Below are 72,089 nucleotides of genomic sequence, written 5' to 3' on the forward strand. Positions count from 1 at the left end.
GGGCGGTGTCCTGGAGCTTCAGACTCTGGGTCGGAGGATACAACTGGGTAGGATGACCAGTGCCTCGCCCAGGCGGCCTCACCTGGTATGCTGAACAAGGGCCTTGGGGGGATGGGAAGATTGGAAGGGATAGAGAAGGAAGAGGGAAGGAAGCGGTCGTGGCCTTAAGTTAGGTACCATCCCGGCATTTGCCTGGAGGAGAAGTAGGAAACCACGGAAAACAACTTCCAGGATGGTTGAGGTGGGAATCGAACCCACCTCTACTCAGTTGACCTCCCAAGGCTGAGTAGACCCCGTCCCAGCCCTCGTACCACTTTTTAAATTTCGTGGCAGAGCCGGGAATCGAACCCGGGCCTCCGGGGTTGGCAGCTAATCACACTAACCACTACACCACAGAGGCGGACTAAAGAACTCCTGCGGGACATAATCCCCATACCCCGGCGTCTGTCAAGAACTAGCATTTAGGACGGACGTAAAAACAAATAACAAGAGTACTATTTTCAGTGCAATACGGATACAAAGCTAACTGATCTGATGACATGGCCACGAGGTAATCAAGTTTGTTTACATTATGATTGGAGTATATTGCATGTGATCAAATGGAAGAGATTTTATTATATATTGGTTATTTGGTATGTTCAGTAACGTTACAATTACTTCTATTAGCGATTTGGTTGTTTCTGAACGAACAGGCGTGTGTTTGGTAGCCGAAACTCCGATTGCAAAACAAAAACAAACAAAAAATATTTGAAGAGAAGATTCGAACCACCACAAAACGTAGCGGAAGATAATACCGAATGATGCTATTTAGCCAACTGAGCCATACTAAGAGCTCCAGTTCAATGTTTGCTAATAATTTCCGTTTCTACCATATTCGTCCTGGCTGAGGTCCAATTGGAGCGTGCCTCGAGATGCATCGAGATAATGACGTCAGGCTCGAGTATCTCAAACGAGAGTTATGCCCATTCCTACGTAGACCTCGAAGATGCATCGAGAGTCGTGACGTCAGTCTCGAGTATCTCGAACGAGAGTTTTGCCCACCACTAGTGTGAAGTCTTTGCTCATTTAACTTCTTTGAACTTCTTTGCTTTGCTGGATGTTACTTGGTGGGGCGAGTTGTTGACTTGTGTTTATAACTCATTAATTAATATAATTATTGGTCCAAAGATCATGCTATATTTCTTTCAAAAAATATAATTTTGATGTTATTTACGATATACTTTTCACCTCCATTTTCCCATTTGAACTACCCGCGCTAGTCATGATGGACAAAGATATTGAGAATTCACAGACATAGCACTCCCATTCGTTGGTACTAATTCGTTCATTAATATAATTATTGGTCCAGGGATCATGCTATTTTTCTTACCGGGCGAGTTGGCCGTGCGCGTAGAGGCGCGCGGCTGTGAGCTTGCATCCGGGAGATAGTAGGTTCGAATCCCACTATCGGCAGCCCTGAAGATGGTTTTCCGTGGTTTCCCATTTTCACACCAGGCAAATGCTGGGGCTGTACCTTAATTAAGGCCACGGCCGCTTCCTTCCAACTCCTAGGCCTTTCCTATCCCATCGTCGCCATAAGACCTATCTGTGTCGGTGCGACGTAAAGCCCCTAGCAAAAAAAAGCTATTTTTCTTTCAACAAAAATCATTTTTGTGTTACTTACGATATAATTTTTACCCCCATTTTCCAATTTGAACTACCCGCGCTAGTCATGATGGACAAAAATGTTGAGAATTCACAGACATAGCACTTCCATTCATCGGTGCTAACCCAGGACCTCAGGAAGGAAACCAAAGACGGTACGATGAAGCGGAATGGCACAGAAGAGAGTCGTGTCTACAGCGAAACAGTCGCCGTAATTTCATTTCATTCATCATCTGTTTACCCTCCAGGGTAGGCTTTTCCCTCGGACACAGCGAGGGATCCCACCTCTACCGCCTCAAGGGCAGTGTCCTGGAGCTGCAGACTCTTGGTCGGGGATACAACTGGGGAGAATGACCAATACCTCGCCCAGGCGGCCTCACCTGCTATGCTGAACAGGGGCCTTGTGGAGGGATGGGAAGATTGGAAGGGATAGGCAAGGAAGAGGGAAGGAAGCGGCCGTGGCCTGATGTTAGGTACCATCCCGGCATTCGCCTGGAGGAGAAGTGGGAAACCACGGAAAACCACTTCCAGGATGGCTGAGGTGGGAATCGAACCCACCTCTACTCAGTTGACCTCCCGAGGCTGAGTGGACCCCGTTCCAGCCCTCATACCACTTTTCAAATTTCGTGGCAGAGCCGGGAATCGAACCCGGGCCTCCGGGGGTGGCAGCTAATCACGGTAACCACTACACCACAGAGGCGGACGTCGCCGTAGTTACGTATCCATATTTCTCTAGTAATAATGGCATTTATTAATTTACCGCTAATTTCACTGTTGATTTGAGTGAGAGCAATTACTATCCTCTATTGAGGACTAAAATGACAATGAAATTTCATGGATACGATTCGTTTATGTAATCCGTGATTACAATTGAGGAGATGCATGATGGTGAGATAGTGTTCCCGGTCTAGAAAGCCAAGAATAACGGGCGAGAGGATTCGTCGTGTCGACCACACGACACCTCGTATTCTACAGGCCTCCGAGCCGAACAGCTGTCGCTTGGTAGTCCATTCTGTTGCACCATGGGTTTTGGAGTATACAGAATGATATCTGACAACTCCGCTTCCTCCTCCCAGTTACTTATAGGCAGTTCTTGGAGGTGTCGGTTATTAACCTGTAGAGAAGCACAATAATGAGTCGGGATATCCCCCAACAGCCTTTTCTTAGCAGTGCTATCGCGTAGCTTAGAACCTCCTCCTGGTGTGAGCAACCTAAGTAAATAAGGTGGTTTTGCAGGTCTGCGCCGGCAATGATTCATGAAACGAGTAGTACCAGTACTACTATTACTAATTTTTTTCATTCTCCCCTGAAGGGGGAGGTAGGCCTCTTAGACGTTGTCGCTGTCTCTCAGACTGGGAGATTAATGGTAGTGGAGATGTGTGGAAAATGGAAAAACACTAAAAACCATTCTCAGCACAGCCAACGGTGAGACTAGCCCCTCGCTACTTCCAGAATGCACAGGTGTAGAGCCGCAGCCACCCGTCCTCGGCTCAGTTGGTCGGTCGGAGTGCGCAGCTGTCGGTTCACGGACAAGCCGTGGCCACTTGTAGCCCGAAGCCTACTCTGCAGCCGCCGACTTAGTACCAGTATAATGGATACAAAGTCGCGGAGGAGGGGTTTGAACAACGCTCGAATGGTCCGACCGTGCCTGACGATATGTCTTAACTTCCGCTTCTCTATGCTATGATCAGACTAGCACTATCAGCTGATTCTCGCTCGCCGTAGCCAGTCTATCTCGTCAGCCATGCGGCTCGACCACGGCCGACCTGGGCTCGCTATGTGACGTCACCGTGCGAGTAAATCCAAACCTGTTCGGGCGATGCTGGGGTGAGAGGTTGACGGTAATGTCATATCTGAGGAGGATTTCTGCGCTAGGTTGTTGCTCGTATCTGTACCGACGAAAAAAATTACTCGGTGCGTTCTGTAGAATGTGCATTATGGTGACCAGATATCCTGTTTTTTGAAAGGTACTCCTTTTTAATCCTCTATCCTGTAAACCACGAAAAAAGTACGGAATATCTTTAAAATATCCTGCCATTTAATATTATCCAGCTAAAAGTCCAGCGAAATTCACTACAATCAGATTCATTCCACTAGTTATGGTCAAAATTCTCTTTGGCATTTTTCTATAACTATGTATAACTCGCTTCCAAGAAGCATAAAAATGTTAACTTTATCTATCTGCAAGAGTAATGTAACTAAATTCTTGAAGTAGTATGGTAATTATGGTTAGGAAGCTTTGTCCTATCTTATCTATTACATCATGTTAAATTATATACTTACTGTATTTTATTTATAATTACATTGTGAATATAGCTGCCATTGTAATTTATTTGTATTGCACCAAGAAGAGCCTTGGCTCAGGTGCCTATATTGAAATGAAATAAATAAAAAATAAAAATAAAATTTAAGGTCTGTCTTATTATTTTTTAATGAAATTATTAAATAGAGAAAACGAAACAATGAGTTGATTTCTGTTTTTTTTTCATTCTGTATGGTAAAGAAGGAATATGAAACATTTCCTGCTCCGATTTCGAAGAATACCATTAAAATCACCAGTTTGCAAGCCACGTCAGAGAAGAGAGTAAATCTGGCATGATATCAGGGCAATCGCGACTATGCTGAAAATTAAAGGTAAATGTGTTTTCATTTTTGATTTGAAGGACAAGGATTTATCGTAGAAGATAAATCAGCGAGCGACGAACGCTGTACAAACCGTTCAACTATATTTCCAATTGCTGACGATGAAAAAAAAAAAAAAAGAAATTTCACATCGCAAGGAAGTGCCAATAATGCTGCTGTATCCAGTTGATCTCTCTTAATTATTTTGCGTGGAAATGACATGTGGTCAAAAGAGCAAATGTATCGCTGCTTCTGATGGCTATTTTGCATACAACACTGTGCAACATAACCAGACATTTCAGTCTACAAGACGATAGAGGCAATTAAGAAAGAATGACCGCATGGTATTTTTGACAAAATCAATTAAAGCAATAGATATAATGTTTGCTGTGGGCCTCTACAGGATTTGTATCTACGTGGAAGGTGAATTATATTTTAATAATTATTAAAATTAATTATGATAAAATATTAAATGCCAGTAATACGAAATACCATGCACTAATTCCTTTAGTTAGTGAAAAAGTATTTCGAAGGAAAATTTTAATATGCAAAAAAAAACGAAGTGCAAAAAAATTGTGATAAACGTAATCTTTCTGAAATGTGGGAAATGGGAAATGACTTATAAAATTCATTACTTTACAGACACATTAAATCATAAATCCACAAAACTTTATCCAGTTCAGGTTCGTTATTTTGGATATAGGAATGGCACGAGAGTTGTATAGTCTCCATAAATCAGGACTTACTTTCTGCCCTGAAATAAATACCTGATTGTTCGTAATACCCGGGAGGATTTTGTGAAATTTTTGCCTTTGCTCACCAAATACCTGATTTTTCGCAATTAAATTATTTTACACTCTTATTTAGCAGCTTATTAGCTTACAATCATATTTTCATGCAGGATATTTCACTCAAGTTATTATCTACTGTACATGTACGCACCCATGAGTTAGGTAAAAAGTTATACAGTACAGATAATAATCCTGAATAGCTCACCCACGATTGATGCTGTCACCCGTTATGTCTAGTCGCTCAAAAGGTGAATGACAGCATAATATTTTATATTCCTCGCATTTAATATTTTGCCGGGCTTATTATTTATTCCCGGTCTAGAAAGCCAAGAATAACGGCCGAGAGGATTCGTCGTGTCAAATACTGTAGAGACAATACACGACACTGAGCGAGATATCGAGGGACAGCTATTGGAGCTCACTCTAGCGGATAGACCTGAATGGTACTGATTCTGTCATAAGAGCACGTGCATTTTTGTGTGAAGTTTTTGGTGTTATTTATGCGATCTCAGTGAGTTGACATAATTAAATAGTAGCGTGTGTCTTTCCTTGATATCTCCTCTCAACATGAGGGGAAAGGTATGTTCTGTGTTTGGCTGCAGTAATTACGAAGTAGAGAAAAATGCGCCGTCGTTCTTCAGGTTCCCTCGTGACAAGAACATGTAAGTAATATTGTGTTTGCATGTATATTCTTCCAGTGACAGAGAATTTTATAGTACTTCATAATCTTCTGACCTGCTCGACCCATGTTTTAACGGGCTTAAAATATAATATGCATATTTTATTCTATAGTGCAGCAGTTAACCTTCAATACCGATGTGTTGTAGGTGTGATCTGTGGGTTTTGAAATGCCGCAGAAGCGATTTGGATAAAGTGTACAAGAAAGAAGGGACGTTACGCTTATATAAGAATTATAAGATCTGTTCAGATCATTTCCAGGCCAGCGACTTTAAAAATCCTCGACTATACACCCAAGGGTATGTCACATTTTTACGCTAATTGTACGTAAATATTCCTCAAAGCATCACTATCGACAACATTTTCAAACTTTTCTTTCTTTTATCCCTCTTCTCAGATTAAAGCCGGGATTTTGTAGATTTTCTTTCTGTTAGTAGGCTTCATGTTAAGAGAAAATTGTCCAGCTATTAAATGTTAATTCATTGCATCATATGTGTAAGGAATGTGCCGATATTTTTATTGACAAATGTCTTAATGTAATGATACAATGTTTTTAAATGAGGAAAAAGACAAATCCAACCGTAAGATTTCAGGCAGGTATGCTAAAGCTAAAAAAAGTAATGCATAAATGAAAGATCAAGCCATTTCACAGCAGTCCATTTCACACCTTGTTTATGTGTCTAATTTCAGTCTTCAAATAATAACCTTTTAAATAATTCTTCATTCATTTATCCAGAATTGCTTTAGCAACTTCAAAGTTAATATCTCAATACCACTTTCTTTCTAGACGTAATTTATTTATCCATTTCCGTATATACATTTCCATTGATATTTGTATTTAGCGCGATTTGTTCAGGTCAAATCACTAGGAGCGCCACCGTCGAATTGTCTCCCATGTTAGCAAGGCGAAATCCGTAAGTGTCGTGTATTGTCTCTACTGTATTTGGTCGTGTTGACCACACAGCATCTCGAAATCTGCAGGCCTTCGGGCTGAACAGCGGTCGCTTTGTAGGCCAAGGCCCTTCAAGGGCTGTTGTGCCATAGGGTTTGTTTTTAATATTTATTATTATCAAAATATAATTCGCCATGGATATCCACAACAAACATTAAATCTATAGGTTCAATAAATTGTATCTGAGAAAAGTGTACCTTCAAAAGCTCATTCTTCTTTTGAGCAACACTTAAGTTCGTCGAAGTTATTAGCACTTCACAGTCCAGTGATATTCGCTGATTCTAGGTGGAGTATGAAATGTCGTATGGCTTTTAGTGCCGGGATATTCCAGGACGGGTTCGGCTCGCCAGGTGGAGGTCTTTCTATTTGACACCCGTGGGTGACCTGCGCGTCGTGATGAGAATGAAATGATGATGAACACAGCACACACACTCAACCCCCGTGCCATTGGAATTAACCAATTAAGGTTAAAATCCCCGACGTGGCCGGGAATCGAACCCGGGACCCTGTGAACCGAAGGCCAGTACGCTGACCGTTCAGCCAACGAGTCGGACCTAGGTGGAGTGATGAATGATGACAGGGTGACGCGCCTACCTGAAGTCTATCTCACCATGTGAGAGAACCGAAGAAAGCAGTCGCAAACACGGGTATTCTGAAATACTACCTGTTCCAAAACATTCCTCTTTCGTTCATTAGACTGTTTCGCCTGAGCAATAATCCTCATTATTACGATTTTTTTAATTACATAGGAGTTACAATTCGATTTTGGAGTTGGCAGTGAATGAGTACAAACGTGTTATTGATGTGTGCCAGTTTTTACCTAAATAAACATACTTCAAGTTCTTTCTTAATGCAAATACTGGACTAAATGTGAGTATTACGACTCAGTGTAAACTTCGAGGACTGGGCTCGACATAATTTTATTTAATTAAAGTGAAATTGATTTTTTCTGTTCTACGTGTAGAAAACCGTTAGGATAGCAATAACCAACAGTTCAACATCGTAATTCAGGGAGGCTTCAAAGCCTTCCACCCTCAAAGAAATGGCTACTTACCAAGGAAATCAGACCGTACATAACCTTACCGACAGTTCTACCCATAATGTTCCTAAACAGTCTCAGAAGAGTTATGCTTTTGTAATGCAGTTAACACCAAAAAAAGAACAGGCTATTATTATTGATGCTCACGACGGAATCCCAATAAGAGACTACGTCCTTGCTGTAGGAAAAATAACAGATCCAGCTAACATATGTTATATATCTCTTATTTCAAACTCAAGAATTTGCATATTCCTACCGAACACAAAAATTGTTCAGGAATTGTCACTCAGTCACCCTGTAATTAGAATCAATAATATTGATCTCACTCTCAGACCGTTAATTGTTGCAAACAAGAGAGTAATATTATCCAATGTATGTCCTATTTTACCCAACACAGTCATTGAAGAACATTTACAACAATTGGGTATCAAACCAATGTCATTTATATCCAACCTAAAGGCTGGAATTAATATTCCGGGATTCACACACATTCTTACCTTCCGCCGACAACTACATGTTAAACCCGACGATTTCAATAAACTACCGAATGCACTACAAATATTTTTTGAAGGAACCAGTTATTGGATCTACACTTCGTCAGACGTTCCCACCTCTTTTATTTGCAAATAAGAAGGCCACCTGCCCCGAGTATGTCCCTCACTACCTGAGATTCTAGAAGAAAACAACCAGCCACCTGATCAACATTCAATTTCCTCCAAGGAGGACACCTCCAACCCAGCAAATGCAACTATGAATCCTCAGCCAACTATTGACCCTCAACAAATTATTGAACATTCTAATGACACATCATCTTCCTCTAGAAACCTCCCTCAACAGGACGTCTCCTTGAACTGGAACATTTCAGTCCCAATATATGAAGTAAATAAAGAATCACTCATAACTAAACCTCAAGGAATAAAACGACCCTTTCTTTCAAGTGACTCTTCAAATAACACTTCCAAGGCTGATAATAATTCCTTCTTAGATAATTCTTCTATCTCGGGAGATGATAAAACAGATGATGAATTTCCTGTTCTAGGATCACATAAAATCCAAGACATTAAACAGCCTAAGAAGAAACTAATGGTATTAAATCCCCTCAGCTTTGAAGAACAACTACTTCCTGTTAAGGAAGTAATAGAAGCTAATCCCTCAAATTTTATTAATTTCATACAACTCAAAAGTTTATTTGAAAATACTAAAGGAACATCAACAACAAATATCCTACCTATTGCATTATCTTACACTTCCCATGTTGAAGATCTCATCGAGACCCTGGATAAACTATACCCCTACTATCAGGACAAAAAATTTAAAAACCAGAGTACCAGACTTGTTAAGAAACTACTTACTGCCATAAACGGAGAAAGCAATAGGCCTGCCCCAGATCAGACAATCACAATAACTGATAAGGATCAAATCTAGTAAATACATCTTTAAAAAGCCATCATGAATTCTTGGATACTGCAGTGGAATATGAACGGATTTTACCCTCAATACGAATATCTACAACAACTTATTAATGAGTACCAACCCGAAATAATTTGCTTACAAGAAACTAATTTTCGAGATAACTACGTAGCTAATATGAGACAATTCACAGCATATCACAAAAACCGCAACAATCCCATTCATACAAGTGGAGGGGTTGCTACTTACATACGTGACAATGTTCCTCAAAAAGAAATACCACTAAAAACCAATTCGTAAGCAGTAGCAGTTACAGTCTTTCTAAAATTTTCCCTATGCATCTGTAATATTTATTTGCCCAGCAGCCAAAACATGGACTTAAATGCATTAGTAGATCTGATAAATCAACTTCCTAAACCATTCCTCCTCTTAGGAGATTTCAACTCCCATAACACCCTGTGGAACTGTCTCTACACTAACACAAGAGGAAGAATAATTGAATCGTTGCTAGATTCTGAAAATTTGATCCTAATAGACTCGAATGGTCCTACTCGTTATGATATCCAGCACGGAACTTTTAGTACTATAGATCTGTGTCTGAGCACCCCAGATGCGGCAACGATGTATACATCATCAGCTAGCAAAACCCTTTTCGGAAGTGATCATTTTCCTATCATAATAAATGGAAACAACAATCCCCACCCAAGTGTATGTCCAAATAAATGGAATACTAAGCATGCTAATTGGCAAGAATACAAAGAAAATATTAAGGCAGAGTTATACAGATTACCACCACCTACCCATTTCAAAAATTACAACATTGACTATATTGTAAGAGAATTCACCAATATCATATTTAAATCCGCAGAAAATTCTGTTCCAAGAACCAACAATACAACTTACAGAAAATTAGTTGCTTGGTGGAATGATTCCTGTAAAGTTGCAATTAAAAAGAAAAACCAAGCATTCTACAAGTATAAACGCCATCCCACTTTACAAAACAAATTACGGTTCCAAGAAAGTCGTGCTGCAGCCCGAAAAGTCATAAAAGAGAGTAAACGAGCATCTTGGCTGAAGTATGTGTCATCTCTTTCTCATCAGACCCCACAAAATACAATTTGGGAACACCTACGAAAAATAAGAGGGCTTAAAAAACCCTCACGTATCATAGCCCTCAATAAAACGACTGGATCAGTTACAACTACACATCACGATATTGCAAATGCATTAGCACAGAACTTTGCAAAAATTTCAAGTGATTCCAACTATGAACAAGAATTTTTATCCTCTCGTGAAGATTGTCCTGATTTACAGTCACACATCCACCTAAGTGCTGACCAATATTACAACGATTATCAGTATTACTGAAGTACGACTTGAACTGAGCAGCTGTCGAAGTACAAGCCCAGGTCCTGACGATATTATATATGACTTCTTGAAAGAACCTCCTCTTGAAGGCCTAGCATTCCTCACTGAAATATTTAATTTCATTTGGTCACAGAAAGTCTTTCCTGTAACTTGGAGGAAAGCTATAGTAATTCCAATACCTAAGCCTGGCTGCGACCACATGTTACCAGATAATTATCGACCAATAGCTCTAACCTGCACTATGTGCAAATTAATGGAAAAAATAATAAATAAAAGACTCAAATGAGTTCTAGAACAACAGAATTTCTTCGCTGCAGAACAGTGTGGCTTTCGACAGTTTCACTCAGCAGCTGACACCTTAGTAGTATATGAGTCGGAAATCCTGGATGCCTTTCATTACGGACAACATCTCCTTGCAGTCTGCCTAGATATTCATAGAGCATATGATATGGTGTGGAAACCTCACGTTATTAAAACTCTACTGCAACATAATATTGAGGGAAACATGATCCGTTTTATCTATAACTTCCTGCAAGACCGACGCATTCAAGTTCGAGCTAATGGTGTCCTGTCCCAAGAAGTCAGTTTAGAAAATGGTGTCCCACAAGGCTCAGTTCTGAGTGAATTCTTAGTAGCTATACATGGCATTACGTCATGCGTTAATCCTCCTGTAATGACTTGCCTCTTTGCTGATGACATGACTATTTTTTGTAGAGGTCGCAACCTGTCAACCACCCAAAAAATTATACAAAATTCTCTTGAAGATATTGGCAAATGGGGAAAATACAGAGGCTTTACCTTTTCTTCAACCAAAACTAAATGCATCTTATTTTTCAAACAAAAGAGTGATAGTAACTGCCCAGAATTGTACCTCAAACGAAATAAAATTGAGATAGTAAATGAAATAAAAATACTAGGAATGACCTTCGCAGGAAATTAACATGGAACTGTCATCTAAAAACTGTAAAAAATTATTGCCTACATCGAATTAATGTACTCAAATCATTGGCAGCTAACAACTGGGGAGCAGATCTTCATGTATTAATGTGCACTTACAAATCTATAATTCGCACCAAACTGGATTATGATTCTATTATATATAATTCAGTTACAGCATCCTCACTGAAAATGCTTGACCCGATTCAAAACACGTCTCTCCAGATTGCCCTGGGAGCATTCAAAACTAGCCCGATCTCAAGTTTATTAATAGAAGCTAATGAATCCCCGCTTCGGACTCGCAGAAAACAACTATCAACTACGCAGTGAAGATAGCGGCCTCTCCTCACTCCAGAGCACACGAGTATGTTTTCTCACGCTATCAGCCTCAACGCTATTCCTCGCAACAAAAGAGACATATACCCTTCCACATTAGGTTTACCCAATACTTACAGGAAATTAATTCTTCAGTTCCCCCGATTGCTTCAAGAACTAGAAAAAACATCACATTCTCTCCATGGAAAGCTGAACCACCACCAATAATATTAGATTTAAGTGAATTCAAAAAAGAAACAACATACAGTACCGTATTTAAACAGATGCTTTCTGAAAAGTGTGAAAGTCTGCCCAGACACACTCCTATATACACTGATGGCTCAAAAACCGAATATGGTAGCGTCTGTGCTGTTGTCCACCCCGATCACACAATGAAGTATGCACTACCAGCTACATGCTCCATATTCACATATGAATATATGCCATCCTAAAAGCTATGGAATCCATAAAGTGTTCCCCCCAAAAAGAACCTTTTCTTATCCTTAGTGATTCTTTATCAACAGTAAAACTCATTCAAAATGCATCATCCTCAAATACATTAGCCCAAGACATACTGCAGACTTACAATACTATGAAAAACTAGCAAGATACCCGTGCTTCGCTACGGTATTATACCGAAATTTATAATTGAATGCTTATTGTTTTATATATAATCCGCCGAAATTCGCGATCTTACTGGTTATCTGAGAGAATCCGCCAAAATTCGCGATCTGACTCGTTTTCTAATAGATTACGGCAAGTTTCCTCCCATTTTTCAATCTTTCTTTCCAGCAATCGATTTCGTACTTCCCGGGCTAGGTCCAGGTATTCCACCCGGTCAGTTGGGTCCCTAAATCTTTGCCATCTTTTCCTATAAGAATTTTTTATATGGATCAAATCCTTGAGGAGATCCGGCGTGGTGTCTTCTTGGGTGCCTTGGCGGTACTGAATCCGCGGCTGGACTGCATTCTTAGTCATTACCCGCCCAGTACCCGTTTCCAGCGCGGTCTGCACATTTGACGACGGTCCAGAACATTATTATTATTATTATTATTATTATTATTATTATTATTATTATTATTATAGATGTTCTGGACTCCACAGCAAGATGCAAGACCGCTACTTGGCGGTAAATTACATCTGCTGCCACTGTCATTGTTAACAATGTGACCAGCACCATTGTCGCGCTTAGCCAAGTGTGCGGGATTTCCGGTCATACGAATGACATATTCCGTGCATTGTTGACCTTATTATAGAGGTGAACAATTGGACGGTCAATCTCATTCCTGTCGTTTATTTCAAAAGGATTTTAAATTTTTATTTATATGCCAGGAGAATCTACTGTAATCTAAGAAAGTTCTCCGAAGAAAGATATGGCTCTTGAAAACGAACCCAGGAAAGATAAAAAATGATCGGTTTATGATCAGAATAAGTACATCGGAAATCTACAGCCTGTTTCCAGTCATTCGACAGGGTCAGGAATGGAATGAATAAAGGCCCCATCTGGCGGCGGCAATAGGAATTGTACCGGCTGCCGAAGCCTGTCGCACTCCTCTGGGGCAATGGATAATGAATGACAAATGAAATGAAATGATATTGGACAGTGTTGCTGGAATGCATGATGACAGGAAAAACCGGAGTATCCGGAGAAAACCCCGTCCCGCCTCCGTTTTGTCCAGCACGAATGTCTCATGGAGTGACCGGGATTTAAACCACATAACCCAGCTGTGAGAGGCTGGCGCGCTGCCACCTGAGTAACGGAGGCTCCTTATAAGTACATTATGTACAGTAAAATCAACTATTCTCACCTCCTTTTACACCCCACCGCCGTTAAGTTTTTTACCCCCCCCCCCAAAAAAAAAACAGAAAGGCATGTTTCTTTATGTTTAAAGGAGATTCCAAACACCAATGTTCACGTCTATTACCTTCAGTTTTGAGATATAAGTATCCCCATAAAAATAATTCACTCTTTTCACTTCCTTTCACACTCCTCCCCCCCCCCCCGCGAATTGAATTTTCTGGCAAAAACCTTGTTTCTTTAATAGTAAAGGATCTTCTAAATACCAATTATCACGACTCTAACTTCCTCAGTTTTTGATTTGTGTGACCTCATGAAAGGAATTCAACTCCTTTTCAAACACCAAGGTGATTCCCCCACCCCCCTCAAAAACGCGTTTTCATTGTTTCTAAAGGAGATCCAAATACCAATTTTCACGTCTGTAACAACTTTAGTTTTTATTATACGTATTCTCATACAATTAAGACAATTAATTTTTCAGTTCTTTCACCCCCCCCCCCTTCATTGGATTTTTCAAGAATACGTGTTTCTTTACTTTAAAGCAGAATCCAAATATCAAATTTCACGTCTGTAACATCTTCATTTTTGAGATATCAGTAGCTTAATTAAAATAATGGCATTCAACCCAATATTCACCCTTTTACACCCCTCCTATTGGGATTTTCCGAAAACAAAAAATACATGTTTCCTTATTTTTCAAGGAGGTTTAAAAACCAATTTTTACATCTGTAAACTTTTCAATTTTTAAGATGTAGATACACTCATTTTAAAAATTCACCCCCCTTTCACCCCCCCATATTTGGATTTTCCAAAAACGAAAAAATACCTGTTTCTTTATTTTTAAAGTAGATCCCAAAAACCAATTTTCAGGTCCGTAATATCTTCAGGTTCTGAAATAAAAGTAGGCGCATTAAAGGCATTCAACCCATTTTTCACCCTTTTCCACCCTTCCTGTTGGGATTTTCCGAAAACAAAAATATACGTATTTAATTATTTTTAAAGGAGATTCTAAATACTAATGTTTTATATCTATAAACTTTAAAAGTTTTGTGATATAGATACACTCATTTTAAATATTCACCCTCTCTCACCCCCACCCCCATTAATTGGATTTTCCAAAAACAAAAAATACGTGTTTCTTTATTTTTAAAGGAGATCCAAAACACCAATTTTCAGGTCTGTAATATATTCAGTTTCTGAGATATAAGTATCCTCATTAAATGCATTCAACCCATTTTTCACCCCTTTCCACCTTTCCTATTGGGATTTTCCGAAAACAAAAAAATACGTGTTTCTGTATTTTTAATGAAGATTCTAAATACCAATTTTTACATCTATAACCTTTAAAAGTTTTGAGATATAGATACACTCATTTTAAAATATTACCCCCTTTTCACCCCCCTTAATTGGGTTTTCCAGAAACAAAAAAATACATGTTTCTTTATTTTTAAAGGAGATTCCAAACACCAATTTTCAGGTCTGGAATATCTTCAGTTTCTGAGATATAAGTAGCCTCATTAAAGGCATTCAACCCCTTTTTCACCCCTTTTCACTCCTCCTATTGCGATTTTCCGAAAACAAAAAAAACGTGTTTCTTTATTTTTAACGAAGATTCTAAATACAAATTTTTACATCTGCAAACTTTAAAAGTTTGGAGATATAGATTCACTCATTTTAAAAATACACCTCCTTTTCACCCTCCCATTAATTGGATTTTCAAAAAACTAAAAAATACGTGTTTCTTTATTTTTAAAAGAGATCAAAATTACCAATTTTCAGGTCTGTAATACCTTCAGTTTCTGAGATATAAGTACCGGTATCCTGATTAAAGGCATTCAACCCCTTTTCACCCCTTCTATGGGGTTTCTCTGAAAACACAAAAATAAGTGTTTCCTTATTTTTGAAGAAGATTCTAGATACCAATTTTTACATCTGTAAACTTTTAAAGTTTTGAGATATAGATACACTCATTTTAAAATTTCACCCCCCTTTTCACCCCCTTAGCGAAGGAATATCCAAAAATCCTCTCTTAGCGAGCACCTACATCTTAATATGAATATATTCCCAAAATTTCATTACTTTATGTCCAGTAGTTTTGGCTCGGCGATGATGAATCAGTCAGTCAGTCAGTCAGTCAGGACAAGTTATTTTATATATATAGATAAAGGACAGCAAGTTACCATAATATGGATTCCCTCACATAAGGGAATAAAAGGCAATGAACAAGCTGACATATCAGCTAAAGAAGCAACTCGTCTTCCTGTACATGATTCAAACTTTCTAATCTCCTACACCGATGTTGCTCCTTTTCTTACTACAAAGATCCGAAAACAGTGGTTAACTGAGTGGAGACGGGAACAACCCACAAGACTCCATGATATCAGGCGTGGATCTACAGATAAATTTGATGTTTCATTCCTTCAGCGCCGAGAACAAGTGCTCATTTCTAGAATACGTATAGGCCATAGCAAACTGACTCATGCACATATCTTCTCTAAGAAACCTCCACCAATATGTGACACCTGTCAAAAAAGAAAGACTGTTGAGCACATTTTACTAGAATGTCATCTATACGATCAACAAGGACAATTGTGTAATTTAAACCAGAATAATAGTGCATGTGAGATCTTCAACAAAGATACTCAGTGTAAAAACATCATTAAGTTTTTTAGACAAACAAATCTATTCAATGACATATAATCACTATCTGATCTATATGTACGGTTGTTATTTTTTACAATTGTATCTCTATGTAATCAATGTAATTATCCTGTATGTATAATTATGAATGTCGCGATATGACTTTCTAAGTTAAAGCGACAATAAATAAACTTTAAAAAATTCGATTTTCCGCTGTGAGGTTTGCAGTAGAGAGACTGAAGGTAAGGACAACCTATTGTTTAGCCTCACACAAATATCACGCCAGCCACAATGCGCCTGTTTAGATGTACAAACTCAGTGAAATAACAGCTGCCTCTTTGAACAGAAACATAATACAACAAATGCCAAAAAAAAAAAATTATATATATATATATATATATATTAATGGGTAGCAATAAGACTCATAGCATAGTCGCTGTCAAGACTTTAGTCAATAGTTCTCGCACTTCCTTGATGGTAAAATTGATATTATTTCCAGCCATAGTTTTTAAAAGTGTATAAAGAGTTGCGCGAGAAAAGTAGGTAATGGATCGTCATTATTAACGTGCAGCTAATATTGTATTCAGAGTTGGTATTTCATTTCATAAAAAGAAGTCGTGAATGTTTGTACGGATAACGTCTTTTGTAAAACTGTCGTACTTCTCACTTAGCTTTGTCGCTTTACGTGTTTTCTTAGGAGTAACCACTTTTCCTATCAACCCCAGATTCATTCCTAGCACGGTAAATGTTCGCCTTAGATTGTTAACCTGTTACATCGGCCATTTCACATGTTACTTCATAGTGAGCACTTCCAGGATCTTCTTCACGAAATTCGAAAAACACATTTAATTAACACAAGTCTTCTCGCCACTCGTTACTCGTTTTCCTTGTTTATGTTTAATCACAGACTGGCCTGGTTCACACGTGGTTTACAATTACAGCACTTCCTCTCTCTCTCTCTCTCTCTCACACACACACACACACATACACATACACACACACTCTCTCTCTTTCTCGCTACGGACGTTAGCACTTCCAACTAATCTATATATATATAAAATATACTGACTGACTGACTGACACATATCATCGTCGAGCCAAAACTACTGGACATAAAGAAATGAAATTTTGGGCATAGATTCATATTAAGATGTAGGTGCTCGCTAAGAGAGGATTTTCGGATATTCCTTCGCTAAGGGGGTAAAAAGGGGGGTTGAAATTTTAAAATGTGTGTATCTATATCTCAAAACTTTAAAAGTTTACAGATGTAAAAATTGGTATTTATAATCTTCTTTAAAAATAAGGAAACACGATTATTTTTGTTTTCAGAAAATCCCAATAGTAGGGGTGAAAAACGGTGAAATAGGAGTTGAATGCCTTTAATCAGGATACCGGTACTTATATCTCAGAAACTGAAGATATTACAGACCTGAAAATTGGTACATTTGATCTCTTCTAAAAATAAAACACAATTTTTTTGTTTTTGGAAAATCCAATTAATGGGAGGGTGAAAGGGGGGGTTAATTTTTAAAATGAGTGCATCTATATCTCAAAACTTTAGAAGTTTACAGATGTAAAAATTGGTACTTAAAATCTTCATTAAAAATAAAGAAACACGTATTTTTTGTTTTCGGAAAATCCCTATTGGAGGGGGTGAAAAGGGGTGAAAAATGGGTTGAATGCCTTTAAGGAGGATACTTATATCTCAGAAAATTAAGATATTACAGACCTGAAAATTGGTACATTTGATCCCTTTTTAAAAATAAAGAAACACGTATTTTTGTTTTTGGAAATTCCAATTAATGGGAGGGTGAAAAGGGGGGGGGAATTTTTAAAATGAGTGCATCTATATCTAAAAACTTTAAAAGTTTCCAGATGTAAAAAATGGTACTTAGAATCTTCATTAAAAATAAAGAAAGACGTATTTTTTTTGTTTTCGGAAAATCCCTATTGGAGGGGTGAAAAATGGGTTGAATGCCTATAAGGAGGACACTTATATCTCAGAAACTGAAGATATTACAGACCTGAAAATTGGTACTTTTGAGCTCTATTAAAAATAAAGAAACACGTACTTTTTGTTTTTGGAAAATACAATTAATGGGAGGGTGAAAAGGGGGTGGATTTTAAAATGAATGCATCTATATCTCAAAAACTTTTAAAGTTTATAGATGTAAAAATTGGTATTTAGAATCTCCTTTAAATATAAAGAAACACGTATTTTTTTGTTTTCGGAAAATTCCAATAGGAAGGGTGGAATTGGGTGAAAAATGGGTTGAATACCTTTAATGAGGCTACTTATGTTTCAGAACCTGAAGGTTTTATAGACCTGCAAATTGGTGTTTGGGATCTCCTTTAACAGTAAAGAAACATATATTTTTTGTTTTTGGAAAATCCAATTAATGGGGGAGGGGGTGAATTTTTAAAATGAGTGTATCTATATCTCAAAACTTTTAAAGTTTATAGATGTAAAAATTGGTATTTAGAATCTCCTTTAAAAATAAAGAAACACGTATCTTTTTGTTTTCGGAAAATCCCAATGGGAAGGGTGGAAAAGGGTGAAAAAGAGGTTGAATGCCTTTAATGAGGCTACTTATATTTCTGAACCTGAAGATATTACAGACCTGAAAATTGGTATTATGGATCTACTTTAAAAATAAAGAAGCAGGTATTTTTTAGTTTTTGGAAAATCCAAATAATGGGTGGTGAAAAAGGGGGGTGAATTTTTAAAGTGAGTGTGTCTACATCTTAAAACTTTAAAAGTTCACAGATGTAAAAATTGGTATTTTGAATCTCCTTTAAAAATAAAGGAACACGTATTTTTTTTTTCTGTAAATCCCAATATCAGTGGTATAAAAGGGTTGATTGCCTTTAATGAGGATACACATATCTCAGAAACTGAAAATATTACAGAACTGAAAATTTGTATATGGAATCTCCTTTAAAAATAAAGAAACACGTATTTTTGTTTTTGGAAAATCCAATTAATGGCGGTTAAACAGAGTGACATATTGGGGTGAATTTTCCAAAAGACTATATCTACAGAATATGTGAGAAACGTAAAATGTTACAGACGTAAAAAGTGGGTATTTGAAATTTCCTCTAAATGTAAAGAAACATAGGCGATTTGTTTTTGGAAACTCCCCTTAAGGGGAAATAAAAAGGGGTGAAATTTTAAAATGAGAATTTCTACAGTATATATCAAAAAACATGTTACAGAAGTGAAAATTGGTATTTTTTATCTCTGTTAAGAAAAAAGAAACGTGTATTTTTAGTTTTCGGAAATAATACTTGGGTGGAGGGGGGTAAAAGTGACTGAAAATGGTGTTGATTTCTTTTAATTAGGCTACTGATATCTCAAAAATGATGTTACAGACGTGAAATTTGATATTTGGAATCTGCTCTAAAAGTAAGGAAACACGTATTTTCGGAAAATCCAATGAAGTGGGGAGGGCTGAAAGAATTGAAAAATTAATTGACTTAATTGTATAAGAATACATACATCTAATAAAAATAAAGTTGTTACAAACGTGAAAATTGGTATTTGGATTTCCTTTAAAAACAAAGAAAAACGCGTTTTTTTTGGGGGGGGGGGGATCTTGCGAGGCGGGAGTGAAAAGGAGTTGAATTCCTTTCACGAGGACATATAAATCAAAAACTGAAGAAGTTAGAGTCTTGATAATTGGTATTTAGAAGATCCTTTACTATAAAAGAAACAAGTATTTTTTGCCGGATAATTCACTTAGGGTTGGGGGGGGGGGGGGAGTGTGAAAGGAAGTGAAAAAAGTGAATTATTTTTATGGGGATACTTATATCTCAAAACTGAAGGTAATAGACGTCAACATTGGTGTTTGGAATTTCCTTTAAACATAACGAAACACGCCTTCTTTTAATTTTTTTGGGGGGAGGGGGGTAAATAAACTTAACGGAGGTGGGATGTAAAAGGAGGTGGGACCAATTGATTTTACTGTTCATAATGTTCTTATCAGGAACCTCCGTTGCTCAGGCGGCAGGGTGCCGGCCTATCACAGCTGGGTTCCGTGGTTCAAATCCCTTTCACTCCATGTGACATTCGTGCTGGACAAAACGGAGGCGGGACAGGTTTCTCTCCACACACTTCGGTTTTCTCTGTCATCATTCATTCCAGCAATACTGTCCAATATTTCATTTCATTTGTCATTCATCGATCATTGCCCCCAGAGGAGTGCTTCGGCAGCCGGCACAATTCCTATTGTCGCCGCTAGATGGGGCTTTATTCATTCCATTCCTGACCCTATCGAATGACTGGAAACAGACTGTAGATTTTCGATGTACTTATTCTGATCATAAACCGATCATTTTTAACCTTTCCTGGGTTCGTTTTCAGGAGCCATCTTTTCCTTCGGAGAACGTTCTTAGATTACAGTAGACTCTCCTGGCATATAAATAAAAATTTAAACACATTTGAAATAAACGGTAGGAATGAGATTGACCATCAAATTGTTCAGCTCTATAATAAGGTCAATAATGCACGGAAGTATGTCATTCGTATCGCCAGAAATCCCGCACACTTGCCTACGCGCGACAATGGTGCTGGTCACTTTCTCAACAATGGCAATGGCAGCAGATGTAATTTACCGCATCTTGCTGTGGGGTCCAAAACATCTAATAATAATAATAATAATAATAATAATAATAATAATAATAATAATAATAATAATAATAATAATGTTCTGGACCGTCGTCAAATTGTACGGACCGCGCTGGAAACGGGTCCTGGCCTGGTAATGACTGCGAATATAGTCCGGCCACGGGTTCAGTACCGCCAAGGCACCCAAGACGACACCACGCCGTATTACCTTCAGGATTTGATCCACACTAAAAATGCTTATAGGAAAGGATGGCAAAGATTTAGGGACCCCTCTGACCGCGTGGAATACCTGGACCAAGCCCGGGAAGTACGAAATCGATTGCTGGAAAGAAAGATTGAAAAATTTGAGGAACTTTGCCGTAATCTCTCAGAAAACGAGTCAGATCGCGAATTTTGGCGGATTCTCTCAGGAAACGAGTCAGATCGCGAATTTCGGAGGATTATATATAAAACGTTAAGCATTCAATTACATATTTCAGTATAATACCGTAGCGAAGCACGGGTATCTTGCTAGTTAAATAATATACATGGTAAACTTTATCTATTATTTTTATCCACAATAAACGTAGAACAGGCAAACAAACAAAGTGGACATGTGCTTTGGATCAGCAATCACTGAGCTACTAGGCTCAAGGGACAATGTTTGCTATTTGCCTTACGTCGCACCGACACAGATAGGTCTTACGGCAGCGATGGGAAAGGAAATGCCTAGGAGTGGGAAGGAAGCGGCCGTGGCCTTAACTAAGGTACAGCCCCAGCATTTGCCTGGTGTGAAAATGGGAAACCACGGACCCGACTGACCGCGTGGAATACCTGGACCAAGCCCGGGAAGTACGAAATCGATTGCTGGAAAGAAAGATTGAAAAATTTGAGGAACTTTGCCGTAATCTCTCAGAAAACGAGTCAGATCGCGAATTTTGGCGGATTCTCTCAGGAAACGAGTCAGATCGCGAATTTCGGAGGATTATATATAAAACGTTAAGCATTCAATTACATATTTCAGTATAATACCGTAGCGAAGCACGGGTATCTTGCTAGTTAAATAATATACATGGTAAACTTTATCTATTATTTTTATCCACAATAAACGTAGAACAGGCAAACAAACAAAGTGGACATGTGCTTTGGATCAGCAATCACTGAGCTACTAGGCTCAAGGGACAATGTTTGCTATTTGCCTTACGTCGCACTGACACAGATAGGTCTTACGGCAGCGATGGGAAAGGAAATGCCTAGGAGTGGGAAGGAAGCGGCCGTGGCCTTAACTAAGGTACAGCCCCAGCATTTGCCTGGTGTGAACATGGGAAACCACGGAAAACCATCTTCAGGGCTGCCGACAGTGGGGTTCGAACCCCCTATCTCCCGGACGCAAGCTCACAGATGCGCGACCCGAACCGCACGGCCAACTCGCCTGATGCAATGTTTACGATACGGATCGTTTCTTCCCTCAAACACTTCTGTCAAGTGACTTGCCCTCTTATGTCTGCTTGTGATGATGATGCTTGTTGTTTAAAGGGGCCTAACTTCGAGGTCATCGGCCCTCTTATGTCTGGGAGATGTATATTTGTACATACATGTGGGAAGAATAAGGAATACTCAAATTATATTGCTAATAATGAGCAAGAGGATCATATGTTTCGCTTGCTACATTTCTTCAAAAGAAAACTATATAAGTTGAGCAACGTTAATTTTTGTACAGATGTTCATATAGGGAGTGCGTTACTAAGCCAAACCTCATAAATATTGTATACTCCGACTCTTAAACATGGTGAGACAGACTTGTAGGCACTCGAGCCGGCATCTGCCGATGAAGCACGATTGTAGCCGACTTGCGTTGGCACCGGCCGAAGTGCTCGCAAACTAGAGTCCTGCATCAGCGAGTAAGCTTTTTCTTCTTTTTAAGGGGTCGAATACATGGGAGCCCCAGGGCTAAAATTAATCCCCTTTTACTCGTTTGTTTTCTTGGTTTACCGCATAAGTCAGAAAAAGTTGCGCATTACCTACACTGGTTGGGGAGAAATTCACTCTGTCCTACCGGGATTTTGTAGGTCAGAATTGAAATATAAAATGTAACATAGAAACATTTATTTTGTACCTTGTAAAAATAGTGCTGTTTAATTTAGAAAATGCCGACAAATTATAACTTTGTGTACAGGAGCCATGGGCCGCTATTTAGGTAACGCGTAGAAAGGAATAAGTGAGCACTGAAAAGGCCTATTTCACACTTACCCGGCTGTCGGGTAACCGACACTAGTCGGCTCTGACAAGAATGTGAATCCTATTCACAACAGCAGTTGTGTCCACGTCGTGGGTTGATATGGATCGCCATAAATCACTAGCGTTTATGGTCTTACATAAGCGTTAGAAGAAAATGATAAGAAATAGACTGCAATGGATTCATCCAATCAGTAATCTTAGTACTTTTTGAAGATTTAAGAAATGACGGGGACAAGTTTAACAACTATTCTTAGGATGAGCGTGCAGATTTTTAGCGAAGAATCAAAAATTCCATTCAGCGCTGCAACGCGCCCGTCAGAGAATGGATCCAGCCTATTCAGATGTTGGCAGTCACAATCAGGTGAGTGAAACAAAATTACGTGTTTTGTATTTTTTATTACTAATTTCAGAAGCTTGAACGAGTCCACTTAATTTAATGGCGTATGGCCTCCGGAGAGGCCTGGTGCGGGTCTTTTTCTCGTAGACGGCCTGTTGGCGACCTGCATGTCTGTGAAGATAGAGGGTTGTACCAAAGATGATTTCTAATTCTGAATACACCACACACACCCAGCCCGGGAGCAACTGGAATTAACCAATTATGGTTAAAATCCCCGACCCGGGTGGGAATAGAACCCGGGACCCTCAGGACCAAAGGCCAGCACGCTAACCATTTAGCCATGGGGCCGGACAATGAGTCCACTGACGTAGCTTTGGGGAGCTGGAAGCTGTTCTATAAAGTTTTGTGCCTCTCATTCATAGTAGGGCCTACTTCCATTAAATGGAGTCGGTCATATACTAACACAATCAGTATTTCGATATCAATTTCCGCCACGAGAACAAATATTATATAAGAGCGTGGATTGATTCTACACAAGAACACAAACAAAACAAAGAAACACAAGACTCCGAGACTGTAGACTGCTGCCATGATGTGTACTCCTTCACTGATTCAGCCCCCTCCCAACTACTCTCGCAATCTGGTTTTGCCGTCATGGACAGTCGGACTAACAATAGCACGACAGCCGGGTATCGTTCACACTACAACGATCATCATCGGGCAAGAGTGAAACGTCCCGTTCACTTCTCTTCCTGACAATAGGGAACATGCATGATCCGGGGTTTTAATTAAAAATATGCTAATCTGATACAAAATTGCATGCAGAATTCAAAAATGTGATCAGAATGTACAAATAATAACTCCAAACATGATAAAAATCTACGAAAATGTCACGTCACGCAAGTACGCGATCTCATTGGCCTGACGTCATCGTACAGGTTGACTGAATTAGCAGACGAAATAACACGTAGTGTGCTGTGAGAAGCAGGATACACTTCGCGTATTTCTACTTTACGTTAGTGTAGTGTATGGTTAAATTCGAGGTCTATACATTGGATAATAATCTGAGTGGTATATTTTAGACTTAAAATGAATCCTGCGCAGACAGTGAGGCAGAAAACTTATAAATGGTGTAGAGTTCCGATGTGCAATATTACATCGCATACCATCCCAAACAAATTGTTTATAAACGTTCCAAAGACGCTAAAACTAGGGAGAAATGGATATTGGCGAGCTGGAGAAATGCTGGTGATATATCGGAAAAGTCTACAGTTTACTTTTTTTGAAGATTTTAACGTAAGATGAATTTGTTTGAATTTTCAAATCACTTTTCCATGTCAGCTGTTCTAGTGGTAAAACTTTAAATTTTAATGTATGATGCTTTATTAAATGCTTCAATTACATCTTGGAATATGAAAGTAATAAACGGTGCATTAAATAATGCTGATCATTAAAGTATTCTCCAAACCTAACCTATGTTTTGGGTGATCCATGTCAAGATAATAAATCAAAGGGGTTAGGAACCATTTTGATAGCTCTAATTCTACCAATATATCTTGGCATGGGACAGTTATGTATGTCTTTATTGAAGAGCTTAATTGGTAAAGAAATTTAGGCTATATCTAAATACCCTATAATGTAACAAAGAATAGGCGTGTACAGCATGAAAGGAAACGACGTGAATTTAACAAATGTATAACTCTACACAAAACCAATGCTTGTCTGTTGGAGTCTTATAAGTTAACAATGCTCAATTATAATAATTATCATAATATTAATGAAATAAATAACATAATTGCACACAGGTGAAAATAGTGATGTAGGTGTTTAAAATATAATCCAACTTAGCCTAAGTTTTAGGTTATACAAGCCAAGTCAATAAACCGAAGGGTAAAAATACCGCGCGAGTTGGCCGTGCGGTTAGGAGCGCGCAGCTGTGAGCTCGCATCCGGGAGATAGTGGGTTTTGAACCACACTGCCGGCAGCCCTGAAGATGGTTTTCCGTGGTTTCCCATTTTCACACCAGGCAAATGCTGAGGCTGTACCTAAGGCCACGGCCGCTTTGTTCCCATTCCTAGGCCTTTCCTGTCCCATCGTCGCCATTATGTGACGGTGTGACGTAAAGCAAACAGCAAAAAACAATATTAAAGTCACAGCACCCAAAGACATTCCTGTATTGAGCGACTAAAATGTCACCAGGACACTTTTCTTTCCTGATCTGCTCAGCTTGTTAAAAGCCAAATGTAATTAATGTTACTGGCTTCACGCCCCGCTAACTACTTCTACGATTTTCGGAGACGCCGATGTGCAGGAATTTAGTCCTGCAGGAGTTATTTTACGTGCCAGTAAATCTACCGACACGAGGCTGACGTATTTGAGCACCTTCAACTACCACCGGACTGAACCAGGATCGAACCTGCCAAGTTGAGGTCAGAAGGCCAGCACCTCAACAGTCTGAACCACTCAGCCCGACTTGTGAAAACTAGATGAAGTCATATTTACCTTTATCATGTTTAACTTTTTCCCTCCACAAAGATATTTAATTCTCTTTCATGGGCCCCGGAAGTGGGTAGGCCAGTTGTCCCAACCATAAATATATATATATTTTTGGGAATGATAGATTATACCCCTATAGTACTATGATCTTTCTTTCTTTCTTAATCAGTTTATCCTTCAGGGTTGGTTTTCTCTCGGACTCAGCGAGGGATTTCACCTATACCTCTTCAAGGGCAGTGTCCTGGAACGTGAGACTTTGAGTATGGTGATGCAACTGGTGAGGAGGGCCATTAACTCGCCCAGGAGGCCTCACCTGTTATGCTCAACAGCGCCTTGTTGGAGGATGGGAGGATCGGAAGGGATAGACAAGGAAGAGGGAAGGAAACGGCCGTGGCCTTAGGTGCCTGGAGGAGAAGTAGGAAAATACGAAAAACCACTTCGAGGATGGCTGAGGTGGGATTCGAAACCCTTCTACTCAGTTGACCTCCCGAGGCTGAGTAGACCCCGTTCCAGCCCTCGTACTATTTGTTTTCAACTTTCATGGCAGAGCCTGGAATCGAAACCGGGCCTCCGGGAGTGGCACACATTAACCACTACACCACAGAAGCGGACTAGTACTATAATGCTACCTATATGTTCATGTTAGTGCTGAAATCCGATTTCTTACTTTACATTTTCGGGCTTTCAGCATTAGTAATGTTATTCTTTAATAGGGGAATCAGTCTAGAAGGAAATGTTGAAAGTGATGTGATATCTATCCAGGTTCGTTGTTATCCTAATACTATGGTTTACAGTACATTGCACGTAAATAAAAGACGCCACTTACAAACTTGCTTGTTATCCGCGAATTTTTGCGGCCACAAAAGTCACATTTTTCAAGAATGATGACATCTACACATGGTAGATTGTCTGACTGTGCTGTTTTGAACCTTTCTTCTGTCATATCAAAGTTATTCGCGATCATGAATAATAAACAATCGGCTTTTAGCAACGGCTGATGCACAACGGCTGGTAGAGCTCCATGCGATACTGGATCGTGACGTCACAGCGCGCCGCTTACGTCAGAGGCCGTTTCACTCGCCTTGCGGAAAGGCACTATTAAATATTTTTTTAATGGTAGAAAACAAGGCAACATACCACAATGTAATACGTTTACGTACTATTTCATTGGTGTACTTTTAAAAAAAAAATTTTTGAAAATGATGCATGTTCCCAATTGTGTATCCGGTATCGGTTACGCGACAGCCGGGTAAGTGTAAAATACGCATAAAGGATAAGGAGTACACAGCCTGACTGGTTAGGTAGCTCGCACAAATGATAGTGGTAGAGCGTAAAAGCCATGACCGAATAGTAGGTAATGTTTGACACCAGCGATGTTAAACTTGTCTCTCTCCGTGAGCGGCTACAGCCAGCACAGGCTTCGCCTTCCCGCTGTGTCTGTTTGGAACCATACAGCGTGAGGAAGCAAGTGTAGTAACAAGTAGTTTTATAACAATGTGTATATACCGGGCGTGTTGGCCGTGCGGTTAGGAGCGCGCAGCTGTGAGCTCGCATCCGGGAGATAGTGGGTTCGAACCCCACTGTCGGCAGCCCTGAAAATGGTCTTCCGTGGTTTCCCATTTTCACACCAGGAAAATGCTGGGGCTGTACCTTAATTGAGGCCACGGCCGCTTCCTTCCCATTCCTAGGCCTTTCCTGTCCAATCGTCGCCATAAGACCTATCTGTGTCGGTGCGACGTAAAATAACAAGCAAAAAAATATGTGTATACGTTGTACAAACGATAGAGACTAAAAAGCGACGTCTGGAATCACTTTCTGTTGATCATAAACTAAAAACAGCAAGTACACTGTGTTTTCGGTCGAGACGACTCGTTTAAAGAAAGATAGTTGCAAGAAATCCCACACTGACACAACTCCCTCAGGTATACTGACATTAATAAGAAACGGTATTACAGCAAAGTGTTTTGCAATGTGTGCTGATGATATGAAATCTCCTATTGCGGTTTCTGATGAAGGTTTCAAAGAACCGGGCCAGAAAATATTTGATTTAGCGGAAAATCATGGAAAAGTCAACATTACTTATCGTCGCTGCCGGGACAAAACCTCCAATGTGAAATATTTTACCTTAGAACTTTTGCCGGTAAGGTTCTGTCTTCTAAAGTGCAATATCGTGTTAATATTGTCAAGGCATTCTCGCTCTTCGTAATGTACAGTATGTGCTGCGGGTCAGTATATCTCCAAAAGTATTATCACCGGGCGAGTTGGCCGTGCGGTAAGGGGCGCGCAGCTGTGAGCTCGCATCCGGGAGATAGTGGGTTCGAATCCCACTGTCGGCAACCCTGAAGATGGTTTTCCGTGGTTTTCCATTTTCACACCAGGCAAATGCAGGGGCTGTGCCTTAATTAAGGCCACGGCCGCTTCCTTCCCATTCCTAGGCCGTTCCTGTCCCATCGTCGCCATAAGACCTATCTGTGTCGGTGCGACGTAAAGCTAATAGCAAAAAGAGAAGAATATTATCACATAGGAGCTTTTGTCCCGGCAACGACGATATATACTGCCGCATCCCTCTACTATAAGACGACATGTCAACAAACAGGCTGATGCAATGAAATGAAATGGCGTATGGCTTTTAGTGCCGGGAGTGTCCGAGGACACATTCGGCTCGCCAGGTGCAGGTCTTTTGAATTGACACCCATAGGCGACCTGCGCGTCGTGATGAGGATGAAATGATGATGAAGACGACACATACACCCAGCCCCCGTGCCAGAGAAATTAACCAATGATTAAAATTCCCGACCCTGCCGAGAATCGAACCCGGGATCCCTGTGACCAAAGGCCAGCACGCTAATCATTTAGCCATGCAGCCGGACGCTGATGCAATTAGAAACAGCATAATGTCTCATTAACGAAGTTAGTAGTAAGACGTGCTGCGACACGGTACAGTAGAAATTAAATGGCACATGGCTTTTAGTGCCGGGAGTGTCCGAGGAAAAGTTCGGCTCGCCAGGTACAGGTCTTTCGATTTGACTCCCGTAGGTGACCTGCGTGTCGTGATGAGGATGAAGTATTGATGGAGACGACACAAACACCCAGCCCCCGAGCCAGCGGAATTAACCAATTATGGATAAAATTCCCGACCATGGCGGGAATCAAACCCGGGACACCTGTGACTGAAGGCCAGCAGACTAACCATTTAGCCATGGAGCCGGACAGTAGGGCCTACAGTAGATATGAGGAATGATTCGCACAGTCAGGTGCACTGCTTGTCATTTATAACACATTACATAAACACGAATTGGTCTCTTGCGAATAATGTTTTATTTACAACTAAATTTCCTGTCGTTAAGACGACTGTAAGAAATGGAAAGAAATGGAAGAGAAGGTGGCTGAATGAAACATTTCACCGGAAATATACCTTTCTTTTTTGCTATTTGTTTTACGTCGCACCGACACAGATAAGTCATACTGCGACGATGGGAGAGGAAAGGCCTAGGAATGGGAAGGAAGTGGCCGTGGCCTTAATTAAGGTAGAGCCGCACCATTCGCCTGGTGTGAAAATGGGAAACCACGGAAAACCATTTTCAGGACTGCCGACAGTGGGGTTCGAACCCACTATCTCCTGGATGCCAGCTCACAGCTGCGGGCTCCTAACCGCACGGCCAACTCGCCCGGTGAAATATACCTTTTTTCTTGTTCAACTGACCGGGGGACCAATATAATAAAAAAAGCCGGGCTGAGTGGCTCAGACGGTTGAAGCGCTGGCCTTCTGACACCAACTTGGAAGGTTCGATCCTGGCTCAGTCCGGTGGTATTTGAAGGTGCTCAGATACGTCAGCCTCGTGTCGGTAGATTTACTGCCACGTAAAGGAACTCCTGTTGGACTAAATTCCGGCACCTCGGCATCTAGTAGTTAGTGGGAAGTAAAGCCAATAACATTATTGTTATTAATATAATAAAAGCTTTCGAAAATCATGAACGACTTCCTTGTGCTGATCATTACATTAACACGGCAATTAGTCTCACTTTCGATGACAATAACATATTCTTATATGATATTATGAACATCAAAGCGACAATAAATACTGCAAAATGCATTTGGACGTTACGGGAAGAAAAGTGGCCTCTGTTCATCTTTGAATTCATCTCTGAAACAAACACACGCTAGAACAGCTTGTACACGAAGCTACAGTCCTTACACAGACACACTCAGTATAACGAAGTTGTTGCTTTAATTTATGAAGAGAATGCCGCTTACAGATTAGGACAGGAATGTGATAATGAGCTTACCAGGAAGAATAATAACGGAGTTTCTGAAACCACTTAAAGAGGCCGCAGATGAATTAGAAGGCGAAAAAGAACTAAAATCCAGTTAGTGCTGTTTTGATTTTACAAGCTTCAACAAGTTTGTAATGTCAATGGTAATATCTGTGAGGTGCGTTTAATTACTGCTGTTACAAGTACGTTTGATGATAAGACATATATTTAATTATTAACTAGCCCAATAGACATCTACTTACAGATACAGTAGACTTTATATACATATTAAGAGGAGGTGCGCAGGATTAAAAGTGTAGGCTTGACTTTTCTGTGTGAGAACGTCGTAATTACTTCCAGACATAAAATTGCTACCTTCCCGTTGCCATCTGTCCGTGATCTCAGTATGTTTGAATAAGAAACAAGATATTCTGGGCTGTGTGCGACATATGTGTGCAAGTTACGCAGGTACAACATTGAATCATGGACTTAATAATTTTTGTATAGTTAATGTATTTTGTCTTGTAATATTATATTTCATAAACGCAGAGCATTTTTTCAGAAAAGCTTTCACGATTTCAACATCAGTTCTGTATTACTTCTCTTTTGTTTTTGTACCGGTTGGTACACCTATACGCCGCACATTTGAATTTTCCGCCTTAAAGTACTCCTCTACAGCTGAAACTCTGAACTTTGAAACTCAATTAATTCAACCGTTTATCAGAAGATGTCACTGTGTTAATTTCGAATTGTTTTTGTTTACTAATTATCAAGAAGTGTGGATAGTCTCTCACAGATGTCTCTATCAAAAACTATGATCATGCACCCTGGTGCGAAGTGAAGGAACTTTTCTTGAAGATATTTTGTATTCATAAGTTTGTTCTTTACTAAATGTTGTTCTTTCATTTGTGGGTTGGCAATATTAATCTTTCTTTCCGCCAGTTTTGAATTTAGCCAATCGTAAATTTCGGTAATTAATTTTTGACCAATCGGGTCTTTCTTCTCCAATTTTAATGTGTAACCTTTAGTCAGCCAATAAAATGTAGTGGGTGTGGCTGTTTTATTTATGAAAGGTCTCGAATCTTCCACGAGGGTATAAAAACTGCTGATTTTCTTGTCTCTCGGCCACTTCAACAACATCTAGCTCAGTGTATGGAAGTATAGCAGGGGTCGGGTAGCGCCTCTTCCTTCGGGCAGCAGCTCTTCAACAAAGGTAATGGCCTTTTAACATCTGTATTTCTTGCTAGCTCAGCAATTTAACCCTCGGGGAAGGTCCGAAACCTTTTTAATGTAACCTAACTATCTAAAAATGTAACTTAGTGCCGGCTTATGTAAAATTTTCTTATTACTATAACTGTAAATCGGGGATAGAGAGTGCTTTACCCTCTCGAGATCCCCTTCATTTTTGATTTGAGGTGACTACGTTTTCATAACAGATTTTCTACTTTTAATGTATTAAAATTTTCTTATACGAGTCACCTCCCTAGCTTGGGAATAGCCCCTGTGTCATAGGCCTAGTGCCCCTTAGGTTTTATAAGGTTTCATGTAGGAGCGCAAGCGACGCCTCCATTCATCTTGGTATTTTGGGCCATTTAATTAACCTATTATTTTTCTTTTAAGGCCCTGTAGGCTGGGTACGAGATACCCCTGTTTAATTCTTGTAAGTTGCGCCTCGATGGCAAGTGATTGTAAAGCATAGTATTGCCTTTAATAGGCTTGAAAGATTGAGAGCGGGTCAGCTCTTTATGGTGTTTTGAAAGGTGCCTCTAGGAGGCTTGACATTACTAGGTGGGAGCAAGTGCTCCATGTAATTAGGGGTTTTCTGCCCTTTGGTAATTTGTGGTTGTGAGCTGAGAGCTCAGGAATTATAAACTTGGGGCTCGAAGCCCAGATCTTGTAATGATCCCCCAAAACTTGTGATTTCCTTGTACCTGATTTTGGCTTCTTGTTGATTTGTTACTTGTTGAATTTTGAAAGTCTATACGAAAATTGTTAAATTCTGAAAATACAACCTTTATGAAAATTTTAATTCATCTTTCGGACTTGTAGTTAGACCCATTCCAGCCCGCACCTTCTTTCACCTCTGCCTTCCACGGAAAACTCCGTAACAGTTTTCATTAACATAGAGTCTTTAAGTTCAGTGCCATTACCTCCTAGAAAGACAGACAGTTTCAAGGATTGGTGGAGTAACAAGTCGTCCGCAGCAGATGAAGTAGGTCTGCATTTTAATGCACCCTAGATATGATGATGTCTTAATGTGGTGGAGCAGACATAAAAGGGATCTGCCAGGGCTGACTGTAGTTGCAAGATGTATTTTATGTACTGTATCTCACCAACAAGCGCGCCCAGCGAACGGTGCTTCAGAAAAGCTGGCATATTATTAACAAATCGCCGCAACCAATTCAATGCAGTCCACTTAAGTGATCTACTGCTGATCAAGGGTAATTAATTATAAATCGTCTTCACTTGTAACGAAACCAAATGGTCATTGTATGTTTTCTAAATCAAGACAATCGGCTCCTACATTTTAGGGCTAGGTCGTACTGCAGGTCGTATCTTATTACTAACAAGCAGAATAAATCTTCTGTTTGGAGATGATACTTCTCTTTTCTTTGTCTGTTATTGTGCTGAAATATTTTCTTTTCCCCGCGCTGTATGTAGTTAATTGCGTCGCGAAAGCGTTTTTGGAAAAGTTACGTTTGTGCAAGAGAGAGAGAGAGAGAGAGAGAGAGAGAGGCGTCTGATTGTGCGCAGCGTCCCACTAACTTGTTTTACGGTTTTCAGAGACATCGACGTGATGGAATTTTGTCCCGCAGGAGTTCTTTTACGTGCCAGTAAATCTACCGACACGAAGCACCTTCAAATACCACCGGACCGAGCTGGGATTTAACCCTCCAACTTGACCTGAGAAGGCCAGCAGTCTACCATTGACCTCTGAACCTGCTGTTCAGTTAAGAACATTATCGTTGTCTATATCGTTTTTTCTATATTTTAGAGTTAAAATTTGAGAATGCGTTTTCTTCTTTTCTATGATTCAGGCTGTGTTGAGTACAGACCTGAAGCATAAAAGGGAGTGGGAGAGAGAAAGCAGTGTTTCCGGTCTTAGAGAAGGCAGTTTAAAATGAAAGGCAGGCTGGCCACACACGCTGCTCGTCAGCCGCTCAATACAGTGAACACAGGAACCTCTATCACTGCTGTGATCACAAGTCTTAAGCGAATTTCCCCAATCCTAAAACTTCATTCTCGTCGCCGGGTTCTTTCTGCGCCGTAACCATCTAGAGGAGAACTTCACCCACGGGAATTTTACGCAAGAGATTTTTCCATCGCTGTAAACGACTTACATTTTTGGGTGGTTCTTTGCTAGAGCTCTGAAGTTCGTGATCTTCTTCACGCTTTTCTATCGAACAGAAAAATGGGACAGCGACAATACTACATGTAGACGTTTCGTTGGCTGGTTTGGTAACACATTTTTCAACGTATGAAGAACGATACGTTTAAAATGTTTAGAACTTCCTCTTTCTTAGGTATAAACCGCATGTTTAACTAGAAAAACCACGAGACAGAAACGTTGCCATTTTGTGATACAAATATATACCCATTTTCTGTTTGACGAACTGTAGTGTTCTTGTCTTAATTTCCTTGAATAGTACTTTGTCATTATGCGCCTGTTCACAATGACTAACAAGATTATGGTACCAAAGAGCACATTTTATCCTGTTGGCCTGCTGTCTCCTTCTAAGTCATCCGTGGCTTCTTTGAAAAATTCTAGGAAGTAAATCAAGTCGCTCATGAGTTCTTTATTGCTTGCTTCCAGTTTATGTCTCAATTTTTGTACTTACTCTTTGTTGCCTGCAGTTGCAATGATAGAACCTCAATCATTTTACCGTACCGATTATGTACAGATATTAGCATGATCAATTATTACATCTTGTTTTACCGTGCGGGTTGGCCGTGCGGTTAGGGGCGCACAACTGCGAGCTTGCATCCGGGAGATAGTGGGTTCGAACCCCACTGTCGGCAGCCCTGAAGATGGCTTTCCGTGTTTTCCCATTTTCACACCAGGCAAATGCTGGGGCTGTGCCTTAATTAAGGCCACGGTCGATTCCTTCCCGTTCCGAGGCTTTTCCTATCCCATCGTCGCCATAAGACCTATCTGTGTCGGTGCGACGTAAAGCAAATAGAAAAAAAAAGTTTTTATATCCTGATTCAGAGTATGCTCGACACGACTAACTAAACCTGTACGTTTCAAGTGGGCCACGGCTTTCTGTGTTCGCTCAATTATATATTGTACGTCCTAGGCTGAGAATTAAGAAAGCCATCTTGGAATGTGTGCCGTAAAACTTTTTTTTTTTTTTTTGCTAGTTGCTTTACGTCGCACCTACACAGATATGTCTCATTGCGACGATGGGACAGGAAAGGGCTATGAGTGGGAAGGAAGCGGCCGTGGCCGTAATTAAGGTACAGCCCCAGCATTTGCCTGTTGTGAAAATGGGAAACCACGGAAAGCCATTTTCAGGGCTGCCGATAGTGGGGTTCGAACCTACTATCTCCCGAATACTGGATACCGGCCGCACTTAAGCGACTGCAGCTATCGTGCTCGGTAAAACTGTATTTAAGCAATGTCGTACACAAGGTATTCGCGTAATGTTTCCGTGAACCGTTTAGGCCTTTCTAATATTCGCAGCTTGATCTGTTACAAACGTAACCCTTTCTAAATCTGGCAGCTGATTTCCTAACGCACCACATTGATCGGTAATTCTTTCATAATGTTTTCACCAGACTTCGGTCTGCCCTCCTCCCCCACCCCCCCACCCACTTAATCGCCGCTACTGAACAACATGACTGCATGAAGCACACGCTTGACTCAAAGGAAAACGAGTGCAATTATGCCTGCTATTGTGCTGGTGTTTAGCTCCGTAAGAAGCACTGATCCGATTTTGCATTGCGGGGGATTCGATTTGTCACTAACGTGGCCCTAAGATCTTATAACTCGTCGTAACTTGACATTGTGAACGGCTGGGTTTGTTGACTTCTCAGCGTGGACACTTGGAACCTTCCGTCAGGCAGCTGACATCACCTAATGTTCAGTTTTTATTACTTGCTTTACGTCGCACAGACACAGATAGGTCTTATGGCGACGATGGGTTAGGGAAGGCCTAGGAGTGGAAAGGAAGCGGCCGCGATCTTAATTAAGGTACAACCCCAGTATTTGCTTGGTTGTGAAAATGGGGAAAGCACGGAGAAACATCTTCAGGGCTGCCCATGGGGTTCGAACCCACTATCTCCCGGATGCAAGCTCACAGCTGCGCGCCCCTAACCGCACGGCGAACTCGCCCGGTCACGTAGTGTTTAGGCTGGCGTCTGTAGATATAGGCAATTTCCTAGGCTTGATCTGGTCTTGTTCTCTTCTCTAGCTGAGTTGTAACTTGAATGATGTACGTTCAATTTCATTATAAAAGTAGAGAACTACTAAAGTTGTCTAATGATAATAGTATTGGTTTTACGTAACTACTTTTACGGTTGTCGTTGACGCCGAAGTGCCGAAAGTTCGTCCCAGAGGAATTCTCCTGCTCCCAGAGGAGCACCTTCAAATACCACCGGACTGAGCCGGGATCAAACTCGCCAACTTATAGTCAGAAGGCCAGCGCTCTACCGTCGGAGCTGCTCAGCTGGGAAGACTTTCTGAAACTAATACAAGAAGATACTAATAAGTTATAACTGATCAAACTCCCAACTATTTGTGTACGAAAGCAAGCAAGTAAGCTTACAGTTTTACCTAATGATGATTGATATGGTGATCAAAGCCATGGTACCTCCAGTTTTACGTGGAATCTAAACCAAAGGGACGTGCCTTTTCATTTCAGAAGTCCCACACAGCTTGACTGTGATTCGAAATCTGTTTGTGTACAGGTATGGGATTCACTTCGCATGGAATCTGGCGCTTCAAACGAAATGGAGTTGAAAGACTAAAGGAAAGTGATCTCCGTCGTTGCGGTGCAAAGTAAAACCAATTGTAAAAAAAATCTACAGAAGATCTGTTGAAATCGCTGAATGGTACGGACACAGTGAAGGAGTACAAGATGAAAATAAATAAATCCAAAGCAATGATAGGCTAATGGAGTGCAGCCGAATGAAGTCAGATGATGCAGGAAATATTAGATTAGGAAATTAAGTCTTAACGGAAGTACACAAGAACCTCGTTCATCCGGATTAAGTGGGACCGGAACTGATTCGGATTATCGAAAATCCGGATAATCCGGAAAAACTGAAAAACAAATACAGTACATGTTATATAATCTATTAACATAAGTTGTACATTAATACTTTTTTCCAATTGTACAAAATATATAAGAACACTTTTCGTACATTTACGACTCAGTTTCATACACTAAAATAATGTGCGAGTTTTTTCTGTTTTACATTTGTTTGCGCGCAGCACGATCACGAAGACGGTTTACTAACAACAGTTCTGCCGGTGTGGTTTCAGTCAAGGATTCTAAATGGCCCATCAGTTTGTCCAGCTGATGGAACACCGGTTTCATTTTTGAATTAACAGTGCGTTGTATTCAGAAGAGCGTGGGTTCGAATCCCACCTCGGCCGTCCCGGGAATGGTTTTCCACGGTTTCCAATTCTCAATTCCAAGCGAACGCCAGAATGGTACATTTGATAGACCGTGGCCGAATTACTTGCAATTCCTGTCCTTAACTATCGTTGGCGGAAAAGATATTCAAGAAGAGTCAACGCCGTAAAAGAAATACTGTAGGCTTCGATCCGGATAAACCGGAGATCCGGATGAATGAGGGCCGGATAAGCGAGGTTCGTGTGTTACTTGGGTAGTAAAATAACTAATGCTGGCAAAAGTAAAGAAGACATAAAATGCAGACTAGCATACTCAAGGCAGGCCATTCTTCAGAAAATAAATTCACTCACTTCGAACATTGATATAGGAATTATAATTTTTTTTTTAAAGAATTACGTCTGGAGCGCGGCATTGTATGGAAGTGAAACAAGGACGAAAACGAACTCAGAAAGGTAATATAAGCTTTTGAAATGTGGTGTTACAGAAGACTGCTCAAGATGAGATCCAGTCTCAGTCCACTGGTATTTGAAGACGCTCAAATACGTCGACCACGTGTCAGTTAATTTACTGCCATTTAAAAGAACTTTCTTCTCGCAAGTGTTTTAACGTCACACCAACTAAACTAGGTCTTTTGGCGACGAAAGGAGAGGAAAGTATTGTGAAGGAGTCGACCGTGGCCTTTATTAAGATTCAGCCACAGAATTTGCCTGGTCTGAAAATAGGGAATAACTGAAAACCATCTTCAGAGTTGCTGATGGCCGGATTCGAACCAACTATCTTGTGAATGCAAGCTCACAGCTATTGAACGTCATTAAAACCGAGTAGTCCACTCTTTCGTTCTTAAAAGAACTCCTGCGGGACAATATTTTGGAACCTTGGAATTTCCAAAAGTCCGCCTCTGTGGTGTAGTGGTTTGTGTGATTAGCTGCCACCCCCGGAGGCCCGGGTTCGATTCCCGGCTCTGTCACGAAATTTGAAAAGTGGTACGAGGGCTGGAACGGGGTACACTCAGCCTCGGGAGGTCAACTGAGTAGAGATAGGTTCGATTCCCACCTTGCCGGGCTGAGTGGCTCAGACGGTTGAGGCGCTGGCCTTCTGACCCCAACATGGCAGGTTCGATCCTGGCTCAGTCCGGTGGTATTTGAAGGTGCTCAAATACGTCAGCCTCGTGTCGGTAGATTTACTGGCACGTGAAAGAACTCCTGCGGGACTAAATTCCGGCACCTCGGCGTCTCCGAAAACCGTAAAAGAGTAGTTAGTGGGACGTAAAAGCAAATAACATTATTATTATTATTGATTCCCACCTCAGCCATCCAGGAAGTGGTTTCCCGTGGTTTTCCACTTCTCCTTCAGGTAAATGCCGGGATGGTACCTAACCTAAGGCCACGGCCACTTCCTTCCCTCTCCCTTGTCTATCCCTTCCAATCTTCCCTTCCCCCGCAAGGCCCCTGTTCAGCATAGCAGGTGAGACCGCCTGGGCGAGGTACTGCTCATCCTCCCCAGTTGTATACCCCGACCCAGAGTCTGAAGCTCCAGGACACTGCCCTTGAGGCTGAGTCCGAGGGAAAAACCGACCCTGGAGGATAAACAGATTGAGAAAGAAAGATATATTATTATTATTATTATTATTATTATTATTATTATTAATTAATTAACTTTGTCAAATACACTTTTGTTTGATATTCCGATTGCTGTATGCTTGTAAGCTCGAAATGTTGGACAACTTACAAGTAATACTGCTTATCGAATGGTACATGTCTTAAGAGATATCATTTACTGCCCAGATGTTTTCTAAAAGGCTCGTTTGTGGACTTATGTATGATCAGTTCATATTTATTTGGAATATACTGTAGGGACTTTGTTGGTTAGATATGTACAATTCTACTTAAATAGGTACATTCAGGGATATTGGGCTACAATGAGCCGAAGACACCACTGCTTCTTCGCAACGGGTAGCAACCTGTAGGGCAATGTGACGCTGAATATTATAAACAGAGTAGTGGTTGAGAGCGATTACTGCACATGCGCTGCGCACCGCATGTGCCCGAACCCAAACAAAGCGCTCTAAGCCAGTCGGGAACCCAGCGTGGTGTCGTTCTGTTGGGCTCTGGGGGCTGTTCGCGACTCGCTTTCACCATTTACAACGAACTGGCGCGGCGCCGCCACCGTATATTGATTCCCGCGGCCTCGTGGTTTAGGTGAGTACATACAGGTGCTTAATTTTACAGAGAGAGCGATACAGTCTAAGATCGCTCCGTGTATTTTTCCGTGTTCTTTTGGTTGTTAGAATAATAAAACCAGCTTTGTGCGACAATGAACAACGATTAAAAAATACAGTAATCCTAGAGTATTAAGCAGTTCAGTATTCTTATCGATAAATAAGTCTTGTTTACATTTATTGCATGGGTGTTATCAGATAAACCTGTAAGGTTTTGGAACACATTAGTTACTTCTAACTGTACCGTAATCGTTCCCTCTGGAAACGTCTTCAGAGCCCAGAGGTCTAACGAAAATATTGCACATAATTTTCGCTTCGCTCTGGTCTTTAATGTTAACTTCAGATGAAGAGTTAAATGTTCATGGAAGTGAAACAAATTTCTCCAGACGAAAGCTACCTGTTAATGAGTGCATTTAATTGTTCAACATATGTAAGCAAACAAAGGATCTAAATATAAAGCATATACGGAATGATATTTACAAAATGAATTTGTATGTCTTAATACCCATTCACTCCCCTAGAAAAAAAAGATGTTGTTCGTATTACATTATATTACATGAATATTACATTTCTGTATTTGAATCGATGTTCTTTGTCTGTGAAACCGATCGCTGTTATGAGTTATGATCAAATTTTTCTGTAGCTTGAGTGTACCATTCTTCGTGGATATTTAGTGGAATTGTAATCTAGGCTCTCACCAAGCCAATACATTGTGTGTATACTGTTTCCTTCTAAGTATGTTATGATAGACGTGAATGTTTAAAAGGGGCTTTTATAATGCACATAAACAGAGGGATCTAGAAAATATGAAAGCTGTATTCTGCCTTCCTATTTTTATAGGGACTTTTATACTAAACAATGAAAAACAACGCAAATAGATGCAGTACTTTGTATACGTGTGTACTTACTTTACTTGTGTACGTGTTATGACCACGGCACGTGGAGAGCTACCACTGCGAGGGGTGGCTGCTTTTTCCCCGTAGCTGGAGGTTAAAAGGGGCCCTACTCACCATGACATCAGCTGGTGTCATACTGGGATGCAGCGGGGAACGGCAAAAACGACGCTGCTTTTACGTATCACATAAAGTAATACATTCATATATCATCAGGCTCCCAGTACAAGGCAAAAGAGGGCAATAACAAAAATACTGGTTTATTTATTCCAAGGAGTTCTACTGAGCAGACATTCATCGCTTACCTCCGTGGTGCAGTTGGTTAGAGAACTTGTTATCCTTCCTTTCTCAGGATAGCATGTTTGATGCCGGCCGAGGTCGATGGCATTTAAGAGACAACTCTGTGTCATTGGTTTCCAGTAAAGAATGCTTGCGGGACGAAATTCCGACAGCCACGCTTCGTAGCTCTGGTACAGACAATGGGGCCCTGGCCTTGTTTATATTCGATCCTGGTTCAGTCCGCTGGTCTATAAAGGTGCCCAAATACGCCAACCTTAAGTCGTTAGATATACCGGCCCGTAAAAGAACACACGTGGGATACAATTCTGGCGCCTCGGTATTTTCGTAAACCGAAAAAGTATATAGTGGGAAATAAACTTATCATTATTCTCCTCCTCCTCCTTTCTCAACCTTTCCAGGACTCTGGTTGGGTCGCGGGTGCAAACTGTGTTGCATATGAGTACTTGGCCGTATTTTACGGTCGAATGCCCTTCCTGACGTCAAGTGTATATAGAAGCATGTATTCACAATTGTGTATTTCGGTGGTGGTTGGTAGTGTGGTGTATTGCTTGTATATGAAGGGGTATGTGTTAAATACCCAATCCTCGAGCCAAATGAATTAACTAGATGTGACTGAAATCCCTATCTGGACGGGAATCGAACTCGGGACCGTCTGAACCGAAGGCAACGCCGCTGACCATTCAACTAAGGAACCGGACAATATTCTCCTTCTTGTTTTACCGATACCTTGACATTTCTTAAACTCTATAGAATTTGAAGGACGATGAACAGAAAACATTATTATCAGACATTTCCTTGCAGGCGTAACTCAGGTCCAAGGTTTAAGGCTGAGTGACTCTGTAGTGGATCTGCTGCCGGTTTGATACAGATGTAGATATTTGTGTTGTCTATAGTTCTTTCCTCATTTCGTCGTGTACTAGTAAAACATAGTTACGAATAAATATTGCACATCATGTGAGTTAATATGAATGGGGTCTCCCCAACATAAGTTACTAATACAAACTAGAACTGGCTGTATGGTCTACGGTCCCACACGAACTGAACGAATATTCTATCTGTCTTCACTAAACCCGAACGCTTGAACTGAGCGACTTGCTGTCCAGGTAAAGAACACATCTGACCCTGCTGCGTTGATTAACCTCCCCTTCCCCTCCGTACCCTGTCAATCAGTCCTGTTGTGTCACACGTATCATTAGGTGTTATACCACGAAAGAAGTCTCTCTGATCTCAATTATATTAAAACAATTTGACAGTAATATAGTTATTGCTATTTGTGAAGTGTCTTTTAACATTTCTTATTATGGAAGAAAGTGATGTTATCCAGACTGGTAATTGAGAGAGGTAAACAAAACTTTTAATATAAGTCTTATCGTGCTTGCGATGAGCACTCACATGGACATTACCTCTCTATATGGACTCCAGCTATTGATGATGTTACTTGTTGTTTAAAGGGGCCTAATATCTAGGTCATCGACCCCTAATGGTACGAAATGAGACGAAATGGAATGACAAATTAAAAGTTTAAAATCCTCCACTGACCAGAATTAAAAACTTGGAGACGAAGAATGAATGGATGAATATGAATTTAAAACAATCAGTGGATCCGACCCGCAATGTCTAGCATTCACAGAAAAAGACGTGAAACAATAGTATTACTGACCAGGGGACTGCGTCTATAGCATAATACTGAATCAATGATGCGTTTAGACAAAAGGGGTCCAAAATCCAAGTCATTGGCCCCTCATAATGTCACTTATCGATATGAAAGTAGAACCATGGTATATGACATGTTGCGGTACTAATCAAAAGTAGCGTAGACTCGCGGCATTCCACACAGTATGGTACTACGCACAGGTAATGAAATTCACACATGGAATACAAACCAATGGTGTTTCGCGCATTGCGGCGCCATTTACAGGCAACGCAAACCTATGGTGTTCATCACATACGTATACTAACCACAGGGACCCGCACTATCCCGTGGTGATCCTCACATAGTGGGTACTAATCATCGGCAAGCCGGAACCATGGTGTCGCTCACTCATGGTGTCGCCCCTAAAGTGGTACTAATCACAGGTACTGTAGAAGCCGGCAACGCATTCTGTTGCTACTAATCACAAACCTATTTGGTACTTAACAGAGTGGCACTACGCGCAAGTAAAAGCGACCCCTGGTGTTCCCCGCGTGGTGGTACTAGTTACAAGTAGTTTCATGGTTCTAATACAATCATCCCTTGGTCGTCCAGCTATTGAAAATGAAAATCCACAGCCTGTTTCCAGTCATTCGACCGGGTCAGAAATGGAATGAATGAAGCCCCCATTTAGCGGCGAGGATAGGAATTGTGCCGGCTGCCGAAGTCTGTCACACTCCTCTGGGGCAGTGATTAATGAATGACAGATGAAATTAAATGATATTGGAGAGTGTTGCTGGGAGAAAAACATATCCCGCCACCGCTTTGTCCAGCACAAATTTCACATGGATTGACCGGGATTTGAACCACGGAACCCCGCGGCGCGCTGCCGCCTGAGCCATGGAGGCATGACTCCAGCTATTAATAGAGGCAATGCCACGAACTTACTAAGCTGGCGTAGCAGGGGGACAGGTGATATTCCCAGGTGGCGCGTCATAGGTGGCGGATAGGGGGGTCCTAGACGGCTTGCCAGCGGACTTGAGCGAAATAAAATAGCTCTCGCGGACAAAACACACAACCCCCTGTGGGTGGGGTACGCAGACGAAGAATAAACCCACGGTATCCCGTGCCTGTCGCAAGAGGCAACTAAAAGAGGCAGGCGACCAAGGGATGATTGGATTAGAACCATGAGACTACTTGTAATTAGTACCATCACGCGAGGAACACCATGGGTCGCCTTTACTTGCGAGTAGTACGACTATGTTAGGTAAACAATAGGTTTGTGATTAGTAGCAACAGAGGGTGAATTAGTATGGGTTGTACAGTACCCGTGATTAGTACCACTATATGCGGAACACCACGGGCTTACATTGCCTGTGATTAGTTCGACTGTGAGAAACACCACGGGTCTGGGCGTCGCCTATGATTAGTACCACTATATGGGCTACACCGTGGGTCTGCGTTGCCTGTGATTAGTGCCCACTATGTGAGGAACACCACGGGATAGTACGAGTCCCTGTGATTAGTACATCTATGTGAGGAATACCATGGGTTTGCTTTCCCTATGAGTGGCACCGTAATGTGAGAAACACCATAGTTCTGCGTTATCTGTGCGTATTACATTACCTGTGAGTAGTACCACAATATCTGGAACACCGTAAGTCTACTTTACTCATGATTAGTACCGTTACATGAGAAATACCATGGTTCTTACATTCCTAGCGATAAGTACCATTATGAGGGGCCGTTGACCTGGATTTTGGACCTCTTTAGACAACAAGCATCACCGATTCAGGATTGTGCTTTGGAAGCAGCCCCTTGGTCAGTAATACTAATTTTTTAAGATAGTTTCTGGGAAGATGGGGCATTGCGAGTCGAACCCACTGATTGTTTTAAGTCCATAATCATTGTTCATCGTCTCTTTTTAAATTCTAGTCAGTGGATTAATTTTGCAATTACTTTAACTTTCAATATTGCGAGTTGGATCCACTGATTATTTTAAAGTCATATTCATCCATGCATTCTTCTTCATTAGGTTTTGAATTATGGTCAGTGGATGAGTTTTGGACTTTTATAGTCATTACATTTCGTCTCATTTCTTACCACTAGAGGCCGATGACCTAGATGACCCGTTTAAACAACAAGCATCATCATCATCATCAGTATAGGCAATAAAGGCTTTCCAGTTCGGATATTGAACTCCATTAATAAAATAAACAATGACGAAGAAACTTCACTCTAGTTCTTCATAAGGGAACGAAGTTTCTCTCTTTAGTATTCAGCCCGGAGGCTGGTTGGATCCTCAAAAACATCACCAAAATTTGTGATCATAGGGAAGTCACAAAACTGATGGCAGCTTCATAATAAGGCGAATCAGGTACGAGGAGCAGAGGTAGTTTGCCATTTTTTTCCTCACGAGGCTAGAAAGTGCTATTGCAGCACGACCGGCCCTATGAGTAGCACCTTTTATAACATCGAGACGCACTAGTTGTGCTGTGAATTAATCAGAACCACCTATACGCCAGCAGTTTCCATACCGTCATAGCCATAAGTAAGTACAAGACTTCGATGGAAAGTACATATTGCTCTGGCCTGTGCCAAGAGACAGGTGCAGAAATGCTGCATTCATCAAGAAATACCGATAAAGCTGAAGGGTAAGAACAGAGTTAAGGAAACATCCATATAAATACAGTTAATGTCCCTGTCTATTCGCTATTTTGACATATAATGAAGTTATTTAAACCGTTGGTCATATGTTGTGACAATTGGGATCAATATCTAAATTTTTGTGTATCTGTTCGCCTGTTAGTTAGTTGGTTGGTTGGTTGGTTGGTTGGTTGGTTGGTTGGTTGGTTGGTTGGTTGGTTGGTTGGTTGGTTGGTTGGTTGGTTGGTTGGTTGGTTGGTTGGTTGGTTGGTTGGTTGGTTGGTTGGTTGGTTGGTTGGTTGGTTGGTTGGTTGGTTGGTTGGTTGGTTGGTTGGTTGGTTGGTTGGTTGGTTGGTTGGTTGGTTGGTTGGTTGGTTGGTTGGTTGGTTGGTTGGTTGGTTGGTTGGTTGGTTGGTTGGTTGGTTGGTTGGTTGGTTGGTTGGTTGGTTGGTTGGTTGGTTGGTTGGTTGGTTGGTTGGTTGGTTGGTTGGTTGGTTGGTTGGTTGGTTGGTTGGTTGGTTGGTTGGTTGGTTGGTTGGTTGGTTGGTTGGTTGGTTGGTTGGTTGGTTGGTTGGTTGGTTGGTTGGTTGGTTGGTTGGTTGGTTGGTTGGTTGGTTGGTTGGTTGGTTGGTTGGTTGGTTGGTTGGTTGGTTGGTTGGTTGGTTGGTTGGTTGGTTGGTTGGTTGGTTGGTTGGTTGGTTGGTTGGTTGGTTGGTTGGTTGGTTGGTTGGTTGGTTGGTTGGTTGGTTGGTTGGTTGGTTGGTTGGTTGGTTGGTTGGTTGGTTGGTTGGTTGGTTGGTTGGTTGGTTGGTTGGTTGGTTGGTTGGTTGGTTGGTTGGTTGGTTGGTTGGTTGGTTGGTTGGTTGGTTGGTTGGTTGGTTGGTTGGTTGGTTGGTTGGTTGGTTGGTTGGTTGGTTGGTTGGTTGGTTGGTTGGTTGGTTGGTTGGTTGGTTGGTTGGTTGGTTGGTTGGTTGGTTGGTTGGTTGGTTGGTTGGTTGGTTGGTTGGTTGGTTGGTTGGTTGGTTGGTTGGTTGGTTGGTTGGTTGGTTGGTTGGTTGGTTGGTTGGTTGGTTGGTTGGTTGGTTGGTTGGTTGGTTGGTTGGTTGGTTGGTTGGTTGGTTGGTTGGTTGGTTGGTTGGTTGGTTGGTTGGTTGGTTGGTTGGTTGGTTGGTTGGTTGGTTGGTTGGTTGGTTGGTTGGTTGGTTGGTTGGTTGGTTGGTTGGTTGGTTGGTTGGTTGGTTGGTTGGTTGGTTGGTTGGTTGGTTGGTTGGTTGGTTGGTTGGTTGGTTGGTTGGTTGGTTGGTTGGTTGGTTGGTTGGTTGGTTGGTTGGTTGGTTGGTTGGTTGGTTGGTTGGTTGGTTGGTTGGTTGGTTGGTTGGTTGGTTGGTTGGTTGGTTGGTTGGTTGGTTGGTTGGTTGGTTGGTTGGTTGGTTGGTTGGTTGGTTGGTTGGTTGGTTGGTTGGTTGGTGTGAGAATACTGTTAATCCGATTCACATGATTCTGTTTGTAAATTATGCTCCCGTTAGTTCAGTTTACAATTTTAGCTACATTTGTTTTATTAACCAAGACGGAAAGAGTGGAGGACGTTTCCAGGATTGTCAAATCGAAAGTTTGCTATGTTATTGCAGAAGATGGCTAGAAGAAGATGGAGGCCACAATATATAAGGTTTGACTCGAAAAGAAAAACCTCAGCAGACTGAAGGGTCGGGAAAGCCCTGTTTCAAGGCCATAGGACGCACCATTTTTGAGATAACAAATCACATTCCCCCGAGAAGGGCTGAATGGCCAGGAGTGGGGGTAAATTACGTCGCTTAGGCTTCCCAGCGACGGTCCTTCTGCTGTATAACCGTTCGCCAGTCATAACGCATTTGCTATATCTGTTTGATTTATGTGAATTTGAGAATGACACCACGGCTATCGGCTTGACTGAAGGAGTTATTCACCGTTCTTTTACTACTGGGCACTGGGTTTAAATCTTCGACAGTCCATGCGAAAATGAATATAAATTACCTCGGACAATGCCAGTACTCCGTAAAGTTTTATTGTAAACTAGCTTTTGTACCCGTTCTTCTCAAGGGAATTTGCAGTGGATAACATGATTCCTTCAGGAATTTATGCGAAGTGTCACGGCTCTATTCACACGTTTAATGCGACATGTTAATATGATATTCTCCTACGAAAGCACGTGGCAGGAATGTGAAATATGATGAATCTGAACAGAGTCAAGAGAGAATGAAGATGATTTCCGAATTTATTGTACGGTACATTTCCTGGTCCTAAGTTGTGCGAAATTCTCGCTGCTTCTCACGTTGCATATTGTATCCCGGACCACTGGCGTGGCGCTCTGACGTAGATAATACCTCCCTGAATATATGCCCTATCAAAAAGAGTAAAGTGGCTCTTTAGTTTTTCCCGTCACCCCTCTTGATGTGACATGCACGACATGTCCCACAGAACTTGAACTAAAAATCCAATTTTTCGTAATCATCTCCGTTATTATCCGTTGTACGATAAATACCTACATGGCGTAAAGGAACGGAAATACCACATTCTTAAACATTTATTATATACAGTCTTTTGACTGACCTATGTTACCGAAAATATTTCAGAATAATCTCGATAATAATGCTATTTTGCTTTACGTCTCACTAACCACTTTAACGGTTTTCGTAGACGCCAAGGTGCCAGAATTTTGTCCCGCATGAGTTCTTTTACGTGCCAGTAAATCTACCGACACGAGGCTGACGTATTTGAGAGCCTTAAAAACCACCGGACTGAGCCAGGATTGAACCTGCCAATTTGGGATCAGATGGCCTCAACCGTCGGAGCCACTCAGCTGAGAATAATCTTCCTATAAATACCAACTCCTTGTGATTACCATAAGATCATATGCACCTGATAACACAATCCTGAGTGAGCAGATTCCAAATACAAAGTTTGGTTGAAATAAGTCCAGTTTTCCACTTTTAGGAATATACGGACAGATAGATAACCAGGCAGACAGACTGACACCAAAGGGGAAAGTTCTACCTCATGTTTCCTCAGTGTTCAGTTACATTACGAGCGAAATATAATGCATGCTCTGATTATCTCCTGGTATGGATCCTTCAAATAACTGTAGGTCTGCGAGGGTGTCCGTCACTGGCTGCAGAGCGCGAAGCCTGCAGGAAATAGTAATTTACTCCGTCATTTGAAGAGTAAGCGAAATTATGTACCTAACAAAAATATTTAAAATAAAGAGGCGTTTCACACTACATATTTTACATATAGTCAATAGTGTGAGGGAAAATGGAAAAATATCTGTTCTTCTTATAAATTCCCAGTCTGTTCAGTGATTTTTAAATGGTATGCACGTCGAAACCTGCTCCTGGATAAGTAGACTCTAGATATAAAGTTTGGCCACGATATAACCAATAGTGTAAGAGAAAACTGAAAAACTCCTCCGGTCTTCCTTCAAGTCCCCAGTCTATTTAGTGATTTTTAAAAGATATGCGTATTGAAACCTGCTCCTGGATGAGTAGACTCTAAATATGAAGTTTGGTCGAGATATAATCGACACCAATAGCGGCGATTAGGGGGGAGGGGCATCGCCCCCCCCCCCACACTTTGTGGAGACAAAAATACATTTTTACTCCATTTTAGCCGGCTGAAACTAGGAATTATATGAATCATTAAATAAAAGCAATTTGTACAAGCCCTCTTGTTTTATAAGCTAATTCTTCCCTCTGTTTTCTTTAATTATTAACAAAATGATTAGCGGAAATACGCTAAAAATATCGTTCGTCGTGGCTAACCGATTTGTATAGCGCCACAGCAAGTAGTGGACACCACTTTGCATGTGCCGTGAGGAAGGGTAGCAAGCAGGGGTACCTCATTTTCCAAGGTAATAGACGCTGAGGTGATTCACACGCTTGCCGAGCGCATTCGTCAGTCTGGCAGTCTCTTTAGTGTCTGTTACTTTCTTAGTGTGTAGTCAAATACTAAATTATTTGTAACTGTATAATCACGCCGTACCTCTATTTAATTATAGTACATGTGTAAAATTGTTCCTTTGGTGAAAGTTTTACTTGTAGTAATGAATTTAAAAAAAAAACAAAAAAAAACACTATTATGCAATCTGTCAACATTTCGCTTTCTGTTGATATTCGCTCAGAGAGCGTAAAAAACTTACGCTTTTGTAGCTTTGTTTTCCGGTTTTGATGTATATACACCCCCCGCCCCCTCCGCTGTATCCAACAAACCCGGGTACTTTTGATGTCTGTGCATTTTTTTTCCCCACCCCACTGGTCAGTAGTGTAAGAGAAAATTGAGAAAACCTCTTTTGGTGTTCCTGTAAACTCCCAGTGTGTTCAGTGATTTCTAAATGATATTCACATCGAAACCTGCTCTTGGATGAGTACCCTCTAAATATGAAATTTTGGTCGAGATATAGTCAGCCGTTTACCCGTGATGGTGGAACGAACAAACAGCCACGACAGCTGAACACTACTGACGCGATCTTTAATTGACCTAACAATGGATATGTATATATGAAAATTTAGCGAAAAATGACATTACAAAGGCAACGGACCCCGAGAATTTTATTAGAAAGATTTTTTCAATTTGAGTGTCCTTTTTTTAAGTGGCTAAAATACAAGTTTTTGTGCCTAAACTTCCCATGCCTACTGCTTACACTTGAGTTATCTGACGGTAAGACTGCGAAGCCTGCCTAGAAAACCAAACGTAACGGTTGAGATGATTCGTCGCACTGACCACGCATCAAATCGAAATCTGCAGGCCTGCGGGCTGAGCAGCGATCGCTTCGTAGACCATGGCCCATCAGGGCTGTATTGCCATGGGCTTGGTTTGTTTGGTTTGGTTGATATGTTTTTACCTGACGAGCCATAATAATGGCAATATCACGAATTTAGGCTTGTGTCCCATGACGAGCATCGCTGACATGGAAATATTTTCCAGTAGTCATGGTAACAAACTAACTGGCAATAGTGATTGTTTTATAGGCTGCAAGACTGCATGGCCATTAGCCTCTATTCAAAATGAAGATGACTATCGGAATGGGAAGAGAACATAAAGGAACGCACTCGAAGACTCAGAGAGAAGGGAATAATAAAGGGGGTTGTAAACTCGAATCACGTTTAGCGGGAAGAAAATAAAATGTGACGCCGTAAAGTGTCCTAATCCCCCAAAACTCGTCGACAGTAACATAACATTGGTTTGCTTTTTCTCATGTTGCCACTAATCTCCATCGCCTATTACTGACGGAATAACAAAGACTAACCTGTCGACGGTGGGTGCACAACATCTAGTTTAATATAGCGAATTCCCTACCTTCCACACAGCTATGCCAGGATACACTAACTTATTCCACGTTTGTACAATTAAGCAGACCACAACACAGCATGTTGTAGAAGAAACAGAGGCTAAGTCGTCAATAAACATTTCAAGTTTTTTTTTTTTTTTTGCTAGGGGCTTTACGTCGCACCGACACAGATAGGTCTTATGGCGACGATGGGATAGGAAAGGCCTAGGAGTTGGAAGGAAGCGGCCGTGGCCTTAATTAAGGTACAGCCCCAGCATTTGCCTGGTGTGAAAATGGGAAACCACGGAAAACCATTTTCAGGGCTGCCGATAGTGGGATTCGAATCTTCTATCTCCCAGATGCAAGCTCACAGCCGCGCGCCTCTACGCGCACGGCCAACTCGCCCGGTGTTTCAAGTATGATTTCTAGAGCTGCCCATATAATAATAATGGCGAAGTGGTAATTTTGGCTAATTGTGCCAGTCCTTTGTGAAATGCTCATCAACAGAAATTATCTTATGACTGAAATTAGAGGATACAGATACACAAGGGGTAACGAAAACTCGGCGCAAAACTTCAGGAATGAATTTCCCATATTCATATATAAAGAAGAAACGTTCGTTATAACAGTATGGGTCTGGAAAGCACAATAACCGAGGTATCTGCTTCCATTACCTATAGGCTGTGTGTGCACTCCAACACGTCTTAATTACCGGAATGAAATTCGAGAAACAGTGGAAACTCTATATCTCGAATCACCTCGAGAGCTAAATTTTATTTCGAGTTATCGAAATGTCGAGATATAGAGAATACCGTTTTTGAGCATGTATAGCACATAATGGAATCATATGTATCTACGGATTAACAATGAATACATTATTTTTAACGCTATTTAAAAACATACCGTACTAACAAAATCTATTTTACGGAATCACTTTAATTATAACTCTTATTATAGTCACTTTTTAGAAGACAGGATATAGTGCATACAGTAATGAAAGAAGAAACAAATCCGTTAGTCTCTTCTGTTTGTTACGGTTATTCTTTCCTGCCTTCACGTTGAAACTTCTCGTCAATACCGCGCAGCCGAGATTCGCAAATGGAGCTTGTCATCCGCAACTTCGAGGGTTGCTTTCGTATGTGACCGGTAATTAATTCACACCCGAGAAACAACGAGGCTTCGCCGATATTTCAGTTTTCGGCTCCCGTCATATTAGCTCCCAGCATCACTGTAAACCAGGGCCTCTCAGAGGCCCAAAATCTCACGCGTACAAACTGCTGCGCAGAGTTCCTGTGCACAGTGCATCGGTCCCACTCGGCTCGGCTCGGACCAACGATTCGTCTCTGGGCTACTCGGCTAAGTTCTGCTCAACTCGGCTCGGATTTGGAGCGCTACGGAGCAAGTGAGGAAGAGGGAGACAGGCGGAGCGAGCGAGACAGGCGTGGCGAAGTCGTCTTTTGCACCGTGCACAAAGCATGCACCCTGAGTGGCCCTGCTGTAAACCTTTCTTTACGTGTTGACTGTTCCTCACAAACCATAAATGCCATGTTGTACAGAATTCGAGTTACAGAGTACTTTTTGCTTCAAGGAAGGAAATGTTTGCTTCGAGAAATCGAGAAATTCGTGAAACTGAATTTCGAGAAGTAGAGAAATAAATAGAATAGGACAAACGGCCGGGAAATTTAGGTTACTTCGAGATACTGAAAATTCGAGTAATAGAGGTTCGAGATATCGAGGTTTGACTATACTTCTTACGTTTGTCGATTGTGTGGGTACCGGACGAGTTGGCCGTGTGGTTAGGGCCGCGTACCTGTGAGCTTGCATCCGGGAGATAGTGGGTTCGAACCCCACTGTCGGCAGCCCCGAAGACGATTTTCCGTGATTTCCAATTTTCACACCAGGCAAATGCTGGGGCTGTACCTTAATTAAGGCCACGGCCGCTTCCTTCGCACTCCTAGACCTTTCCTATCCCATCGTCGACATAAGACCTATCTGTGTCGGTGCGACGTAAAGCCAATTGTAAAATTGTGTGGGTAAGATATATAAATTTTAGATAAATTGATGTTTACCTGAATACGGCTTTAATACCAACAAATGATTCCCGTAGTTCGAATCATAAGCAGCTGTAGTACATTTGTTCGATCGGCGGATACAGAGTGGTCTCATTCCACAAGTATCCACGGCCCTACCTTGTCTCTACGCCTCTGCATTCGGGAAACGGAGAGGGGCTACTCCCCACCGTCGGCTGTCCTGAGAATGCTTTCCTGTGGTTTTCCATTCTCCTGCACTAAAGGCCCCCTTCACACGGAGCACCTCAAAAGAAACTGGATTAGATTGGATGCCATGAAACTGGTGAATACTGGGACAGTTCATACTACAGACTACGGCCGCCAACCCTCTCACTTTCACTGCAAATTTCTTTCTCCTGGCCTGAGAGATGGCGTCACCGCCAGGGGAGGAATGAAAACATTTAGTATTAGTAGTAGATTCATTCAAATTTGCTCGACTAAGGTGTACTCGAACCCCAATGTCGGCACTCCCAAAGATGTTTGCGTGTAGTTTTCACTTCTCACAACAGACAAATCCTGGGGCTGAACTCTCATCCACTCCGACAACGTGGGACGACTTCGACGACTTGGGACGACGCCGGCGCCGACGCCGGAGAATGACGCCTCCTACACATCTTCAAGGGCATTCAAACTATTCGTCTGTAAAAGGTGATATAATTTCTATGCATTTCTTTTGAATAAACTGCAAGTTTCACTTTAAATATGAACTTATTTCACTACCCTTCTCTCGTACTCTCTAAAGCATGAACCGCACACGCCTTGGCGTTATCCATGCTCTCCGCAAAACTGAAGTACGAGCGTTCCTGTTTCAATATATATATATGGAGAGAGAGAGAGAGAGAGAGAGACTCCGCTTGGCATCTACAGAAACCAATGGAGCATATCTTTTCAGCGCTTTCTTCAAATTTAATTCGAATTTGTCTTTAGCAAATCCATCAAAGTTCTCCCTCACTCTCATCAACTTCTTTCAAACTCTGAATCACATCAGGAAAATAGTTGTAGCCAAGCACTGCAATAAATTCCAACTCTAGGTCTTTGTTGTTAAGTAATTGTTGGACCTGTCTAATGACTTCTACGTCATTATAGGGCACAAATGAAGCATTGCATTTTATCACAGTTTTCGTCCAAGAAGTGCTGAAGAGAAAACAGATTCTCTCTAATCTTTAAAAAACGCAGATACAAGTTGTGTCGGTTGTGGTATCCCTCAGTTGTCGCCCATCCAGTTACTGACAGGTGTTGAAGTATGAAATAGAAGGCAAATGGTGGCAACATGTGGCAACAATCTCACAAAAAAGGTGCAACAAATTGTGTTTATTTCGCTTCATTTCAAGTCTCCAAATACATATATCGACTTATCGGTATGAACATAGCTATGTGCTGCACCTTAAAATCGTTTCACTAGTCATAAGCCCAACATAGGGTGGTCTGAAACAACGTGAACGGGGTATATGAGCTTTAGAGGATTGGTCGTACTGATAAATAATTTGAAAACAAATAGATATCTCACACCGTTGTTATTTTATCAACCGCTCAAGTTAGCCAATCAGATCACTTCGCTGGCTAGTTCAAATTGGCTTTGCGCGGCGCTGTTGCTAAATCTGCAGGTGACTTAAGACCGGCTTGAGGGCCTTGCCCAGAAATCAGTGTCAAACACACACATCGTGGGTTTTAGCCAGGGACACAGTGGCGTGATCCTGTCAGCTCGGAGGTCTGTATCAAAACTCCTCCGCTGGCGAAGTTTTCTATTCTTCAACTCGTGCTCTGATGGCAGTCTTAAGTCACCCTGATTATCCACATGTGTCACCTATCTCCGAAGAGATAGGTGGTTTATGACGTACCGATACCGGTGCACTCCTGGCGCTCCTCTGTCAGTCTTTGTGTTTCCTACTGTATACGGTCTTTAAAATGTTGATGTTTGAGATATTATAGTGAGTTTAATAGTATAATGGTTTGGCGGTAAGTGCGGCTTTACTTTTAAAGAATGTGACCAGGAGCTCGAGCATTGATTATAATGGCTAGCACAGCTTACAATGCGTGTCGGCTGTGGTATCCCTCGGTTGTCGCCCATCCAGTTACTGACCACGCCCCATGTTGCTTACGTACCGCAACGAGTCTCTACCGGGTTGTTTCGCTGTGACTGTCACATTGTCGTATACTGAACAGATTTAGCAATACCGCCTCGCAGAGCCCACCCACGAAGTGATCTAATTGGCTAACTTCAGCAGCTGATAAAATTACAATCGAATTATTTTCTTCGAATTGTTTATCAGTATGACCAACCTTCTAACGCTCATATGCCCGTTTCACGTTGTTTCCGACCACCCTGTATGTTGAAACTACGACTATTACTAACCTGTTTTACGGATTGCCTCGTATCTATCGATGTCCAGAGTAACGAAACCTGTACGACAGTAAAGGCTTTGATTGGCGTTGGTCACAAACCGTTTATGACGACTCGACAGGTGACATTCAGAGCAACACTTAGGTCGTTTGGCGTGACTTCCTTGTTTGTTGGAAACTACTCAGGTGGCGTCATGAGGTTCTTGAATAGACATGGTACTTCGAAACGGGTACGTAACGCGGCTGGTTTGCCACTCATCATCTGTTCCCAAAGTTGTAGGATTGAATCCGAGAGCTCTCTGTTGGCGAACCGCAGTAAACTCGCTCGGTGTGTTCACTAGGCACGTCTTTCAGATTTTTCATCGGTGAGGTATCCTAATAAACATGTTCAAAGCATAAATAGTTCTTTACGGACTCAAATTAGAACCGTCGCCCAACCAAGTAAACAACACCCTGCTACTGTTACTCCTAAAACTCCTAACCGGCAATCTTTTCCAGTTCAGGGTCACCTCGGTGGAATGAGTAGCCAAGAACCCTGAAAAACTCCAGCCAAGTACTCCTCCACATCCTCTCACGCCCCACCAAGAATTCAACCCTCGCCAAGGCAACCAAGAAGACCAAAGAAAATTCTCACTTTCTACTCTCAAAGCAACTTCCAATGCCTTCTCCCCGCCAACAAAAGCATTGCCAACCCTCAATACCACACCTTCTAAACACCACTCTTACAAAAATTGTAATCATCACCATCACCACTACTGAAAATCAAAAGATGAAGCACTGATCCCGGAACGAGGCGGGGTACGACGAAAATACCGAAATCTTAAGAGTGCTTTTCTAAATTAACCCCTGCATTCATTTTCAAAACGGTAAATTTACACAAAATCTACGGTATTGACCCAGCTTCTGTACTGAAATAGCATTGGACGTGGCCAGTACCTGGATGGGTGACCACTCAGGTCAACCATATACCGCCAGCCAAATTCTTTCAATTTGGGGACTTTCAAGACCCTAAATAGTTAGGTTGGTGTCTGCAGCGTTAGAAACGAAAGAAGCATGCGACTTTCATAACCTCACGCAAAGAGTCGGTTCGAGCGCAGCGTGTGCGGAGGCTGCATTTGTTCGGCCGCGTTGAATGTTTTTGCCTGTACATTATTACGACTGATTTTATCACAGAATGAATTATATTTGTACATAGTAAACAAAATATTATTACATTATTTACAAAAATAAAATAACCTAAAGATTGTCGTTAATCAAAATTTCATAACGTATAAGTTAAAAGTCTCCGAAGATCCCGCCACAAATTTAATATTCCCTGCTTCTGACATAACTTTTTGTAGGAATTACGCAAGAAAAGCAGGTGCCCATCCTAGCCCACTTTTTCAAATCATAATTTTTCTTTGGTAAAACTGCATTTTACCTTATTCGAGATATTGCACAGTTTTTAGTCTTTGTTTTCTCAAGGCTTTTAGTTTCTTTAGACCCGCTGATTCGAGGGGACGAAAGTTGCCGCCTAAACGTCTGCGATCACTGGAACGTGGAGCAATCGAAATGTTGAATGAGGTTAGTAGGGGAGCAGTGACAGTGATAGTTCAACACCCCTCCAATCAGAGGCCGGGCAGCGGGTCACGTGACTGCGCGCGGGAAATTTGAATTATACGCGCGCGAAATATGAATTCCACGTGCTCTAGTTTGTAAACAAAGCCACGTGCTTGGCCACGTGTTTTGACAGCTGTCAGCGGCTACCTTTAAACAAGATAGCATCGCTAACTTAATTGCTGCCATCTTGACGGGGCTAAAACCTCATGGCTGCCACCTTATGCATGTGGTGGCGGGCAATTTGAAATTGCACGTGCTTTTTTCTGTCAGCTGCCATCTTTTAACCACGTGGGCATGGACTTTGAACATGGCTAACTTCAGTACTGCTATGCTAACAAACCTAAACCCTGACTGCTGCCACCTTATGCATGTGGTGTGGCGGGCAATTTAAAAAAATACTACATGCTTTTCTTGACATCTGTCAAGATAACAGCCGCCATCTTCAACCACGTACACTTGTTTTGAACATGGCTTACTTGAGTGCTGCTATCTTGACGGAAGTAAACTTTATTGCTACCGCCTTATGGCGCGGCATTTAAATTGATCTTGCTGGGACTTACCCACGCCGCGGGGACATAGCTAGGATAAGCTGCCCTTGTCGACACATACTTACCATCTTATAGCGAGCTGCCCTTCTCAACATACTATTATCTTAGAGAACCTAGTTTTTCGGCATACTTACTATCTTAAATCCAGCTACTGTTTTTTGACATAGATTTAAAGTAAGCTGCTCTTTCGTACACTCTTAGCCTTTAACCTGACTGCTGTTATTTTAACTACGTTGTCTATGGGATTTAAAAATGTAACAGCCTCCTCCTCCTCTGACAAAGCATAGTTTCTTGTCTTCCTCCTCCTCGTCCTCCTCCTCCTCCTCCTCCTCCTCCTCGAGTGATGTGCAGACGTAGAATTGAAGCAAACGATCTTAACCTTATCTTGCAAAGAATAGGAGGGAGCGGTAGGAGGAGGATGTTGTAAGGAGAAGGTAATATTTCTATTGGTAAACATGTGGACAAAGGAATACATAATCTAAAGTAAAAGAATATGTCAATTCTATGTTATTTAATAACATTGCATCTTGTATGTACAAGTTAATTATAGCATGTGTAATTATTTTACTGCATCTTGAATGATAATATAATTTGCTGTACTACCTTCTTACAGCATTAATGATAATGTAATTTCCCCTTCTCATCTGTACAACTTAATTATAGCCTTAGGCATTATCTGCATCTTGAATGATAATGTAATTTTTTACACATGTTGGCGTAACCCCGTTCTTACAGAGCATTTGTGCGTCTTAAATGATAATGTATTTTCCGCTTCTTACAGATAATGTATGTACAAGTTAATTACAGCAATGTTATTTTTACATATTGCTCTACTCCTTTCTTACAATTTAATTATGCATCTTGTAATTTTTATATGTTGCTGTACACCCATGGAACACTTGTAAGGGAATGACTATCCCATACACGTTTATAATCGAAATGAAGCAATGAGCATTTATTTTGCTCGATTGTATATACATGATGTCTGCGTAATTGAATTCCTTTTTTACGTACAGAAAGCGGCATTTCTAGATGTTAGTACCTCGCGATAGTGTTGAACGTGTAAACGGCTAACGACGCTTGAACTTACAGTACACCTTTTGCTTTTTTAACAAATTGTGAATTTTGAGTGACATAGGCATACATTTTCGGTGCTGAAACAAATAAACTCAGTCATAATATTCATGCTACATTCATCTTTCATAAGCCCTATCACTTTCATGTTCTGTGGTTGAATGTTAAATGGATTACTAGGTGAAAAGGAAGAAGTGTCAAAGTATTGAGAATGGTTTCGCATCACATCGTAGACGTCTGTTTTCCGAATATGATAAATAAAACTATCTGTATCCATATACAAAAGTGTAAGATAAGAAAACTGTTGCTTTTCAAATCCATAATGAAAATCATACATTTAAAATTTTGAAATATCAAGTATAGCCATTCCCAAATAAACTGGCTTGGCATAGACGATCTCGGTTTTTAATTTCAACGGATATAAGGTCACAATCAATAACTAGATAGGCTTTGAAATTTGGTTTTGAGATGTACTTGCGTGCCCCATACCGGCCATCCCATTGATTAATTAAATGAATGTTACGATGTTTGCGTACATTTTCCATGCTTTTTCCATAAATAAAGTTATTCATCAGTTTGAAGAACGTACTCTCAAATGTTGTTGTGGCACGTTGACGATGTTCAGTATTTAAATCCATGTACGGTTTAAGCCATGCTTCCTGCTTAAACGCAATGATACGATGAATACACTCTAACTGTAAGCCTTATTCAAGACATTGAACCAGACATTGTATGTGGATAACATAGCGCTTTTTCGGAAAAAGAGTTGCTAGCAGTTTACTATGTTTTGGTGTATGATTAGGTGGAATAATTTTTTCAACGCAAAAGGGAAGGTCGGAATGTGAATCATGCAGATGAGAAGGGTATGCAAGATAAGCCTCTAGCACGTAGCCGCGATTAGGATCTTTATCAGCTTCAAAAACATCAAAATGTTGAATTTCAGTTTATGTTAGCCGTAAAAAATCTTTACATGATAATGGCTGTGACATGGCCCACCCATACAGATCATTCACATCGAAATACATGAGCTATGAATCTTCATTCTCTGAATTATATTAGTCGAGGTAGGGATTACAGTAGCCAACATGATTTTGCGGTAAAATAGAAAATATGTAATTCTTATGGAAATCGCTGCCCAGATTCCGAAAATGATGCTATTTTTTCCTATCACGTCTAGTTTTGACGCAATTCGGTGTTTTAGAATCTGCATGAATTCGTAAGATATAATGTTGAGAGATGTTCTCGCGCAACTTTTTTTAGAATACAATTATGTGATTCGATTTGTTATTGTTTGCATTGCAATCTGACGATGAAGAAATAGATTTCGAGCCACATCAATATGACACACCTTCAAACAAATTCACGCAATCCGAATTGAATGATCAGATAAGTGACTTAGAGCTAACCAAAGGAAAATGTGAATTACTTGGTTCAAGATTGTGCGAAAAGAATACGTTGGCACACAGTGTCACATTTTCCTGGTACCGAAATCGTGACAAAGAATTCCGAAAGTATTACACTCAAGAAGATGAACTTGTATTTTGTACGGATGTTTCAAATTTTATACATCAATTGGGAGAGAAAGAGTATGATCTTAGTAACTGGCGTTTTTTATTGACTCTTCCAAAATAAGTTTAAAGGCTTTTTTGCTTTATAATACAAATGTTCTGGCATCCGTACCCCTTGAACACTCCACAAAAATGTCTCAAACATACGAGACCTTAAAGTTGGTGCTTGAAAATATTAAATATCATGAGCATGGGTGGCAAATTTGCGGTGATTTGAAGATCATTGTATTGTTGCTGGGACAACAAAAAGGCTATACAAAATTTCCCTGTTTCCTATGCGAATGGGTTAGCAGGACACGGGATAAACATTGGGATACGGTGAACTGGCCAGAAAGGAAACAACTACAACTAGGATCCAAAACTTTCTTGAATGTAAGTCTTATTGACCGTGAACAAATTCTACTTCCACCCTTGCACATCAAATTAGCATTGGTGAAAGAGTATGTCAAGGCATTAGATAGAAGTAGCCTATGCTTCCAATATTTATCCTCTAAATTTCCATCATTATCAGATGATAAAATTAAAGAAGGCCTATTTGATGGACCACAGATTCGTAAACTGGTGAAGGATAAAAATTTCACAGATACAATGACCAAAACTGAGAAAGAGGCATGGAACGCATTCAAAGATGTAGTGACTAAATTCCTTGGGAATATTAAGGACCCTCAATACATTGTAAGGAAAATGTTGGTAAAGTTTAAGGAACTCGGTTGTAATGTGAGCCTTATGCTTCATTTCTTAGCTTTGCATCTGGATTAATTCCCTCCAAATTTAGAAGCTGTCTGTGAAGAACAAGGTGAAAGGTTTCATCAGGGTCTCAGAGATGCAGAACGACGCTATCAGGGACATTGGGATGTGAACATGATAGGCGATTACTGTTGGTCGATTGCACGAGACGAACCTTCTAGAGATCATTCAAGAACTTCAAAAACCCGGAAATTCCACGGAAAACGGAAAAAGACGGAGGTGTGAATCTAACCTGCACATAATGTAAGTAACAAAACTACGTATGTTCAACCATGTAATTTTTATTCAAGGTACGGTTATATTAATTTAAAAGCAACTGTACAGCCGAAACTAAATAGGCGCTTTATGCTCCAGTTTCACGAATTTCAGTATACATTAAAAATATAATTCAAACCATCTACTTGCTTACAAAGCAGCATTTATGTGTATTTAATGCATGCAAAATATGATTACGTTTTGCAAGCTGAAATTTACATTAATATATCAAATTTTATCAGTACTATGTATCAACAGTTTTACGTAAGAACAAAATAACATTTTGTAAAATTGCCACTAAACCAGATGTGATACGCCAAAACTATTTTTTTTTTCTCGAATTCTGCGTTAAGAAATACATAAAACCCACCTATTTTCGTTTTTACCGCACAAAAAGAGTTTTTTTTGCCGGCTAGTGTTATTTGCGATCGCATGCCTGTTAACAAGCGAAACTAGTCCGCCGCGAATGCCGCATTCAAGAAACAAAAGCTTGTCGACATCCGTAAGAAGATCAAGTTGAACACCGGTACACTTTAGCATTGCATCCCATGAAAGACCTGGTTGTGTGTAGTAATAGCAGGGGTCTAATCCATAAATAGTTAAACGTTTTTTACGAAACTTTTCAAACACATCACAGAGTAAAAGTGTATCTACCTTCAAATACAAATCTGCATATTGACCTAATGTTTGTAGATGAAAAGTTGACCACACCTGGCAGGCATGCAAATAGTCTTCATCTGAAATCGATGCTTATCGTATGTGGATGTGCTGAGTGACGGTGTACTACATTCACTTAATACACTTGTAAATGCAAACTGAGGAGGTAATTTTGCTTCTTCTAATGTTTGAAAGCTCTGAATATAGTCATAGGGCAGAAAACCTTTCCTTATACTAAGTTTAAATTGTTCAGGATCTGGAAAATACTTTCGAATGTATTTCAAGTCGTCGCTTAAGTCCATTTACAAGTGAATCAAGTGAAAAGTTCATAAATTTATAGGAATATAGAAAGCGAATTCTAATATCGCCTACACGATAACTGAATGAAATAAAGCGTTCAAGATTTTGCGCAATTATAGTAAACTTTGTACAATTTAATTGTGCAAACTCACGAACAATTAAGTGGCTGTCGTAGCCTGACAAGTTATGGAATAAGCATGGAATAAATTTAGGGACACGATATAAAAGATTGCACAAATCATGTGCAGGTCCACGATATTTCCCGGTAAAATGGCAGTGATCTCTAACCTTAATCTCTGGGAATGTAATTCGCTGTTTACTGATGCGACATTCATCAGTTTCATCATCGAACATCATCTCAGACAAAGCCAATTGAATTGGCACTGGTTGCGAAATAAGGGAGTGAACGCGATGTGCTAACTGTCCTAATGCTTTGAACAGCCATGCAGTACAGTTTTCTCCGCGATACATCTTAAAAAAGGATAGAGATTCACAGTATGAACAAACAACTTTATAAGCTACTGAAAACGGAGTGTGCTTTTGCACATAATCAGTGTAGGGTTCGCTCAAGTCTGGTTGAAAACCATGAAAATGTACAGTAAAACATTCAAAATCTGCATAAACAGTCAAGGGAACAGGTTCCTGACGATAATAATTCTCAAAAATCATTTCCGCATTTTCTCTGTTTGGCAGAACAAGTTCTACGGCTGGATGTGTTGCACAATCATCTAAGTGTGTAGCTAACAAGCTTTCTGTTACAAAGTACTGTAAACATCTGTCACATATATACTTTTTCCAACGTGCGTTGAATGTTGAGAACTTAACAAGCGCGAAAGATTAGTTACAGTATAAGACAGTAGTGGAATTCAAATTTCGCGCGCGTAGAATTAAAATTTTCCGCGCACAGTCACGTGACCCGCTGCGCGGCCGCTGATTGGAGGGGGGTTGAACTATCACTGTTCCCCTACTGAGGCTATTAACGAATATCGTAGTTGTTTTTCAATTGACAATAGCCCAGACGAATCCAACATTTAGTTTTGATGACGAATATTGATGTGTACCTGTATGTGTCTGTTAAGTCTAACATCTAAATTTAAAATGTTTATACAGTTTCTCACAAAAGTATTCGTACAAATGAGATATTAATCATCGTCCAATGTTAATGACAGTATTATGACTATCAGATGTTTTAATATTGGTAAAATATGAATGCGAAATATACAGTCAATAGCTCATGTTGGGTATCTCGTGAACAGAAAGCAGTTTTGTCTTGCAAAACGTGAAGTAATGTAACTGAAACAATAACGTCACGTCACAAAGGTATTCGTACGCACCACAGAAGTATTCGTACATAGCTCTGAAACATCGGTTTTGTTTTGTCCTGAATAGAAACGAAACCGAGGATACACTCAAGATAGCAGTTGAGATACACACACAGACCGCAACGGTCTACTGCACCTACAAACAGTACAATGGCCCGTAAAATTAAAAACACATCCGTTGAATTAAGACAGGTGATAGTTGATCATTTCAAGAAAGGTAAAACATACCGACAGATTAAAGAAATCACGGGAGAATCTGTTTCGACAATCCAGTCAATCATCAAGAAATTCGAGAAAGGAAACGGGCCCAAAAGCAGGACGTCGTAGACTACCGACTCCAAGAGGTGAGCGATTTATTGTAAATAAAATAAAATAAAATCCATAAATGAAGTGCTCCAGTGATTGCTTCTAGCTGTGATAACAATATCGGTGTAAAAGTAAGTGCAGAAACTGTAAGGCGAGTGCTATGGAGGAACAATTATAATGGGATAGTAGCTAGAATAAAACCGTGTATGAGACAAATAAATTGCAAAAAGAGATTGGCGTTTCCTGTGGAACATGCAATGAAAACAGTGGACTTTTGGAAGGACACTATATTTACTGATGAATGTAAATTTAACATTTTTGGGTCAGATGATAGGCAAATAGCATGGATAAAGGCAAATGACGTACTAAATATCAAACATCATAGTTTCACTGTGAAGTACGAGGATGGTTCAGTACTAGTATGAGGTTGTATGTCTTTCAGTGCTTTTAGGAACTTAGCCTTCATTGAAGGCACGATGAACTAATACAAGTACGTAGAAATACTGAAGAATAATTTCATAGAGAGTGCTATCTATAAAAATGTACTTGCACGTACTTGGTTGTCACATAATTGCCCTAAAGTACTGGAAACATCTCCCTAATTACCAGATATCAATCCTATAGAAAATTTGTGGTCTCGCCTTGGTAAACAACTTCGAAAACATAACATTCGAAATGCTACAGATCTTAAAGAAAAGCTTAAAGAAGAATGGCAGGGTATTTCTCCATCAGTAACAAGCAAGTTGGTAAAATCAATGTCTAAACGGCTACAAAGTGTAATACAACAGAAAGGCTATTATTCTAAGTACTAATTAATAGACCATTCGTGTTGTATGCATACTTTTGTGCTGTGTATGAGTACTTTTGTGATGCGTACGAATACTTTTGTGATGGATACGAGTACGTTTGTGGCATTCTATTCTTATGATTTTGTGATATCCCTTACCATTGTCCTAGGTAAAGGTCAGAAATGATTTATCTTCATATGTACAATCTGTACCGCTTTTCATTTTTATAAATAATATCACAATTCAAACATTAAATCTCTTTCGTTAATAAATACCTCTAGTGTACGAATACTTTTGTGAGTAACTGTACATTGTTGACAAAAAGTGAAGCACCCAGAAGAAATGGTCGGATATCAGTGTAAGTTTCCTACACGTACACACCATCGACGGATATGTAAATGATTAGAGTAGCAATTCTCTGTGACAGGCAGGACGGCAACTAGAGTGCATTAGTTTTGTTACCAGGCCTGGTACGGTATATAAGGGGCGTAAACAGCGTCAGATGTTGAGTGATCCATCTAAAGGACACGGAGATACCGCGTGAGAGAGAGAGAGTTACCAGCATCTGACAGAGTTTGAAAGGGGCATCATTGTGGGTCTCCATATGGCCGGCTGGTCGAATCTTGCAACATCCAGATTTGTGGGGCATTCGGATGTGACAGTGGCCCAATGTTGGACAGCATGGGAACATCAGGGTAGGCATATACGTCGCCATGATTCCGGTTGACCACATCCTACCACCACAAGGGAGAATCGCCGTATTGTGTACCAAGCACATCGTAACACCTCCACATCTGCGCCTGCCATTCGAGAACAAGTAATGGACACTCTGCAACATTCTGTGTCACCCCGCACCGTTGGTCAGAGACTATCAGCAGCCGGACTAGGAAATTACAGACCCATGCGCAAGTTGCCGTTAACACCACAATACAAACGGCCGCGTTTGGGGTGGTGCCGTGACCGGAAAGCATGGACTGCTGATGAATGGCGTCGTATTGTGTTCAGCAATGAATCACGGTTCTGCACTACCTCGGATGACCATCGTCTGCGAATATGGCGGCGACCCGGGGAGAAGTCCCATTCTTCCGATGTTTTGGAGAGGCTTCATGGTGAGGATAGCCATCGAGAATGACTTCAGGTCACGGCTGGTAGTGATTGAGGGAACGCGGACGGCACATCGCTACGTCACGGACATCCTGCGTCCTCATGTGTTACCTCTCATGCGACAGTATTGTGGTGCCATGTTTTATCAGGGCAATGCTCATCACCACACGATACGTGTCTCTATGAACTGTCTGCGTGATGTTGATGTACTCCCGTGGTCATCAAGATCCCCCGATCTGCTGCAGATAGAACATATGTGGGACCAGCTCAGACGTCAACTCCGTCCTAGTGCCAGTATCTAGGATATTAAGAACCAGTTACAACAGTTGTGAGCCAGCTTGCCTCAGGAGGGGTTTCAACGGCTTTATGACACCCTTCCCAACCGAATCAGTGCATGCATCCAGGCCAGAGGGGTTGCAACATCATACTGATAAGTGGGCTCGTATTGCCAAGTTCTTTGTCAATTTGACTCAATTTTATAATCACTGAAATAAGATCAGGTACCCTCTGAACACGCGAAGTTTCATTTCGTATTTCGTTTTCTCCTCCCCTTTTGGGTGCTTCAAATTATTTTTATCAGGCAGTGTATTAGTTGAGTCATATTTGCAACACGGACAATACACATAGCATCAATAACAATTTTCTAAAAAGAATATGAAATTCGTAACCCCTTATATACTATTCTTGAACATTAAATGTTTATATTAAATTTGTCATATTTAATCCACCACGTTTATTTTGTATAACTCAGAATTCAGAATAAACGACCTTAAAAACCCTTACCTACCTATTTTTTATTTATACGACATTATTTCAAAATTTTATGGCTGCCATATTGGGTCCACCATTTTGTTTTTCAAAGAAATTTTGTCAGATTCAAATTCAGCAACCTAAAAAACCCTTACCTTTATATAGAAGTATTTTAAAAATAGTACATGTTTCGAATTTTTGGCCAGGTTTTCGGCATTTTGGACCACTATGGTACGGTGTGGTGGCGACGGGCAAGGACTGGGAAGGGAGTGGATAGGCCTTTATTCAGATACTGCCCCGGCATTTACCTATAGTGAAAATGTAAAACCATCTACTGTGTTCCCGAATTCACCACCTCATGTGTATAATTCTTCAGCTTTCTGCTCAATTCTGCACAGATTTGAGGCCCGAACGTTGTTATACGGACTAAATCCGTCCTACACGGATTCCTCTGGTGAGCTCGTCTGTCCTGTTCCTGCTTCTAACAGTTTATTGTTTGTGTGCAAGTGAGAGTAATTTTAGTGAGATTAGTTGTCCTGCACGGCTCATTGCCAGCAGCGGCTGGTTAGATTAGAAGAAACGACTGCCTGCACTATCATTCAAACTTGTTTTTTTTTACCGAGTTACGTATGAACGACAGCTCCATGTTTAAAGTTTTATGATCTTCTGTATACAGTTTTTCAGCTTTCCTGTCACCACATTTCGTTCAAGGTGGAGAATTTCAACTCGTGAGTGCTGATTGAGAGTGAAGTTCGATTAGTAGAGGTCGTGACTATCGAATGTTGATGGGGGAAATTTCACTGATTCATAGGAATCTAAGCATTTAGTGTGGTTGGATCTCGAAGGTACAGTATTCCTTCTGCTAGTTGCTGGGGTCTTTGACCACTGGGAAAGGTAAACAGTAGGTAACGAGCTCGCTTCGTCTATGGTGATAACGTGGCACTGCCCAAATGGAAAACGTAGCCGTAGTGTTCACAAGCAGCACACCGTACGTCTGATCACATTCCAACACGATGCCTTTCGAAGTGAGCGTATTATTGCTGATGCAAGCAGGAAGACTGCCCTCACTCTCCCTCAACGGGAGATGGCTAACCCCTTTCTCACGGTGCAGAACCCCGTCCCTCGGATTGCAACTTTGAATTACAATAGCGGCGATTGGGAATTAGAAGTCTGTGTGTGTGTGGGGGGGGGGTCAAAAATGTATAGACAACAAAAAGTACCCGGTTTCCGGAATATAGCTGTCGGGGGGCGGTGTTATATACAGAAAAACTGAGCAAAGTGGTACATTTTTAAAACTATATGAGCGAATTTTGACAGTCAGGTAAAGGTTGACAGTTCATGAACTTAAGTACGGTAATGATATATGATATGATATGATACTTTATTATTTTTCTCTAGATCTACAGTAACAATACCCATGTGATCCGTTAAATGAGCAAAATAACAATGTCCAGCCTGTGCCAAAATTCACTCTTTCAAACTCCACATACTGTACAGAAAAAATAAAATAAAAATAAAACACGCAATAAATAATAATAATAATAATAATAATAATAATAATAATAATAATAATAATAATGATGATGATGATGATGATGATGATGATGAAGAAGAAAAAGAAGAAGGAGGAGAAGAAAATAATAATCAAACGTACTCCATTGACATGCTATGGAATTCCTCGGATACTCCGGAAACGTAACCTCCAAAGTGAGGGTCACCACGGCAGTCATCCTCGGCCCTTTCGTGCCATGTCCAACGTCTCCCCTGAATATTTCTATTGTCTTTCCAGAATGTGCAGTTTAAATAAAATATAATTAAAAGACATAATAAAGTTGAAATAAAATAAGCAGTATTAAGAATGTCAAAGACCTTCATGTCCCTCTTGACTAGACACGCAAACCCTTGCACATTCCATTCCTCTTACCTTTTTTTACTTGACCCACTCTAGGTTGCTGAGTCCAGACTTACGTTACATCACCAGCCGGGTATGAGTACCTCATCATAATGTCTTCGCTCTACTTACATTCTGCCATTACGTATTCTGCTCACGTTGCAACTTTATCCTTGTACTACTTATCTGTTCCTGCTCATCATATTCAGCCATGCTTAATCAATTTAAATACCAAGCCATACTCCACATTAAATTTGCCATCACGTCCACCAAACCAAAATTTACAAACAAACACCAATTCTCAATTGCCATCCCTCTCAACACTTAAATTCTGCCATTACATATACTACAATTTCTCCATCTCCACACTTCAGGAATAAATTGCCAACCGAAAACTCAAAACACCTCTAGACAATTATTCAAACAAACACCACTTCTCAGTTTTCATCCCTCTCAACACTTAAATTCTGAAATTACATATACCACCACTTCTCCATCTCCAAATTTCAGCAATAAATAAAAATACCAAGCCATATTCCACATTAAATTTACCATCACGTCCACCAAACCAAAATCTACAAACGAACGCCACTTCTCAATTGTCATCCCACTCAACACTTACATTCTGCCATTACACATACCACCACTTCTCCATCTCCACATTTCACCAATAAATAAACACACTTCATTACCTACCGAAAACTCCATCCAACTCCGCAATAATTCACTTACACTTAACAACCCCAATCAACTCTAATTATCTTACTATATACGGTACCACTTACAACTTACTCCATTATTTCCCTCTACCTATTATACCAACACATACCACCATCACTATCCAGTTCACTATACAGACACACCAATTACAACTTCAACTCCACCTCATAACACACCTCAAGACAATTATTCAAACGAACACCACTTCTCAGTTCGCATCCCTCTCAACACTTAAATTCTGCCATTACATATACCACCACTTCTCCATCTCCACATTTCACCAATAAATAAACACACTTCATTACCTACCGAAGACTCCATCCAACTCCGCAATCATTCACTTCCACTTAACATTCCCAATCAACTCCAAATTACTTACTATATACCACTTACAACTTACTCCATTATTTCACTATACCTATTATACCAACACATACCACCATCACCATCAAATTCACTATACAGACACCTACCTCCAACTCTATATACTTCAAACACATTTAATCACTTGCCATCATATCCACTGTACTCTCTCCTCCGCAACATACTTACTACAACTACTTACTAACATTATTAGCGATTTTACTTCTTGTTACGATACCCTCATCCTTTCGTTTTATTCCCCATAGTTCACTTAAGCTCCTGTCCCTTCCAAAGCCGCCCCTGCTTCCTCTGCTCAAACACTCTTCTATCCTCTTACTGGGTACCTCTGCATTGTCCTTTTCGCTCTGCACCTTCATAACTTCATTGGACTATCTTCTCTGACTTTCTTCTTCACTTGCTGTGCCCGTAGCTGCATCCCTAAGCCTTCCTAACCTCACCCCTTTGTCTGCCGCTCTTTCTTTTTCACTATTAGCGCTTACGCTTTCACTAAGCTCCACTCTCTGTCCACCTTCATTCCGCTTTCTGTTTTCCTTGCTATTTCCTCACCACTATTCACTACACTTTTCTCTTTTTCTTCATCTTGTTTTATCTTCGTTTCTAGGTCTATCAATCTATTCACAGACCAGGTTCTGCTCCAGCTGCTGCTTGACACCACTAGATCTTGTCCTCTGATAATTGCTCTCAACCCTTGTAGTCGAGCACGTATCATATTATGTTTTTTCAGAATTTTTTCATTCCTGATCGCTTCAGCTCCTACGTCCCTCTTGATCCATATTTTTCCCCTCTGCCTATTACCCGCATTTCCAACCACAATATCCGCCATCAACGTAGAAAACAGTTGTACTAAATTTTAAGCACTTTGTCCTCACTCTTCTCCTCAGGCACACCATATATAAATAGGCATTTCTTCCTTCGATTTAGAGTGTTGGCTTCCACTTCTGCTTTCAGTTTCAGCGTCTCCTCTTCTAAGCGACCTATTCTCTCCCTTAATGCTGCAACTTCTTCAGTATTTTTTCTCACTTGCGATGTTGTGTCGTCTGCCCTTTCTCGGAACCATCCCTTCATTTTTTCAAATTCCCTCGTTTGCTCTTGAATCATATTTTTGAGTTGCTCAAAGGGACAGACTTCTGCGACCACCTCTTTTACAATTCTTCTAATTGCTTCCATGTCTTCCCGGTTCATATTTCCGCTGGAAGCTGGGCCTGGGTTCAGCTCGACCCCGCCAGTCCATAGCAATATCATTATCACCGCCGCTGCTAGCATTAATTTTCCTTTCGTTTCCATTTCCTTATTACGCCCACCTGGTTTCACTTCTTCGTTCTTTTTTCTTCCCTTCCATCCTCCTATGGTCCCTCTGTATTGTTCCACACCAATCATTGCCAGTAAACTCCTCACTACCTTCCTGCACTCAGCACCTGCACTCCCTTCTCCCATTCCTGGGACCTTCCACTCCGTACGTCTGCAGTCGTCCGTGGCTTAGGCTGAACTGCCAAGTACGGTAATATCTGAGATTTTGATTCAACGTTATACAGCAAAACATTCACCTAAGGAATGTCCTGCTCAGTAGCTAAATGGTTAGCATGCTGACCTTTCATCGCAGGGTTTCCGGGTTCGATTCCCGGCAGGGTCGGGAATTTTAACCATAATTGGTTAATTTCGCTGACACGGGGGCTGGGTGTATGTGTCGTCTTCATCATCATTTCATCCTCATCACGACGCGCAGGTCCCCTACGGGCGTTAAATGAAAAGACCTGCATCTGGCGTGCCGAACTTGTCCTCGGACACTCCTGGCACTAAAAGCCATATGCCATTTCTTTTTTTTTACCTAAGGAATAATAATTATACACGTAGCCTATTGCAATTAACTAGAAGTATGGCGTGATTATACAATTAAAAATCATTTAGTATTTGACTACACACTAAGAATCTAACAGACACTAAAGAGACTGCCAGACTGACGAATGCGCGCGGTAAGCGGATGAATCATATCAGTGTCCATGACTTTGGCAAGAAAAGAAAACTGGTTGCTGCGGCGCTATACAGATCGGTTAGCCGTGACGAACGACATTTTGTGTGCATTTCCGCTAATAATTTTGTTAATAATGAAAGAAAAGGAAGGAAGGAATTAGCTGATAAGACAGGAGTGCTTGTAGAAATTGCTTTTGTTTAATAATACGTACAATTCCTAGTTTCAGCCAGCTAAAATGGAATAAAAATATAATGTTTTCTCCACACTATTCTCGCCGCTACTATTGAATTACATGTACAGAATTACACGGGGAAATCTGGACTAGTCATCACCGGTTGTTCTTCATCACTTTAATCAGGCTGCTTGGGGGTCTCTTACCACTTAATAACCAGACATTCTGTTAATCGCTTTCCATTTCTTTATTTGGAAGAAGCACCTTTTCATAATTTGAATTTTGCCTTTTACTCGGAAGTCAGCCCATTTCTACCTTAACTGATTTTTAAAATTATTGAAAACATACATTAAAATCATACAAATAGATTAAGGATGGACGGATATCAGAGGCAACTAAATAAGCGAGGAGCGGATTGAGTGGCTTAGGTGATTGAGCGCTTGCCCAGATTAGGGCGGTGGTTGATCTGGGCTTAGTCCGATGGTATTTCAAAGTGCTCAAATAGCCTAGCCTTGTGTCGGTATATATACCAACATATAAAAAGACTCCGGTGGGAACGAAATTCCGGCACCTTGGCGTCTCCAAAAACCTTCACATTATTTGGTAGGACGTAACTGCAATAAGAAGTCCGACTCATTGGCGGAATGGTCAGCGTTGAGGCCTTCGGTTCCTGGGTTCGATTCCCGGCCGTGTCAGAGATTTTAATCGCGTCTGATAAATTCTTCTGATCCAGGGACTGGGTGTTTGTGCTTGTCCCAACACTTCCCTCTTCATATTCAGACAACGCACTACACTACCAACCATCACAGAAACACGCAATCGTGTTTATATCCCTCCATATAGGATTGGCGTCAGGAAGGACATCCGGCCGTAAAACAGGGCCAAATCCACATGTGCAGCGCAGTTCGCACCCGCAACCCCACAGATGTAGGAAAACCGGTACAAGAAGAAGAAGAAGAAGAAGTACAATAAGAAATCGAGGATACCATTGTTCAACCCATTTCAAGAATTTCATGTTACCTTCCATCCGTTCTGTAGCTGATCGAATCTAGCTCAGACTAAGGACTGAACAATACATCGATCCTCCTGGAAACTAGGAAGTGCCACATGTCAACTCGTTTACGTCTGCCTCGTGACGTACAGAAGGTTGCTCTAAAACACAAGCTGACGGTGTCAAGGTTTCTTATACCTTTGGCGCCAACCTGCAACTCCTAGTCTCTTCCCTCTATCTAACAGTAGTTGGTGAGTCAGAAGTACGAAGGAGACACTTACACGGAGCCTCGATTTTCATATACTCCGGTATTAATAGACACGTACTGTACTTCTCATAGCCTCGATTAAAGAGCTGGCCTGTCTCTTCGGTGTAAATGGTTAAAATCATACTCTCTGTTTCCCTCGCAACTTTTTTTTTTGCATTTACTACATTTTTCTTACGTCATTCGCCTCTTCATCCGGAATGCAAACATGACTTGCCTCGCCTAAAACTATATTACTTTTAATTGTTATTTTTCGTGAAATCTACGCGTTAATAAATCTGTTGATCTTTACTGGTATAGTCCATAATATACTGATGTCCATTGTAAATCAACAAAGGCTTTCCTTTGGTGGTCTTGGTTAACTCCATAGCTGCAGAATAATTATCACCAGTTCAACATGGAACACTATTTGTCACCAAGTATCAACTGTAGCAGTGAACTATCTATCTATCTATCTATCTATCTATCTATCTATCTATCTATCTCTTTCCCTCCTCTGCTTTTGAATTCCAATCCTCCTTGTTCCTCCATGTAAGTGTCACTATTTGACATACCCATGCTTAGTAATTTCCTGAAATG

The sequence above is a fragment of the Anabrus simplex genome, chromosome 2, assembly GCF_040414725.1.
Source record: "Anabrus simplex isolate iqAnaSimp1 chromosome 2, ASM4041472v1, whole genome shotgun sequence".
Taxonomy (NCBI): domain Eukaryota; kingdom Metazoa; phylum Arthropoda; class Insecta; order Orthoptera; family Tettigoniidae; genus Anabrus; species Anabrus simplex.